Source organism: Anomaloglossus baeobatrachus, chromosome 12, assembly GCF_048569485.1.
Source record: "Anomaloglossus baeobatrachus isolate aAnoBae1 chromosome 12, aAnoBae1.hap1, whole genome shotgun sequence".
In the NCBI taxonomy this organism is placed as follows: domain Eukaryota; kingdom Metazoa; phylum Chordata; class Amphibia; order Anura; family Aromobatidae; genus Anomaloglossus; species Anomaloglossus baeobatrachus.
The window spans coordinates 102,916,682-102,988,770 of NC_134364.1; the positions used below are offsets into that span (position 1 = coordinate 102,916,682).

Here is a 72,089-nt window from a genome sequence, read left to right on the forward strand (position 1 = left end):
CTGTCCCGTATGGCAGGCAGCGTGAGTCTGTTCCTGGTTCCGCTCTGTTGTCACGACTCTTGGCTCTATATGCTGCTGTGCCCCGGGCGCTTGGTGTGGGCTATAAGACTTGTAGTCCTCTGCCCGGCGCGTTCTGCTGGCGGCACTTGCAGTGCTCACTAGCCTAGGACTCTGCACCCTGTTCTGTGCGCTCAGTCCAGTAGGAACTATGGCACAGCTCTCCGCTCAGCGACCGTGTTCTCCCCACGTCTCACTTGTTCTGTGTCTGACACTATCCAGTGTCAGCATCTAACTGTTGGAGTGTGCGTTTGTTGCCTTTGCTCACCGTTGTGTAGCTCTGCACCCCCGGGATCCTGAACTAGTGAGCAGAGGGTCCACTGCATTAGTGATGGCCACCCCCCAAGTCTCTACCCTAGCCTAGTACCAGTGAGAGGGCATCTAACTGTGTGTTATGGTGGATTGTGGTGGTTTTCAGGCAATGATCTTCTCCTTACCCGGGATGACTACTGCACCTCTGGTGAGGTGCAGTACCCTGTGGCGACTGAAGCCTTAGGGGCACCACACTACAAAGGAAAAACAATCCAGGCGGTTTCACTGCAGGAAACATCCCTGTTGCACACAACAAGACAAACTTCTCCCAGAGCAGGCTCCTTTCAAAGTTGACCACATAGAAGTGAGGGATTCAGTTTCTATCAAGTCATTATGTGATCAGATCACATGACTTAAATAGGGAAGGGGAGTGATACCAAGGAGCCACACCTGAAATAGGAAGCTGCAGCCAGCAGCCAGGCATAACCCATACCGCACCACAAGCAAGGAGCTGTTATCAAATAACAGCAGTAAACCGGCCAGTGGCGAGATGTTGTGACCTTCTGAAACCAGATTCACTCGGGGTCTCCCCCAAGCGAGATACACTTATGACACTTGTCAGTTTAGACCAGACAACACTTTTAAATATTATATTTACAGTCATGAATAAAAGTGTTGGCATTCTTGAAATTGATCTAGAAAATGATGTATTTCAACCAGAAAGTTATTAGAATTACATAAGTTTTGTTATAAAAAAATTACCGCCACCTTTCCAAAATTGTGGGTAAATAACTTTGTTTCAAGCATGTGATGCAAGTTCAAACTCACCTGTGGCAAGAAACAGGTGTGGGCAATAGGAAAATCACACCTGAAACCAGATAAAAAGGGGAGAAGTTGACTCAATCTTTGTATTGTGTGACTGTGTGCCACACTAAGCATAGAGAACAGAAAGAGGAGAAGAGGACTCATATCTGTGGACTTAAGAACAAAACTGTTGAAAAATTTTAATTTCAAGGTTACAAGTCCATCTCCAGAGATTTTAATGTTCTTTTGTTCATGGCGCACAATATAATCAAAAGCTTTACAACCCATGGCACTGTAGCTAATCTCTCTGTACGTGGACAGCAGAGAAAAATTGATGAAAGTTTGCAATGCAGGATAATCCGGACGGCGGATAAGCAGCCCCAATCAAGCTCCAAAGAAATTCCAGCCATCCTGCAGGCTGCGGCTGCATCAGTGTCAGTGCAAACTATATATCCATATTTGAATGAAGTGAAATTCTATGGGAGGAGATCCAGGAGGACCCCATTGCTGACACAGGGACAAAAAAGCTAGACTGCAGTTTGCCAAACTGTACTTGAGTAACCAAAATCCTCCTGGGAAAGTGGACAGGTGAGACCAAGATTGAAATTTTTCGTAAAGCACATCATCCTACTGTTTACCAAAAACAGAATGAGGCCTATAAAGAAAGAACACAGCACCTACAGTCATATATAGTGGAAGCTCAGAGATGTTTGGGGCTATTTTGCAGCCTCTGGCACTGAGTGCCTTGACTGTGTGCAAAGTAGATAAAAAGAACCTGCAGACAAAAAAGCGCAATAGGGTCTTAGGCTATGTGCGCACACTGCGTCTTTTTGACGCTGCGTTTTTGTGCGTTTTTGGTCGCTAAAAACGCACAAAAACGCACCTGCGTCGAAAAAACACATCAAAAAACGCATGCGTTTTTGCCGCGATTTGGTGCTTTTTTGGATGCATTTTGCTGCGTTTTTGATCTCTGCGTTTTGCTGCGTTTTTCAAATGCATTGCATGGGCGGAAACGCAGAAAAACGCAGGAAAGAACTGACATGTCCATTTTTTTTTTTAACTCAAAAACGCAGGTAAAAAAAACCGATGTGTGCGGACAGCAAAAATGAAAACTCATAGACTTTGCTGGGGAAGCAAAGTCCTGCAGTTTTGAGGCCAAAAATGCACCCGAAAAATGCGCAAAAACGCCGCGAAAAACGCACTGTGCGCCTTACCCTGACAGACAGGGGGTGATAAAGGAGATGATCCTACTCACCAAAGATGGTTGTGAAAGGCACAACTCCTGTAACAGCATAAATCCGGATCAAAGGCAGCAGTACCCCAAGTGGCTGATAACAGAGAGAAATTGTAGAAAGGGGCTTTGTAAACCGCGCCAAAGATGAAATCTTGGATTAATGTAAACTTTTTATTCTTGCACAGGTCTACGCGTTTCAGGAGACTCTGCTCCCTTCCTCAGGACCAAACAGGCATAAGTTACATCAAATCTCTTTCTCTCTTTCTACAATTTCTCTCTGTTGACTGTGCGCAAGGCATCATGAAATCTGAAGATTATGTAAGGGTTTTGGGTGGCAATGTAGAGCCCAGTGTCAGAAAGCTGGGTTTGTGTCCTAGGTCATGGGTCTTCCAGCAGGACAATAAGCCCAAAGATACTTCAAGAACCCCCAGAAAGGAATGGAAACAAAGCACTGGAGAGTTCTGAAGTGGCAGCAATGAGTGTGGATCTAAATCCAATTGACACCTGTGGAGAGATGTTAAAATTAATGTTGGGAGAAGGTGCCTATAAGTTTGAGACACCTGGAGCAGCTTGCAGTAGAAGGGTTCAAAATTTCAGTTGAGAGGTGTAAGAAGTTTGTGGATGGGTATAGGAAACTATTACAGTTGCTTATTTCAAAGGGTGTGCAATCAAATATTAAGTTGAGGGGGCCAACAATTTTGTCCGGCCTATTTTTGGAGTCTTATGTGAAATTATGTGCAATTTGCTTTTTTTCTAATTTTTCTGTTGTCTAAATACACAAAGGAAATAAACATGAGTATAACACAAGAGCAACAAATCTGGGAGATATACTTCATTTTCTGGAAGAATTTCAAGGGTGTCAACACTTTCGGTGATGACTGTATGTACTGATCCAGGTTATGGTATTGGATTTTTAGACTGATCCTGGTTATGGTGCTGTATTTATGTAATGAGTGTTACCTACCTCTCTGGACTCAGGCTCAAGGCCTTGATTGCTTTCCCTCTGGTGGCTCCCACTGTGCTAGTCCGCTCCGGATTACTGTGGTAACCTGGTGAACATTTCTAACATCATCACCCAATTCCGTTTAAGGCCAGTTTAGTTAGCCATGGTCTGTCTGAGTATTCAGGAAACATAGCACCTTTATTTTCAGGTTCTTTTGCAGAAGATCCTACTAGACTTAGGTGGTTAATTATCTACATTGTTCTTTTCCAGCAACCTATTACTACTGAGGAACTCAGGCCATTGATTCCTTTTGCTATTGGTCTGTACTGTCAGCTCAAAGTTACACCGTTGTATCACCATTAAAGTGTTGTTCACACCTACCCCTCTGCTGCAACAGGTAACTGATAACAAGCTTATCTCTGCTGTACTAATGCACCATTCCAGGTATTTATGTAATGATCTTTATTCTGGTGTTGTACTTGTGTACTTACTCTGATATTGTATTTATGTACTGATCTGACTGGTGCTTTCTGTATTGATCTTGCTCCTGGAACTCTATTTATGTACTAATACTGGTTCTGATTTTGCATTTATATACTGATCCTGATCCTTTTATTGTATTTATGTATTAATCCAGGTTCTTAGTATTGTATGTATGTTTTGATCCATGTTCTGGTGCTGTATTTATGTAATGATCTTTTTGTTGGTACTATATTTACAGACTAGTATTGGTTCTGATATTGAATTTATGTACTTATACTGGTATTGGTTTTATGTACTCATTCTAGTTTTAGTATTGTACTTATGCACTGATCCAAGTTCTATATTTATGTTCTGAACTGAGTTTTGGCTCCATATGTATATAATCAGCTTCCTTTTGGTACTATACAGTGCCTTGCGAAAGTATTCGGCTCCCTTGAATTTTCAACCTTTTCCCACATTTCAGGCTTTAAACATAAAGATAAAATTGTAATGTTATGGTGAAGAATCAACAAGTGGGACACATTTGTGAAGTATCTTAAACTTTTTTAAAAAATAAATAACTGAAAATTGGGGCGTGCAATATTATTCGTCCCCTTTACATTAATACATTGTAGCGAGACCTTTTGCTGCAATTACAGCTACAAGTCGCTTGGGGTATGTGTCTATCAGTTTTGCACATCAAAAGACTGAAATTCTTGCCCATTCTTCCTTTGTAAACAGCTGAAGCTGAGTGAGGGTGGATGGAGAGCGTTTGTGAACAGCAGTTTTCAGCTTTTTCCACAGATTCTCGATTGGGTTCAGGTCTGGACTGTGACTTGGCCATTCTAACACCTGGATACGTTTATTTGTGAACCATTCCATTGTAGATTTTGCTTTATGTTTGGGATCATTGTCTTGTTGGAAGACAAATCTCCGTCCCAGTCTCAGGTCTTTTGCAGACTCCAACAGGTTTTCTTCAAGAATGGTCCTGTATTTGGCTCCATCCATCTTCCCATCAATTTTAACCATCTTCCCTGTCCCTGCTGAAGAAAAGGAGGCCCAAACCATGATGCTACCACCATGTTTGACAGTGGGGATGGTGTGTTCAGGGTGATGAGCTGTGTTGCTTTTACACCAAACATATCGTTTGGCATTGTGCCCAAAAAGTTTGCTTTTGATTTCATCTGACCATAGCACCTTCTTCCACATGTTTGGTGTCTCCCAGGTGGCTTGTGGCAAACTTTAAACAACACTTTTTATGGATATCTTTGAGAAATGGCTTTCTTCTTGCCACTCTTCCATAAAGGCCAGATTTGTGCAGTGTATGACTGACTGATAGTTGTCGTATGGACAGACTGTCCCACCTCAGCTGTAGATCTCTGCAGTTCATCCAGAGTGATCATGGGCCTCTTGGCTGCATCTCTGATCAGTCTTCTCCTTGTTTGAGATGACAGTTTGGATGGACGGCCGGGTCTTGGTAGATTTGCAGTGGTAGGATACTCCTTCCATTTCAATATGATCGCTTGCACAGTGCTCCTTGGGATGTTTAAGGTTTTGGAAATATTTTTGTAACCAAATCCAGCTCTAAACTTCTCCACAACAGTATCACGGACCTGCCTGTTGTGTTCCTTGGTTTTCATGATGCTCTCTGTGCTTTACACAGAACACTGAGACTATCACAGAGCAGGGGCATTTATACGGAGACTTGATTACACACAGGAGGATATTTATCATCATCAGTCATTTAGAACAACATTGGATCATTCAGAGATCCTCAATCAACTTCTGGAGTGAGTTTGCTGCACTGAAAGTAAAGGGGATGAATAATATTGCACCCCTCGCTTTTCAGTTATTTATTTTTTTAAAAAGTTTAAAATAAGCAATAAATATCGTTCAGCTTCACAATTGTGTCCACTTGTTGTTGATTCTTCACCATAACATTAAAATTTTTTATCTTTATGTTTGAAGCCTGAAATGTGGGAACAGGTTGAAAAATTCAAGCGGGCCGAATACTTTCGCAAGGCACTGTATGTACTGAGCTTGGCTCTGGTACAATATTTAATAAGAAGCTCTGTTTTGCTACCATACTGGACGCAAGAGACTGGGTCACTTAACCACTAACCACTAGACTCCAAAGTCTGAGTCACTGATACACTTAATAAGACAGTTGAACATTGAAACAATACACACCAGGTTCTGAAGCATGAAACTGCTGGACACCAGGGACCAGATTTTATACCATTTTATTTATGGACTGTGAACCTTGGACTGAAAATAATGGGGTACAAAACCACTGGACACCTGGGACCTGGGCAGCTTCACATTAAGATATAGGGAGCAGGGCAACAATTGGCGGCACAGTGGCTCAGTGGTTAGCACTGCTGTCTTGCTGCGCTGAGGTCCTGGGTTCAAATCCCACCAAGGACACCTTATGCAAGGAGTTTGTATGTTATCTCCGTGTTTGCGTGGGTTTCCTCCGGGTACTCCGGTTTTCTCCCACACTCCAAAAACATACCCATAGGGAAACTAGATTGTGAGCCCCAATGGGGACAGTGTTGCCCTTGAATGTAAAGCGCTGTGGAATTAGCAGCGCTATATAAATGAATAAATATTATTATTATTATTATTAGACACAAGGGACAATTATGGGTTATATATGGGCTTACATTATGAGTGAAACTGTCTAAAAATTGCAGGTGAGGAGCCATACCTTGCTCGTTGCGCAGGCTCTTATTTTTCCCCCAACCAGTCCACTTCATACATTTTGTGATTGTTGCACCTTGATTGGGAAAATATTCTATAGTCGAGAGTCAAGTCAAAACCTATGTGAAGCTGTACTGTAAGAATCATTCATTGAGGTGGCGAATCTTAGCACTGTATTGAGAAATGTTAGGCAAAGCCATAGTTAAGCCATTGGGAGCAATAATGGCCAACATATGATGTTAAACTTGACCTTCTGAGTGAAAAAATGGTCTTCTCTTTCGAAAAACCCAGTTTCAACAGTGCTTTTCACATCTCAGGTCTCTATCTCCTTCCAAGTCAAGGTGACACAAGAGACAGCTCCTCTTCTTTAATACGTACACCCTCCTAAATCAAGTTGACCAAAATAAACATAATTGAAATTGGTTCTCTAAGGACAACCATTGAGGAAAACTAGCCCCCTTGCTTGTATAACTGGTCTTCTTTTCGTAAAGATCTTTTTCAAATTTCTTGTCATCCCCCTTCCCAAATCAAGTTGACCAACAAAGACATACTGGATTCTTATCTTAGAGACGTTACTCTGTTTCGACATTCCTTTTTTAGATCTCGGGTCTTTTCATCTCCCACTTCAAGTTGGCCACGAAAGACATCTCTTCTTAAAGATGTTAGCCACATTCGATAGTCCCTTTTCAGATATCGAATCACTCCCCTTCCCAAATCAAGTTGACTACAAGAGACATGACTGAAATTGATTCGGGTAGGACAACCATTGATGGTTGTCCTGGCCTTCTCGGGTGGTCTTCTCTTCCTAAAGATCCAATTTCGACAGTCTCTTTTCAGATATAAGGTCACTCCCCCTCCTAAATTAAGTTGACCAATAGAGACCTACTGTATTCTTTTTTTACAAACATTACCCAGTTTCACCAGTCCTGTTTTAGATCTCGGGTCTTTTCATCTCCCACTTCAAGTTGGCCACGAAAGACATCTCTTCTTAAAGATGTTAGCCACATTCGATAGTCCCTTTTCAGATATCGAATCACTCCCCTTCCCAAATCAAGTTGACTACAAGAGACATGACTGAAATTGATTCGGGTAGGACAACCATTGATGGTTGTCCTGGCCTTCTCGGGTGGTCTTCTCTTCCTAAAGATCCAATTTCGACAGTCTCTTTTCAGATATAAGGTCACTCCCCCTCCTAAATTAAGTTGACCAATAGAGACCTACTGTATTCTTTTTTTACAAACATTACCCAGTTTCACCAGTCCTGTTTTAGATCTCGGGTCTCTTCATCTCCCACTTCAAGTTGAACACTAGAGACATTTTCTCTTCTTAAAGATGTTAGCCAGATTCGATAGTACTTTTTCAGATACCGAATCACTCCCCTTCCCGAATCAAGTTGACTACAAGAGACATGACTGAAATTGGTTCTGTTAGAGCAAACAATAATGATAAACTGGCCCTCTAGGGTGGTCTTCTCTTCCTAAAAATCCAATTTTGACAGTCTCTTTCCAGATATAAGATCACTCCACCTCCCAAATCAAGTTGACCCATAGATACATATACTATTCTTAAAGACATTATTCAGTTTCAACAGTCCCTTTCCTGATATCGGGTAACTTCCCCTCCTCGCAAGTAAAGTTGACCAGAAGAGACATGGTTGATGGAACCAACTGTATTCAGATGTTTTTGACCGAGGACAGTATTGATCATGGATTTCATAAGTCTCCATTGTTTTAAGAATCCAAAATTTTAGCAAAAAAGGTAAGGAGATGCTGACTTCATGGTGAATATCAGGGTAAGTCAAATAAAAAGGGGTCCTGATATTGTACAATACTTCAGGCCCAATAACCTTGTCTTCTGAAGATTCATTACCAGTTCCAAGTTATTACTGCATCTAATCAGTAACCTACCAACCATCAGTGAATCTATCGAAATTGGTTCTGTTAGGACAACAGGCCGGCAAATCTAATCTCAGAAGATTTATTCAACTTTAATTGGCACCCGAGGCAAGGCTGGATATAATTTTTTATTAATGTAGAGATCTATAGGGGCTTTGATGATACTCACGAAGGACTATCGGCCTGAATCATGTCCAGATGTGGATATACACTTGTTCATACGGCAACATTAATTCACACAGATAACATAATTCCTTGAGGATTTTGTTCACAACAGCTCCAAAGAGTCTTACCGTAGGATTTGTGCTTTTAGCAAAGGATGGGTTCTGTCTAGAAGTACACTCCCTGACAGAAATTCTGTTGCTTATCCATGTTATGTAAATAAAAGCTTATAACCTGACTTTAAATTCATCCATTGGTTTTATAAATTACTCTTTTGAAAGCGGAAACCCTCCCAAATTTGGTTTAGGTTATGAAAATACAGTTGCTGCAAAATGGAAGTATTGATCATTTAATGAACACAGAAAGGTAAGATTTTGGCAAGACAAAAGTTTTGTCGCCCACAGAAAGTAATGTGAAATTCAAACAAATAATTAACTTCTAATACAAAGATATGTTGCATAACATTGGTGAATGAAGTTGTGGTGCTCTTAGAGCCATATTTAATGTTTTGTGTGACTTCCATAAGCTTGAAGGACTGCATCCATGCGGTTCAACAATGATTCATATAATTTATTGATGAAGTCATCAGGAATAGCAAAGAATGCAGTCTTACATGCCTCCCAGAGTTCATCTAGATTCTTTGGTTTTGTCTTCCAAGCTTCCTCTCTCATCCTATCCCAAACATGCTCAATGATGTTCATGTCTGGTGACTGGACTGGCCAGTCCTTGAGCACCTTCATTTTCTTTGCCAGGAGGAACTTTGTAGTAGAGATGGATGTATGAGATGGAGCACCATCCTGCTGCAGAATTTTACCCCTTTTATGATTGGGAATGTAAGAGGTAGCTAATACGTCTTGATATTTTAGGCTATTGATATTGCCTTCCACCTTGCAAATGTTTCTCACACCCCCATACTGAATGTAATCCCAGACCATGATCTTTCCACCACCAAACTTAACTGTTTTCTGGGTGTATTTTGGATCCATACATGCTCCAGTAGGTCTCCTGCAGTATTTGCGGCGGCTGTGGTGTAATTCAACTGAAGATTCATCAGAGAAATCTACCTTCTGCCACTTTTCCAGCATTCATCTGTTTAGCAGGCTGTGGGACTTGGCAGATGCCACACGGTTTTTTAATTGCCTTCTGTTTAGTGCTGGCTTCTGGGCACTGATTCGACCAAGGAGGCCATTTTGAGACCGAATCCTACAAACAGTTGTAGTTGACACAGGGACTTGAGGTGACCAGGCCTGTTGGAGCTCTGCTGCAGTGGAAGAGGGGCTGGCTTTGGATTTTCTAACCAACAAATGTTCCTCCTGAGCAGTTGTCTTGCGGGGTCTGCCGGACCTGGGCTTGTCAAAAACATCTCCAGTCTCTTCAAATCTTTTTTTAATTCTTTGTACTTGATGCTGAGGCACATTATAGGTGCCAGCCACCTCTGCAGTGGATCTGGTCTTCAGTGTCTTGATAATCAAGGCTTTGGTCGCAGGGTGGATATTTGTCATGTTGTCAGAGGTCAAGTTGCAGTTCAAGTGAAGGTCTGGGGTGCTGGGTTTCTTTTTATACACACCCACTAATTAACCGATCATTTAGTGAGCACAGGTGAGGATGTAAACTAGGATTGGGTGCATTATATGACAAGGTGACAAAACTTCTGTCTTGCCAAAATCTGACCTTTCTGTGTTCATTAAATGATCAATATTTCAGCTTTGCAGCAACTTTATTTTCATAACCTAAACCAAATTTATGAGGGTTTCAGCTTTCAAAAGAGTAATTTATAAAATCAATGGATGAATTTAAAGTCAGTTTATAAGCTTTTATTTACATAACATGGACAAGCGACAGAACTTCTGTCAAGGATTGTAAGCAGGATTTACTCATGGTAGCTAGTTTCACATCACAGGAGCATTTTAAATTACTTGGGCCCTCTATGTAAAAATTGTTAACTTGGCCCTTCACCTACCTAAAAAGATTTAAGGTGCCTGCTTAACCCAGTATAAGGCCGATATGTAAAGGAACTGTCACGGGTGTGCCACAAATGACAAACAGTCATGTGGTTCCTGGGTTCCTGGCCACAGAAGGTCACAGCGTTTGGCTGCGCAGAATGCTCCCTGACTCCATTGTTCCTGCTTTCAGTATTCATTGGTATAGGTAGCTTTCCTGCTGGATTCATCTCTCCCCCTTTTGGACCCAGTAGGAGCTGCTGATCATCAGCATTCTCTTGGTGTTTATATACTCTTCCTTCCTGGAACTGGTGCTGGTGATATGTTTCAATTACTTCAAGCCTTGGTTGCAAGCAGGTGGCTTGTACTCCTCTGTGGTATTGTTGCTGAAAACTTTGCTGAACTTCTACCTGTGTCATCTGTAGAAACGTAGTTCATGTATTTTCCCCGTCTGTCCTCCTTGTGTCTTCTATAGTTGTTTAGTGGGGTTGACGAAGAGCTCATCCCACCCATTTCCTGTTTAGGTTCCAGCACTAGGGATACATAGGGTCAGATATCCGGCTCAGTGCATAGGTTCCGCACCGATATATTGAGGTGAGGGACCCACAGAGACCAGCCTCTTCCCTAGACACAGAGATTCCCTTCCCTTTCGCCGTTCGCTTGGTACTTCCCCATACCTAGTGTGACAGGAACTAGGTTCATTTGGGTTGTGAATAAAAGAATAAGATGTACCTTCTGAGTAATATTTAACCCCTTCCCAATATGGGATGTACTAGCACGTCCTATGTCAAGTTCGAATGTAAGGTGCGGGCTCAGGACTTGAGCCTGCTCCATAAAGGACAAGTGCTGGCTGTGTTTTACAGCCGTCACCTGCCTCTAAGTAAACTCTACAGTAGTTCCAGTCCTGTAGAAACGTTTTACACTTCGAAACGCCAAGACACAAAAAACTACTTGGATTAAACTTACCCGGCTTGTCCTCTTCACATCCCGTGATCTTGTCCATCAGCAGTGCAGATATTTAACCTTTCTTTTCCTGACATCAATTTCTAACTAAACTCTGACAGCGGCATCTAAGTAGCGCAATCCCAGTGGGACGTCCTCTCAAGCGCCTCCACCCGCTGAAAGCCCCTGTCACCAGCGTGGTACTCCTCCTCCACGAGCGGACCCTGCAAATCAACACACACTCTCAAGCCTTTAATCTTTCAAGAAAGGACATTTAATTTCTGCGTAACATCACCACGGACAAATCACACGATGAGGTATCAGAGAAAAAACTTTGGTATAAAATGTACGTGTTTTTTTTTAAAATGTGTACAAGCAAAAAGACTTTGGTTAATCAGCACAAATAACAAAGTTTAAACATTCAAGTTTCCTCTCCCTCCTATATGAGTAATATATATATATTTATATAGATAGTAAAATGCACGGCTGGAACACTGCATGGACGAGCCGGAAAAAAATGAACAGTCACAGACGCGATCATTGGAAATAATTAAGGGTATGTTCACATTGAGTTTTTTTCGGGCGGGAGTAGATCAGCTCAAAAATCCTTCTCAACAACTGCTTTAAAAACTCTAACATTATTGAAAATCTGCGTTGCCTTTCTGTTCCTATAAGCGGTTTGTTTTAGCTTTATTTTCCTCTGAAGAGGTTTTTAAAAATTCCGGGTGAAAAAAAAGAGAGTGCGTAGTCATTGCCGTAGAGGAAATCTCTCCAATGTCGGCATGGCCCAATCAGGATTTTAAAAATTCCCGGTGGAAAAAAGAAAGCTCAAAGTCATTGCCGTGAAGGACATCTCTCCAATTTCGACATGGTCCAATCAGGTTTTTAAAAACTCCTGGTGGAAAAAAGAGAGCTTACGGTGACTGTTTCAAAGCAGATCCTGAAGGACACCTCTCCAATTTCAGCACTGTCCAATCAGGATTTTAAAAACTCCCGGTGGAAAAAAGAAAGCTCAAAGTCATTGCCGTGAAGGACATCTCTTCAATTTGGACATCAGGTTTTTAAAAACTCCCAGTGGAAAAAAGAAAGCTTACGGTGACTGTTTCAAAACAGATCCTGAAGGACAGCTCTCCAATTTCAGCACTGTCCAATCAGGATTTTAAAAACTGCCAGTGGAAAAAAGAAAGCTCAAAGTCATTGCCATGAAGGAAACCTTTGCAATTTCGACATGGTCCAATCAAGTTTTTAAAAACTTCTGGTGGAAAAAAGCCCACGGTGACGATTTCAAAGCGGATCCTGAAGGACACCTCTCCAATTTCGGCACTGTCCAATCAGGTTTTTAAAAACTACCGGTGGAAAAAACAAAGCGCATAGTCATTGCCGTGAAGGAAACCTTTCCAATTTTGGCACGATCTAATCAGGTTTTCAAAAACTCCTAGTGGAAAAAAGAAAGCTCAAAGATCCTGAAGGACACCTCTCCAATTTCAGCACTGTCCAATCAGGTTTTTAAAAACTCCTGGTGGAAAAAACAAAGCACATGGTCCCTGATTCAAAGTGGATCCTGAAGGAAACCTCTCCAATTTCGGCATTCTCCAATCAGAGGTTTTGGAACAGAAACTTCTTAATAACTCAAGAACTTAAGAACTTAACTCAGAGGCTCTACACAGTTTCCTCTAAAAAGAAAAAGGTTGCAAAAAGACTCCATGTGCACAGAGCCACTGAGTGTAAATGTAACGTTTTTGATGAGCTTTGAGATTTGGAGGAGCGTTTCCTCTTCAATAACACCGAAAAAAACTGTGTTTGAAAAGGCCTTTACTGAGGTTTTGGTGCAGAAACTCTTCCTCAAAAGCTCAAAACTCCTCAAAAACACAAATGTGCAAGCAGAGTCTTTTTTGCAGGTTTTACAGAACAGAGACTGAGCAGAATCTCTAAGTTTTTTGAGGACTATTTGGAGAGTTTCTGTTCAGTTTCTGCCCCAAGAACTCCTAAAAAAAACTGTGTGCAAATAACCTTAGGATATCTTCACATTGAGGAGTTTTTTTGGGAGCCAAAATTCTCCAATCAACACATGATTTGTTTGAAACTTCTTCCTGGTTTTTGGAGGGTTTTTCCCCCAAAAGCTACTGGGAAAAAAATTTCATGCTGAAAAATCCGTGGATTTTGGTGAGGCTTTATAAGGACCTGCATTTTTTTATACTGTGTTTTTTTTTTGTAATTTGGGACAGCTTTTTATGCACAGTTTTGATTCTTGCCCAAAAAAAGTAGACAGGAAAAAATGTACAACACACCAAATATTTGAGAAAAAAAAATACACCAGGTAAAAGACGCAAGCTAAGTTTGTTAGTGAGGATTCTGGAGCAAAATCAATGCCAAAAACCATGCTAAAAAAAACAATAAAAAAACTCTGTGCAAACATATCCTTATGTGAAGATGCCTTTGGAACTAATGGGAAAAATGTCCCTTCCATCTTCCCTAGTAAAAATAAATACATTAATTAATCATTTAAAAATTAAATAAATACATAAATATAATCTAAATAAATAAAAACAAAATAATAAAAATATTACATAATTAATACATCTTATTCTTCATATGTTAAAACAATAAAAAAATAAATACATAAATAAATAAATAAAAATAAATAATAATATATTATGATTAAATTATTATTATTATTATTATTATTATTATTATTATTATTATTATATTTCTTATTTATTTTTGTATTTAATTTTTAATTGCTTCCACAGGTGAAGAATAAATAATATGTATTAATTATGTAATAATTTAATTAATAATAATTAAAATATTTAATTTTAATTAATTTTTCACCCGTTGAAGCAATTAAAAATTAAATAAATACATAAATAAAAATAAAGATAACATAATAATAATAAAACATATTACATAATTAATAAATCTTATTAATTCTTCCCCAGTTGAAGCATTTATGGATTTGTGTAAAGTGTTTCTTCGTAGGCCACATCGGGCATTACATGTCGGGTCTGAGCTGCAATATCATACATAGCCACAGAGAAGGTAAATCAGGCAGATCCCTATCGTCTGATCTCATATAACCCCTTTTGTAATTCTGGGAAAATGAAATCACAATAGGGTGGCGTCTCACAAATAACCACGTCTGCGGTGTAAACCGTGAACTTGTGGAGGGAATAAATAAATACATAAATACATTATTAACATCGTCATCTTTGCAGTTAATTTTCGCATAGGATTGCACTTTTTTTTTTTAAAGTTAATACTGTTTAAAAAATACAAAAAAAAAAAAGAAAGGAAAAAAAACCACCCAGTAAAATTGAATTGTCGCTCAGCGATCGTGATTGTTTCCGATTTTTTTTGATCAGTTCTTTTAACCCTAAAGTCTAGTACCCATGTAATTTCAATTTTAGCCAACTGGCCAACCCTCACTTGTCGCTCCTATTCCTGTAATTCTACGTTCTCCCCCTCCCACACCACCCAAAAAAAAAGAAAATCAACTCACAAAAGCCATGGCAGCCATGTTGTGGGTTACAAAACAATTGTCAAGCGCATACATTTTCTTCTTTGGTATCAGTTAGATAACGAAAAGGAAATATGAGAAATTCGGTGAGGAGCTCCACCACTTTGAACCTGTAGAACAGTCACTTTGTGTGCGCGTTGTGAGGGCACAGATGCAGCATTGATTGTGCCCACTAGAATGATGAACATTGTGCCTCATTCAACTATAATTTAGGCTCCTGAGGCTGATATGGGCCTATATACAAGAAGAGGAGGGCCCAACTTAGATTAGAGACATCGTCATGTCACCCTTTCTTTACCACGAGAGTCTCAATATAGGTTTTCTGGTGGTACCATCCCACTGAAGAACCTCCTGCTCCTCTACGTACACCTCTGTCATGAAGGAAACCATGTAGTAGAATGTTCAGTTATTACATATTTCATATATCATTCCCCCTGGACCTCATAGTTGGCTTACAGCTATATTACAAATACCCGTCAAGACTAATTTTATTTTTATAACCCCTAAGAATGAGGTAGAACTATATTGATATGCCAGTTTAGCCATGCCAATGAAAAATAAATAAGAAAAAAAGTCCTTATCTCTGATTTGTACCATGTCACTATTGTCTTCTACATATGGTTTCATGCAAATCTTGAGAAGGAACCTTAGTGGAGGTGAGGCCTCGAGAAACTGGATGAGGTGGTCCTAATGTACTAGTCTTTGGCCGTATGCCACCGTACAACAGCCTTATGGCATGTATGCCTCCATGGTGTCGATATTACATACTTATTCCCACCACACAGGTGTCCTATGTTGAACTACTTGGATCTTGAATGGTCGAGGTAACAATATTGTGACTTCTAACTCTTCAATCCTCTAGCATTGCTTGGATTTAGGATTTATCATGGCTTCTAACCCTTCTATCCTCATGCATGGCCTTGGATTTTGCCATGGATCCATATTAAGTTTCAAAAAACATGGCCCTCATCATAAATACATGTCAACTACTTTAGTAGGGAATTTCCATTGGGGTATAACGTCGCATTCCGGCGTCCCATCTACATGACCAGATAACATCACGAAAACAGGTCAATACCGACAATCAATATGATGTTATATTTCCATCCAAGATATCATGAAAGACCAAAAAACGTCCTTATCTCCGATCTGTGCCATGTCACTACCTTCTTCTACGTATGGTTTCATGCAAATCTTGAAAAGGAACCTTAGTGCAGGTGAGGCATTGAGAAACTAAAGGTGGTGGTCTTAATGTACTAGTCTTTGGCCGTATGCCACCGTACAACAGCCTTATAGCATGTATGCCATCCTTGGTGTCAGTAGTACAAACCCATTCCCACCACACAGGTCTCCTATGTTGAACTACTTGGCTCTTGAATGGTGGAAGTCACCATATAATGACTTCATACCCTCGCTATTCTCATGTATGGCCTTGGATTTAGCAATGGATCCTTATTAAGTTCCAAAAAACACGACCCTCATCATAAACATGCAAGTCGACTGCTTTGGTAGGGAATTTCCATTTTGGTGTAATGTTACATTACGCCGTCCCATCTCCTTGACCAGATAACATCACGAAAACAGGTCAATATCGACAATCAATATGATGTTATATTTCCATCCATGATATCATGAAAGACAGACATTAACGATGTGGAAGGTAGGAGGGAGGAGAGGAGGAAGGATGTTATTTTCGGTGGAAATTATGGTGCTAAAATGGCCACCTAGTATTTGCTTTATCTGAGCAATGACCATTCTCTATGTTGTAGACTCAAGGTCAAAATGTATACAAGTTAGTTTTGGATCATGGTATTCTATTCAAACATCGCAATGTGCCATGACTACTGTACACTATCTACTGCTATAAGTGCCTGACGATTGTTCTCGTTATTAAACTTATGGTTGAATTGACAGCTAAGTGTAAAAGCCGAAACAATACATCGGAGATGACTACGGAAGTCAAAGGGTTAGTGGTTTCCCGCAGAGGATGTGATCACTGGATGGAGAGTGACTTGACCTTCCAACCCCTAGCTCCTCTAATCTCCTACTGTTCCATTGAACTCACTAATTCCCCGTCAGCTGGTCAGGAGTAAAAATGAAAAGAGCCTGGGGAGGGTCCGGCTGTACTTCCAGACTGCAGCCCTTAGCTTCTAAAGGCGAAAAAGGTCAACACCTTTTCAAAGCCGCATCACAAAGCTTTGAATTTTTACCGCTGTGGATGGGGTCTTCGCTACACAAGCTGGTGACTGAGATAATAGAATCTCTTGCTGTTGGGATAAGGAATTATTTGGGGGCTATTTTAAGAATCCATTATCTGGAGGAAAAATTGGGGTACATCTATAATAGAAGAATAGGTTTTTTTGCCCAGTTTTGGTAACTTCTTCAGCAAATTGGTCTTCAAAATTAAGACCAAACATGAAGATGTCTACAGAGGTTCAACTAAGATCAAACAAGTACCTGGTAAATATTTACAAGCACTGGTAACCCAAGGGAGGAGACCACTTTTGATCAAGGTGGGTACATCAACATAGGATTATGACCTCAATGAAAATGTGGAAAAGAAACCAACAAAAAAAAATGAAAGGAAACGTGACATAAACTCAACTAAAGATGGCATTTGAAGACGATGGAGAACCTTCCTTCCTACTTCCAGATTAACCATTATTTTGGATGCCGCTAAGGTTTATTACCTCCTATTATTGAGGTGTCTGGGAATTGCTTATGCATTTAGTCCGATGAGGCATAATATTGGAGATTTGGTTTCCAAACAAGTTGAAGGTCACGACCAATTTTACTTTGGTTCCAGACTTGCACAGCAATTTCAATATCAACCTGGATAACATGCGTCAACATGGTACCTGCCTTAAACCCCCCCAAGAAGGTAGTTGTAGGGCTTACTGGCTAAGACCATGGTTGGCTGATAGAAGAGTAGAGTAAGCAGGATCCCACTGGATGGAATATGATGATGTGCCTTTCTGTGTAGTATGTTATTCATCTTGAAGGCACTGGCAAAAAAAATGCTGTCAAACCTACAGATGAAAGGTAACATTATTTACAACCCATTTATGACTACCGCCCTTAGATTAATGCAAGGCAGAGCCTTATCTGAGGTTAGCTGAGATTAGTATGAAGTATTTCAACAGCCCGTCACCATCAGCTCTATTCAGAGGTAGCTATTGAACAGTATTTTTCATGTTGTGTCTAAAATAAAAAAGAAGGTGAGAGTTTGACATCAAACGTTGGGTATGGCAGAGGAGCATGTGAGAACACCGGTCTGCATACCCTTCTTGATTATTCACCACAAATCGCTAGCATCAAGCTCATGCCCTAAAAACATACTTGGAACCTTTTACAAACTTCAGTGCCATAACATGTGAATGTCAACCTTCTTTGGTGGTGAACCTATCAAAAGACCTGTTGTCACCTAATCTTCATTGGTGGAGGATCAACGAAAAACCCATTGTCAATCCAACCATCATTGGTAGTGAACCAACCAAAATACCCGTTGTCACTCAACCACTATTAGTGATGAAACAAAGAAAAGACCCCTTGCCAACCCAACATACCTTGGTGGTGAACCAATGAACAGACCTGTTGGCAGCAAACCATCATTGGAGGTGAACCAATGAAAAGACTTGTTGCCAACCCAACCATCATTGGTGATGAGTCAACAAAAAGACCCGTTGCTAACCCAACTATCATTGGTGGTGAACCAACCAAAAGACCCGTTTCCTTTCCACCCAATCATCATTGACCTGGCAAGTGTAGGTGATACCTGTATAAATTGTAGTGCGCTGTGTGCAGACAGTGTCATATAAAATAAATAATGACCATGTACAGACTAGTCTATAGTCCTAGAATATGTATCAGCCAAACAACCGCAATGAATGACGGTAAAGCAAGGACCAGTCTTGCCCTCATAATAAATTTTATGAGTCGTTTTGTCCTAAAGACATATCAAGGTCCAAAATGGAGAAGGGTTGAGAATGAAGGCTGGGCTGATACTATCTTTGGTTGATAGAGCTATAGGCATCTCTTTCATGCTTTGGTGCAAGCAATAGCTGAGCCACCTTTGGACGATAAAGAGTTGGAAGAGGATGGAGGACGCCCATGACCCTCATCCATCCACTTGTCCAAGCTTCTCCTGCGAGCATTCATGAAGAAGTTGCTGACTGTGGACAGCTCAAGGCCAAGCTGTTGGGCGATAGTGATCTGCAATTCTTTGGATGGCCTCTGGTTCTCATGAAAAATGGCATGTAGCGTGCGTCGCTGGATATCGGTGAAGACCAAGCGGTGCCTCTTAGGAACGTGATTTCTTTCGGCTTTGGTTTGCTCTTGCTCTTTCCTTTTGCAGGCTGTGGGCACAGGTAATACATAGATTAGTATACATCACCATCATGATCAGCAGAGGCAATTTTTTTTCCCCAAGCTTTTGTGTTTATTATATATACAGTATGGTTGTAAAGTATTCAGTAAAGATACACAACATGATAAATGTCTAAAATGGCAACGTTGCGTGTAAAAATTTGTTAAAAATCTTTTTCTTTTATCAAGAACAGGTTGCTGCTTTTTACCAAGGTTTCCGACCACCTCAGGGGATAGAATGCAGCCCTTACAAGCTCTTCGTCACAGAGCTTGAAAGTGCTGCTCGGAAACACTGAATGATGTTGTAGAGGAAATGCTACCTCTGCTTTAAGCAGCGGACAGTCCAAACTGTCAATCATTAGGAACGCAACAACCCCAGCAAGCAAGGAACCGAGAGCAAAGGGAGTAGTGCATTCCTGAAGATTGATCTTGAGAAAACTCCTGTACTTTGGGTATGATATTTTCATACAGTTATGTATAGACTACAGAAAAGTAAACCCTCCAAATACTACATTAAGTCATTGGCAAGTTAATTTTCAAGATTGAACTAGTGAGGGCATTGTTAATTCTAACACCAATAAATTGTACACAGCGTAATGCAAATAGTCCACTCTTCACCTTTTTTTCTAGTAATGGTTCGACTTCTGTACAGTCTGATGAAATAGCATAGCTATTACAAGCAGAAGGTTAGAGGTGAATATTTTGCAGGACTCTACCCAAATTCCTAGACAGGCCTATAAATCTTGGGTTTTAAGGTTACTGCACGGATTGTTCTGGCTTAAAGGGACCGTTTCAGATCAGGGCAACCATGTAAGATTCTACCAACCTTGAATGAGTCAATGCAATTTCCCCCCCACTAACTCAACAAAGGTTTGAAGGCTCCTTGAAAGTAATGATGTCATATTGTGTCCTTCAGTCCCCTGAGGGGGATTTTTGTACAGATCATGAGGATTTCCAGATCCTAAGTTGGAGTGAGTGGAGAGTGGCTACGGAGAACGTCTCTTGCTTTGGAAGACTCATGAAGCCTCCGAGGGAGTACATGTTGAGGTTGGGTATATTATCGGTCCATTTGTGCCATGGACCACATACTGAGAGAACACAAACAATTTACCACACGGAAACCAATTTACCCTTGACAACATTGTAAAGGCAGTTCCAGAACTCATCCGCTATGTGGACGGGCACACAGAGCAGCACATGGAGCCAGTCAAGACCATACTACCTCCGCTGGACCCACAGAGTTGCTGGAAGATAAGTATGCCTCCATTTATCATTTTTAATCAATCAATGGCTAAATATACAAAAATAATTACCATCGTACAACCCTTTTAAGTGCAACCTACTTTCGGGAACCTAACAGCACATCAGAGATGTGATTGTGGGGTGCCAATCAGTGGCCATTGTATTTGGGAGCCTACTGGAGGTTTCCATCTCGTGAAGCTTAGCCTGTGGCTGGGCTTCATAGGAGACTGTGACTTTTTTTAATATATTCTGAAAAACTGACAAATTGAGGAACAAAGAACAAATAATTAAATAATCACACGTTCAAGCCACTAAGGGTGACTAAAAAATAAAGTACAAATAAAAAATGTTTTAGAAATATATAAAAACTAAAATATATCTAATCTTTTGAATTACCTCTTTTTTCCCCATCCAAAAATGAAGAAAACAATATTATAAAAATAGATCCTGAGATCAGAGCTCTGGGACTCTGTACTATCATCTTGAATGCGGCTGAGGGAGCCATGTTCGATCTCCATTCCGTTCACTGTCTATATGTCTGTCGGAAATAGCTGAGTGCCATAGTCGGTAGTTTGGCATTGCAGCTTAGCCCCATTCTCTTGCAATACCAAATGAGGTCATGGCACGCATTGGAACAGATTTTTAGTTATTGCTGGACTTCCTGGCTTTAATCCTTCCAGTACCAACCAACTTGAAACTCATGGGCCCCAAGAAAATTCTTCAACAGTGCCCCCAACCATCACGAGTCTTTTATGTTGGCTAAAGGAAGCTTTTGGCCTCCCTAAACTTTAGATCCTAGGTGTGACTGCAACCTCTACACCTACGATGGTTATATCCCTGGGCTAAAGGGAGGAGGGGTACTGTCCATTTCAAAACTGCATATGTACTGGTTTTGTGATTGGAAAATTGGCAAGGATGGAAATTTCTTGTTGGCCACCTTGCCAAAGAATTGTTTTCTGCTGGTCTGGAAGAAAAGATAAGGTATGTGCAGGTGTAAGCCCCCCATACTACTGTCGGTAGAGTGTCCACTCTGCCGTGCGTAACTGTATTTGCTATGAGAGAGCAACCGCCAAGGCAGCTATCTCTTAGTCATCAAAAGGACTAGCAGTCCAATATACAAGGGAGCCACCACCAAGGCAGCTATCTCTTAGACATCAAAGGGATTGGCAGTCCAACATACAAGAGAGACACCTCCAAGGCAGCTATTTCTTAGACAACAAAAGGATTCGCAGCCCGAAATACAAGAGAGCCACCGCCAAGGCGGCTCTTTCTTAAACAAAAAAAGGACTGTCATTCCAAAATACAAGAGAGCAACCATCAATGCAGCTATCTCTTAGACATCAAAAAGATTGGCAGTCCAAAATTGGACATATCGGTCCTTTGACACCATCTGCCGGGTGGAGACAGTAGGCCCTGTACACATTTGACTGTCGGCCAAACCCGTTGATAGCCTAATAGGTATGGGGACCTCTAGGTTTTGCATAGTTGAGCGTTGGTGCAAAGGAGCATCCTGGTATTGGGTGAGGTTGGTCACCAAGGGGGGTCATTTTCATTTTTGCTGCCCCCCCAACCATTATGCCATAAAATATATCATACTTGCTCAGACCATACTGCACATTGCATCTGAAATTTTGTCTTCACTACCTGCAGCCTAAAAATCATTAGAGCCAAAATATGCAAAGTCCGGCAGTATTCGTCCTCTTTACTATGTGGTCCCGTCCTTCTCGCAATGATAATATTTCATTAATAACATACAGTCTCAATTAGTGTCATATTATTGCTGCCTTCATACCCCATAATTATATTAATGTTTATCAATAAGCTATATCGCAAGAATTGATCGTGTTACAGGTTACGACATATAAACCTTTCTCCCCTCACCGTTCCCCCCCACCATCACCCATTTCTTATTTTTTTCTCCTGTCCCCATCTGGTCAGTTCTTCTTTTCGTTCCCTTCCCCCCGCTCTTGTCTGGGACACTGCACACTGATAGAAAAATATTGATCACGACCCAGCTGTGCGGAATACAGCACTGTATATATGCATGTTAACCCCTACAAGGCCGGAGCGTTGCATGCATCCAATTCTCTTCTCGGAGATAGGGTAGGGGGTCTTCATGAAAAGGAAAGCTCTTCAAAGAGTTAAGAGCGATTCTCGGAAAATCTATATTTTTGAGGTTGTATTCAGCCCCCCCCATCTTTTTTTTTTTTTTTTTTTTTTTACGAGACGGGCTAGAAAATCGACATCTTTAAGGGTTAAGCAAAGCCCGTAATAACAATTCAGATAAAACTAGCATACAACCGGCGGTAATGAAATAAGGCCAGTAATTGAATACAAAATGACAATAATTACTTGATATGTTCAGCGGCACGAGAGGATCAGCCATCTATAAAGCGCCTTCTTAATGAAAGATTTAATAGGAGGGCAGCTAGGGACAATTTACAGGGTAAACTTTCCATTATGAACCTGTAAAGTAATGGTGGCTCTTTGCATATGGAACGAGGGGAGGTGTCATAGTTCGGGATGTGACACCAAAGGAGTCTTGCTGGGAGGAGGAATGTGACAATTTTATTGGAATAGTGATTTGTACGTAGCGGAGAAGCAATTAATGGACAGAGTCTGTAAGCTCAGCACATGATAGCACTATATAAAGGTTAATGTGATCGCAATCAAGATGGCTTAACTACACTGCGGCGCATGATAAGCTATTCACCTGTCATGGAGACTCGCTTGTATCACGTGGCCATTGGGTTATAGGGGCTTGTACATTAGCATTTCTTGTATTTAAAGGAACCTGGTAGATGTTGGATCCAGAGCTGTGATTACAGCCTGTTTCCATTTAAGTGGTCCTCAACATCTCAGACATATAAGATGTTAATCCAAACATCTTGTATTAGTAAATGCCTGGTGCTTCTTTAGACTTTCACTTCTTGTAGGCTAAGAATGAACCATATTAATAAACATCTGGTGCTTGTTTAGGCTTCCCCTTCTTGTAGGCCAAGAATGGACCATAATTTTCAGCCTATAACCTTCTCATGGAGATGGAAATGCCTACTCAGGTTCAAACTAGCCATGAAGAAGGATTTAGGACCGACTATGAGATTGGGAACCTTTCTCCATTCTCAATTCCTCATATTTGACCTTCTTTGAATTGAAGCTAGAACACAAGGCCAACCAGAAGATGGACATACCACTACTCAGGTTCAAACCAAACATGAAGAAGGATTTAGGACCAACTATGAGCTTGGGAACCTTTCTCCATTCTCAATTCCTCATATTTGACCTTCTTTGAATTGAAGCTAGAACACAAGGCCAACCAGAAGATAGACAAACCCCTACTCAGGTTCAAACTAACCATGAAGAAGGATGTAGGACCAACTATGAGCTTGGGCACCTTTTTCAATTCCTCATATGTGACCTTCAGTCAATTGAAACTAGACCACAAGGCCAACTAGGTCTGGTGTTCAATGCAGTACTCCATGGAGCAAGACGAGGTCAATGGGCGCTTCATAATCACAACGACATCAGTGGGAGCTTCCTAATCACAAGAGTCCTTCAAGATGCCAGCATTCCAACACCGGCCAAGGAAATTCTCACTGCTTAGGTATGGCATCCAATACGGTACTCAGATCAGCCAGACGAGGTCAATGGGAGCTTTCTAATCACAACCAGGGGAGTGGGAGCTTCCTAATCACAAGAGTCCGTCAAGATATTAGCATTCAAATATCGGCCAAGGAAATTCACACTGCCTTGCTCCAGCATCCAATACAGTACCCTAATCAGCCAGACCAGGTCAATGGGAGCTTTCTAATCACAACCAGGGCAGTGGGAGCTTCCTATCCACAAGTGTTTTTTAAGATGGCAGCATTCAACCACCGGCGGAGGAAATTCGCACTCCCCTGGTCTGGCTGTTATGGAATACTGAAGTGGACCATGGTCCTGCAAATCTTTTTGCTCCCCTTTACAAACCACCCTTAATTGCATATGTTCTCAGTAGGAATAAAAGAACAAGCCACCAGTAGACTTTTTCAGTGGCTGCTTGAAAACAAAATGTTACGCCAGTTGAAGTCCATTTGCTTGATCTTTATCTTCCCAACATTTGTCATTGGAGGAGACTTGGGAGGCCCTCTTACACATTAGAACATCTGGTCTTGTTGAAATGTGTATGGCTTTTGACAACACAGGTTGTCAAGAAGTGTGACGCTACTGTGAAAAGCTATGATATGGTGGTCAGTCATGGCTTTGGTTGATAGGACTCAGGCTGATCTGTGAATACAGTGAAACCTCAGCAGAAGACCACCCCTTCCTAAAAAGACTACTGTTTAATGTAATTGTGGGTGGTAAACTAAAGTTGTATTGGGACTTACGATTTCCTCCTAAGGGCTATCATAAAACCAAGCTTTAGCGATGATACTTTAGTAATGTCTATCACCCTTGTAATGTTCCCTTCTTGGGCCCTTCATAGATGAGATTAATAGGGTAGAAACCTGTATACATATCGAAGGACATATGAAAAACACACATCATGACATTTAATGGTCCCTTGTACAAATATTTGGGTCAAATGAAGACCACGTATGGAACCCAATCCAAAACAATCAGGAGTGATCCTGGTTTAGTGAGGCTGGTAATGTTTGTGGGCATAAAAATTAAAATAAAAGACATTTGGATTATTGAGATCATATGTCTAGTAAACATGGTAGAAGATATCAGGATTAATGATGGTGTAAAAGTCCCAAGGTGGCAGCCCCTTTGTTGGAATATATCGAGACCCAATATGTGGTCATAGTCAACTTCCCTTATGAAGCGCTTCCTCAGTTTAATGTGATACTTGTCATGGAGCTTTCTCAATGTTATCTGTTGTAATCAGGATATTCAACACTGCCAGATGTGAACATATCCTAATTACATGGTAGTAGATCGGTACGTAAGGACACCTGCAACCCTACATGACTAAACACAAGAGGAAAGCTTTCATCGCACTTCATATTTTCACATCCGGATATAATATTTAATAAGAACATTGTGTTCCCTAAAGTAGGAGCAAGTCTCAGTATTGAAGTTGCTACAGAAACCAAGTAACGTCATCACGACAACTCTTTAGCTTCTTCCATTAGATAACCTATATTGTGTCAAGAGATAGAGAAGGAAGACCATCCTCTTCTGTGGTCTTCATCAGCAAAGACCATGCATCTATGGTTCCAGTGAACATATATCTGGAAATGACAACCATCCCAAACAACTCTTGAGCTTGTTTCATTAGATAACATACAATATTGTGCCGAGAGAGAGAGAAGGATGACCATCGTCTTCTGCAGTCTTCATCAGCAAAGACAATGCATCCCAGGTTCCAGTGGACATAGATCTGGAAATGACAACCATCCCAAAACCATTTCTATCCTTCAATTTTTCTTAATCTGTCAAATACTTTATTTAAGGCCTTTTTACCCCCACGACCAATAAATATTGGTATTTCGGTGCAAAAACATTTTACTGCTGACTAGTTAGGGAATGCTGGATCTGTTGTGATTATCACCAATCTAGCATTTTTCACCTAACTAGAGGATATGTCATAAGTACTTCAGGATGAAAAATCCCTTTAAAAAGACAGTATCAGGCCACTTGCACAGGTGCCTCCATAACTGTATATTGTACAGTATATAGCAGCAGAGTTCTTCATATGTTCCTTATGAACCTAGGGGGTATCCTAAGGAAGTAATTTAATTTGGCTCCATAGGTAGGACCTATTTAATAAGCCAAGAATGGGTGGGTCATGGGGGCAGTTGACCCTGGTGGAAAAGTCTATAGGTCCACCTCACTATCAAATGGCAAGTGTCTCTTCTTTATGGAGCCTATGCAGAGCGCAGTAGCTGAGATGAGCTTGTCATCAATGAGGCGCTTTGCGTAGGCAGCGATTGAGATGACAAAGGGAGCTTCGCTTTCTGGATCGCTGCCTATACAAAGCGCAATAGCCTACGACATAATCATTTTGACTGCTGAACTCTGCAATGATAAAGTGAGGTTTGCCATCTAGATTTCTGCCCATGTAGGGTGCAACAGCCTATGACAAAATTATTTGGACTGCTTAACGCAGCGTGATCAGCAACTGAGATGACAGAAGCAGAGGAGGTAATGAATGAAGACAGTACTGAATCATTACTAAGAGCTGTTTTTAGATTTTTACACTTTTTCTAATCCAAAATAGAGATAGGATTAGGATAAGCCTATAGCTAAGGATAGGGTTAGGGAGAAGCCTATGGCTACGGACAGGGTTAGGGAGACGCCTATGGCTACGGATAGGGCTTGGGGTAAGGATGTTGTTACGGATAGGGTTAGGGGTAAAGCTATGGTTAAGGATAGGGTTAGGGATAAGGCGATGGTTAAGGATAGGGTTCGGGGTAAAGCTATAGTTAAGGATAGGGTTAGGGATAAGGCGATGGTTAAGGATAGGGTTCGGGGTAAAGCTATAGTTAAGGATAGGGTTAGGGATAAGGCGATGGTTAAGGATAGGGCTAGGGGTAAGGCTATGGTTATGTATAAGGTTAGGGGTAAAGCTATAGTTACAGATTAGGTTAGGGGTAAGGTTATGGTTAAGGATAAATTTATAGGTAAGGCTATGGTTAAAAATAGCTTTTGGGGTAAGGCTATGGTTATGTATAAGTTTAGGGGTAAGGCTATGGTTAAGGATAAGGTTAGAGGTAAGGCTATGGTTAAAGATAGGGTTAGGGGTAAAGCTATGGTTAAGGATAGGGATAGAGATATGGTTAAGGATAAGGTTAGGGGTAAGGTTATGGTTAAGGATAAATTTAGAGGTAAGGCTATGGTTAAAAATAGCTTTTGGGGTAAAGCTATGGTTATGTATAAGTTTAGGGGTAAGATATGGTTAAGGATAAGGTTAGAGGGAAAGCTATGGTTAAAGATAGGATTAGGGATAAGGCTATGGTTAAGGTTAGGGTTATGGGTAAGGCTGTGGTTAAGGTTAGGGTTATTGGTAAGGCTGTGGTTAAGGATAGGAATCGAGGTAAAGCTGTTAAGAATAAGGCTATTATTAAGGATAGGGTTAAGGATAAGACTATGGTTAAGGATAAGTTTAGGGATAAGGCTATGGTTAAGGATAGGGTTAGGGATAAGGCTATGGTTAAGGATAGGGTTAGGGATAAGGCTATGGTTAAGGATAGGGTTAGGGGTAAGGCTATGGTTAAGGATAGGGCTAGAGCCAAGGCTATGATTAAAGATGGGCTTAGGGTTAAGGCTATGGTTAAGGATAGGGTTAGGGTTAAGGCTATGGTTAAGGATAGGGTTAGGGTTAAGGCTATGGTTAAGGATAGGGTTAGGGTTAAGGCTATGGTTAAAGATAAGGCTACGTTAAGGATACATTTAGGGATAATGCTGTGGTTAAGCATATCTTTAGGGATAAGGCTATGCTTAAGGATAGGGTTAAGGCTATGGTTACGGATAGGGTTAAGGCTATGGTTATGGATAGGGCTAGGGATAAGGTTAAGGTTACGATTAGGGCTAGGGATAGAACTAAGGTAAAAAAAAGTTTAGAAAAATGTATAATTTTTTTAAATATGTCTTATTTAATTAAAAAGTAGAAAAAAACAACAAAATACAATATATTTGATTAGAGGATGAGGTTCAATACAGGACTGTTGGAAGAGGCTCGAGAGTTCAGGATTCAGGGATTAGGATGCAACTAGGTAAAAAGAGAAGTAATACATTTTATAAAAAATAGTTGTGACTAGCTGAGACGATGCTCTCCAATATGTGAGGGTCCTGGCATTTCTCATGCTTTTTATACATAGTGTTGGGCTATACTCTGCTATATACTTCTCGCACGTCTCTCCTCTCACCGGCGTCTGTAATTCTCTTCCTTCACCATCGTTAACATCATAAAAATCACAAACCTATATAAATCGTCTTGAAAAAAAAAAGAAAAAAAAATGAAAATAAAAAAAGATTAGGGGGGAAAAAAGGGGCTAATTTCTGTAAAATCAAAAATCAATAGGACGCTCACAGAAAGCGCCCCTTGGGACCGGAGCGCGGGGGCTTGTGGGTAGTTTATGAGTGGATTGTGTGTGTCTCTGTGAGTGGCGCTGACTGAGTCCGCTGTAGAAATCAATGTGGTGTGGGGTTTTTTTTCTCGCTGTAACCCTTTCACTGCCAGGCCTTAGCGAAAGTCTCATTTTGAAGTAGCCCCTAAGAACGTATGAATAAATTATTTCAGTGGTTTCGCCAATAAAAAAAAAGTTGTGATTTTGGGGCCAAACATGTTTTTGGATGTCAGAGTGAAGACCACCAGGGTCTCAGAAGATTGCACATAGGAAACAATGGATTGTGTTCAACTGCGCAATTAATGGCCTTAATGTGGACTTAAGGCTGCGAAACCATCAAAAGCCGAGCAGATGATTGAGCGCCATCTTGCCTTTTATAGATTGTGGCATCTGATCAAAATTCAACTTGACTAATGTTAATTAACGTCCATTAACGTACAGATATGCAGAGAGCGAGTACAGCCGAATTACAGCCCAGTGGGCCTATGTGTGGTGTGTACAAACAGGCACAGGAGGCCTCACAGGGGGGTGATTACAGGACCATCAATCACTGCACATAACCGCATCGGGGGGACACCGAGACCGGGGAAGAAAGATGGCGGCAAGTATGGAGGACAGGAAGATCAGAGAAAGTGTACAAAGAGGGATGAGGTGGATGGATGGATGGATAGATAGAGAGGTAAATGATGGATGGATAGATAAATAGATCATGGATGGATAGATGGGAAATGGATGGATGGATGGATTGATAGATGGATAGATAATGGATGTATAGATAGATAGAGAGATAGAGGGATAGATAAATAGAGGGATAGATAAATAGAGGGATAGATAGATAGAGGGATAGATAGAGGGATAGATAGAGGGATAGATAAATAGAGAAATGGATAGATTTTATAATGGATGGATAGATCGAAAGCTAGATGAAAAGATAGATGACCGATGGATGGATGGATGGATGGATGGATAGATAGATAAATAGATAGATAAATAGATAGAGGGATAGATAGATGGATGGATAGATGGATAGATGGATAGATAGAGGGATAGATAGATAGAGGGATAGATAGATGGATAGATAGAGGGATAGATAGAGGGATAGATAGAGGGATAGATAGAGGGATAGATAGAGGGATAGATGGATAGATGGATAGATAGAGGGATAGATAGATAGATAAATAGATAGAGGGATAGATAGATGGATGGATAGATGGATAGATGGATAGATAGAGGGATAGATAGATAGAGGGATAGATAGATGGATAGATAGAGGGATAGATAGAGGGATAGATAGATGGATAGATAGAGGGATAGATGGATAGATGGATAGATGGATAGATAGAGGGATAGATAGATAGATAGAGGGATAGATAGATGGATGGATAGATGGATAGATGGATAGATAGAGGGATAGATAGAGGGATAGATAAATAGATAGAGGGATAGATAGATGGATAGATAGAGGGATAGATAGATAGATGGATAGATAGATAGAGGGATAGATAGATAGATAGATGGATAGAGGGATAGATAAATAGATAGAGGGAGGGATAGATAGATAGAGGGATAGATAGAGGGATAGATAGATAGAGGGATAGATAGATAGAGGGATAGATAAATAGAGAAATGGATAGATTTTATAATGGATAGATCGAAAGCTAGATGAAAAGATAGAGGATGGATAGATAGATGATCGATGGATGGATGGATGGATAGATAGATAAATAGATAGAGGGAGGGATAGATAGATAGAGGGATAGATGGATGGATGGATAGATAGAGGGATAGATAGAGGGATAGATAGAGGGATAGATAGATAGATGAATAGATGGATGGATGGATGGATGGATGGATGGATGGATGGATAGATAGATAGATAGACAGATAGATAGAAGGATAGATAGAGGGATAGATAGATAGATAGAAGGATAGATAGAGGGATAGAGAGATAGATAGAAGGAAAGGTAAATTGAGGGATAGATGGAATGATAGATGGATGGAAAGATAGAATAATATGGATGGATAGGAGCTGGGTAAGTGGATTGACAGCAGAATATGATAGATATTAGAGAGATATCAGCTAAATAAATAAATAATTATAATGAGCTATATGACTATGAGAGGTAGACACTGTAGATGCATAAATAATATCTAGATAGATAATACATAGCTTTTTCATGTGTGTGGTTTATATAGTAACTGAAAATATCCAGATTTACCAATTTTTTTTTTAAATAATTTCCAAACAATATTCACCTATTTTTATAATAATAAAAAAAAACCTAAATACGATTTTTAGAAATGACTTGCCATATTCCCCCTCTGTACAGCCCTCGCTCCTGCCCCTGCTGTGGGTGCTGGCCTTACTCCCTGGACTCGCAGGCCTCTCCCTTTTTCGCATTGATTATATACAGTACATTACTGTCATTCCTTTACTCTCACAGTTTTTTTTTCTTTTCTCCATACCGGACATTTTCCTATTATTCTTATGAATATTCATCAGGGGAGCGGAGCGCGGAGATTTTAGAATGCGAAAGTAAATTGTTTAAATAAAATCTCTGACAAGTTCCTGGGAAATAATTAGGATCGGGGCGGTTTCCCTTTGGTGAGGGTAATATTTTATATCTTCCCTCGCTGTGTTAATTTCTAGGCTGGTTGATCGACCGGGATGTCACAGTCACTTTTCCTGCTAGGGGGCTGCAACAATTCACACTTTAATGCACTGACAATGGAAAGGTTAAAATGGACTTTGGGCCTTTGTTCATATGCAAGCTTTGTAGATTTCCAGGGAGGAAAGAAACCACCTGGCTTGCCGTGCTCCTTTAGTTATTATTATTATTGGTTTTTACATTTATTTTATATTTTTTCTTGAGTTTACATCTTGTATATATTTTTTTTCCTGATTTTACATTTTTGTATTTATATTTTTTGTATTTTTTGTATTTATATTTTTTGTATTTTTTTATTTTTTATTTTACAATTATACATAATATATATATATATATATATATATATATATATATATATATATATATATATATATAAAATTTATTTTTAGTTTGATTTTTTTACTTTAATGTTGTTGTTTTTTTACTACATAAATTGTGGCACTTTCCAGCTTTTAAATTTTAATAATAATATTTTCAATTTTTTAAGACATTTTAAGACCAGATAGCTAAAAAAAAAGCTTTATTATACCTCTACAATAATTATTATGCTCACTTTATTTATATATATATATATATATATAGTTTATATATTATATATATTTCATATGTATGTGTGTGTATATATATATATATATATATATATATATATATATAAAATCCAAATATATCTTCTTTAGATGTATGAATAAATAAAATATAGAAAAAGAGAGATAATATATACATATATTATATAAAATCTCAATATATATTTATACTTACAGTATATACAAAAGATATATAGATAAACAGAGACTATATATATATATAAAATTTATTTTTTTTACCTGTAAAAAATACCTTCTCTAGTGCTTATTGAAAACTATAATATGATTTTCCAATATTTTATGGATTTTTTTTCAAGCCTGTGGAGTGGTTTTAAGTCTTTTATTTTATTACCTGTCAATGGTGCCGCAATACGACATTCATAGGGACAGGTTGTTAACTTTGAAATAGACATATAGGTATTATATATATTATTGAATAAAATAAATAATGCAAGTACATTCTTACTTTTATTTATTTTTTAATTCATAGTTTATGTGGGAAAAATACGCTGAAATGGTAAGAATTAACCCTCTAATTTGAATAGACAGCCTTCATTTAAACCAATAATGTTGAGCAACCTGAAGATACATTTAGGCAGCGGGTTGAGTTTTTAACCAGAATGGAGGTTGTATGCCTTTACCATCCTTACCATTACCAATCATACCTTTACCAACCTTACCGTTTTCATCCTTCCTTTACGTATCCACACCTTTTACCATCCTTGCCTTTACATTCCCTACCTTTACCATCTATTCACTATACCATCCTTGTCTTTACTATCAATACCTTTACCATCTTTGCCCTTAACATTTGCACCCTTACCATCCTTGCCTTTACCATTCTTGCTGCTATAATCCTTTCCTTTATCATCTTTGCTTTTACCATCCTTACCTTTACCATTCTTTTATTCACCATTCTTATCTTTACTATTCATACCTTTAACATCCTTGCCTTTTCCCTCCTTGCCGTTACCATCCTTGCCTCTACCATTTGTACCTTTACCATCATTGCCATTACCTTCCTTGCCTTTACCATTCGTACCTTTACCATTGTTGCCATTACCTTTTTTGCCTTTACCATTTGTACCTTTACCATCCTTGCCTTTACCATTCGTACCTTTACTATTGTTGCCGTTACCATACTTGCTTTTACCTTACTTACCTTTACGCTCCTTGCCTTTACCATTTTTGCCTTTACCATTCTTGCCTTTATCATACTTACTTTATCGTCTTTGCTGTTATCCTTCTTGCCTTTACTCTCCTTGACTTTACTCTACTTGCCTTTACCTTTCTTGCCTTTACCAACTGTACCTTTACCTTCCCTGCCTTAACTTTCCCAGCTCTTACTGTCCTTGCCTTTACCATTCGTACCTTTACCATCATTGCCTTTAACACCTTTGTCTTTATCATCCATACATTACCATCATTGCATTTACCCTTCTTGCCTTTACCATTTTACCTTTATCATTCGAGCCAATACGCTCATTGCCATTACTCGCCTTGTCTTTACTATCTTGCCTTTACTGTCCTTGCCTTTATTATTCTTACCTTTACCATTCTTACCTTTACCATTCTTACCTTTACCATCCATACCTTTTCCATCTTTTCGTTTATCATCCTTTCCTTTACCATCCATACCTTTACCATCTGTTGCTTTATCATCCTTACTTTTACCATTCTTTCTATTACCATTTTTACCTTTACCATTCATACCTTTGCCATTCATACCTTTACCATTTGTGTTTTTACCATCCTTACCTTTTACCATCCTTTCCTTTACCCTACTTACCTTTCCCATTCTTGCCTTTCCCATCCTTACCTTTACCGTCCTTGCCTTTTTACCATCCTTTCCTTTGCCATCCTTTCCTTTCCCATCCTTTCCTTTACCCTCCTTACCTTTCCCATTCTTGCCTTTCCCATCCTTACCTTTACTATTCTTACCTTTACTATCCTTTCCTTTACCATCCTTTCCTTTACCCTTCTTGCCTTCCCATTCTTGCCTTTCCCATCCTTACCTTTTACCATCCTTTCCTTTACCCTACTTACCTTTCCCATTCTTGCCTTTCCCATCCTTACCTTTACCGTCCTTACCTTTTTACCATCCTTTCCTTTGCCATCCTTTCCTTTACCATCCTTTCCTTTACCCTCCTTACCTTTCCCATTCTTGCCTTTCCCATTCTTGCCTTTCCCATCCTTACCTTTACCATTCTTACCTTTACTATCCTTTCCTTTACCATCCTTTCCTTTACCCTTCTTGCCTTCCCATTCTTGCCTTTCCCATCCTTACCTTTACCATCCTTTCCTTTACCATCCTTTCCTATACACTCCTTACCTTTCCCATCCTTACCTTTCCCATCTTTACCTTTCCCATTCTTGCCATTCCCATCCTTACCTTTTACCATCCTTCCCTTTACCATCCTTCCCTTTACCATCCTTACCTTTACCATTCTTGCATTTCCCATTCTTGACTTTCTCATCCTTACCGTTAGCATTCTTACCTTTACCATCCTTTCCTTTACCAGCCTTTCCTATACCCTCCTTACCTTTTCCATCCTTACCTTTCCCATTCTTGCCTTTACCATCCTTACCATTGATACCATTTACCATCCATATCTTTACCATAAGGACCTTTACCGTCCTTACCTTTTTACCATCCTTTCCTTTGCCATCCTTTCCTTTACCATCCTTTCCTTTACCCTCCTTACCTTTCCCATTCTTGCCTTTCCCATCCTTACCTTTACCGTCCTTACCTTTACCATCCTTTCCTTTGCCATCCTTTCCTTTACCCTCCTTACCTTTCCCATTCTTGCCTTTCCCATCCTTACCTTTCCCATTCTTGCCTTTACCATCCTTACCATTCCCATTTGTACTTTTACGATTCTTGCCTTTATCATCCATACCTTTACAATTTTTACTTTTCCCATTCATACCATTCCAATTCTTACCTTTCAATACATACCTTTACCATCCTTACCTTTCCCATTCGCGCCTTTCCCATTCTTGCCTTTACCATCGGTATCTTTACCATCCATATCTTTACCATCGGCATCTTTACCATCCTTAGCTTTGCCATCTTTTCCTTTAACATCCTTTCTTTACTATCCTTACTTTTCCCATTCGTACCTTTACAATTCTTGCCTTTACCATCCTTACCCTTGCTCTTATTTCTTGTTTTTACCATTTTTGCCTTAACCATCCTTCGTTTTCCACTAGGCACTGCACAGAACCGCATGTCCATAAACGATGGCCCTGATATGCCCTGATATGTCTATATGGGACATAGGCACACTATATGACTAGCTCTATTGGGTAACATCTTACAGAAGTAATTTTATTCTCTATGGTTAATATTGTAAACCATCTGCACTAAGGATGTAATTGTTTTTAAAAAAACAACAACCCACAAACATGCTATATTATAATTAACCGTCCACAATAAAATTTGGCGTAAAATTGCTAACTCAAATGCAAATATTATCAGATTATATTTTTCAGTAATTTACATTGAGATGTAATTTTTACAAACTATAAGGAAAATTTAAATTAAATTTCAAAAAAAGATAATAATGTAAATTTGTATCTTAGCAATTATATATAAATACAAAATATTTATATGTGTGTGTGTATGTATATGTATATATATATATATATATATATATATATATATATAATACAATATTATCCTGATCTAAAATACATTCATGGTAAAAAAAAAGGACGTTTAATAATAATAATAATAATAATAATAACAATAATTAATAATATTATTATTATTATTGTTATTGTAGAAATATAATCTTTTTTATATCTCTGGTCTTAAAATGTCTTTAAAAATGGAAAATATTATTATTAAAATGTAATATATATTCCTAATCAAAAATACATTCAAAGTGCCTTTTTTCTATAAAACATTTACATTATTATTATTAATAATAATAAAAATATAAAGCTATAAAAAAAACAAAAACTGCAAAATCTGATTGGATATTACTTTTTTTTTTACGAATAAATGTTAGATTGCTTTATTTATAAATAAAAATTGATATTGGCAAATTCCAGAGGACATGTAATAATGAATAAATTATTGTATTAAAAAAAAATAATAAAAAAAAATATTGGAAATATTTCAAGCAATGACCTATTGTCACTGCTTTCCTTCCATGATGGAGCCTCGCCGCCATTTTCTATGTAAAGTGTCGTAAAGGCTGCCGTCGAAAACAAAAAAAATTAATAATTTCGCTTTCATCAGATCTTCTCTATGATCTCTTGGATAAATCAATGAATTTCTTGCTCAGGACACGAGGCCGATACAGATATAGAAGAAGTGAAATGATCCCTTTCCTTTTATCAATACAACATGCAAATTAATAAAAAAAAAAAAATCAATTTCTTACATTACACCAAACAACAACCTCAAAGGGTAGATAAATAGATATAGATAGATGGATATTTCCGCAGTCCGGAAATTAAAAAAAAAATTGCAAATATTTTTCAAGATGAATCAGAATTTACAAAATGGTCTTCAGGCCATCTAGGCCTACCACGTCTTCCATATTGGCCATTTCCGAATTTTTAGGGTTACTACGTATATATACATATTGGCCACCCAAGAGAATGTCCATCTGAGCTGAGACATGCACATGTGCTAAAGAAAGGTAAAAAAAAATAGGCTAAAAAAATGGAAGCTACTAATTTTAGGTCAGAGCTAATCTGTCATATGGAGGTCGAAATACACGAGACTCTACCTATAGAATATAATGTAGAGATGGACATGCATGGGTGGGAATATACAGCGAGACTGATAGGTGATAGATAGGGGACAGAAAGCAAGAGGGGGGGAATAAGAGAGAAACACGGAAAGAAAAAGAGAGAAATAAAGATAGAAAGAAAAGAAATATAGAAAGCAACATAGAAGGAAACAGGAGGGGGAGAACAAGAGGAAAACAAGGAGAGAAAGAAAAAGAGAGAAACAAGGAGAGAAAGAAAGATAGAAAGCAACATAGAAGGAAAAAGAGAGAGGGGAAGAACAAGAGGAAAACAAGGAGAGAAAAAGAAGAAAAGAAACATAGAAGAAAAAAGAAAGAAAGCAACATAGAAGGAAAAAGGAGGGGAAGAACAAGAGGGAAATACGGAGAGAAAGAAAAAGAGAGAAAAAGGGAGAGAAAGAAAAAGAATGATAGAAAGCAACATAGAAGGAAAAAGAAAGAGGGGGTGAATAAGAGGGAAACAAGGAGAGAAAGAGAGAGTGAAACACAAGGAAAAAGGATGAAAAATGGAGGTGAAGGCTGGAAAGAAAGATAGCAGTGAAGAGAAAGAAATATAGAAATATAGAGGGAAGAAGGATGAAAAAGAAAGATAAATGGATGGGAAGAAAAAGAAAGGAAGAGAAAGACATAAACATAGAAGTAGAGAGGCTGAAGAAGAAAGATAGAGAAAAATGGACGAGAAAGATAGGAAGAAAAAGAAAGGAAAAGAAAAATATAGAAAGAAAGATAGAAAGACAGAAGGAAAAAGGATGAAAAGAAAGATAGAAAGAAAAATGGAAGACAAAGATGGGAAGAAAAAGAAAGGAAGAGAAAGGAAAAGATAGAAAAAAAGAGAAAGAAGGATATAATCTAAAGGAAGAGAAAGAAATATAGAAAGGAAGAGAAAGAAACATAAAAACATAGAAGTTAAAAGATAGAATGTAAAATGGACAAGAAGGATGGAAAGAAAGATAAAAGTGAAGAGAAAGAAAGATAGAAACATAGAAGGTAAAAGGATAAAAAAAGATAGATAGAAAAATGGACGACAAAGATGGGGAAAAAAGAGAAAGGAAGAGAAAGAAAGACAAACATAGAAGGAAAAAGGTTGAAAAACAAAGATAGAAAAAATGGACAAAAAACATGGGAAGAAACAAAGGAACAGAAAGAAATATAAAAAGGAAGAAATAGAAAGATGGGAAGAAAGAAAGATAGAAAGGAACATAGAAGGAAAAAGGGTGAAAAAGAAAGATAGCAAGAAAAATGGACGACAAAGTTGGGAAGAAAAGAAAAGGAAGAGAAAGAAAAAGATAGAAAGGAAGAGAAAGAAAGAAAGAAAGAAACAGAAGGAAAGGAAAGATGGAAAGAAAAAGAAAGAAATATAGAAAGGAGGAGAAAGAAGGATATAAAGGAAGAGAAATAAAGATAAGAAGAAAGAAAGGTAGAATGAAACATAGTGTAAAAAGGGATGAAAAAGAAATAAAATGGACCAGAAAGATGGGAAGAAAAAGAAAGGGAGATAGAAAGTCATTAAAAGAAATATAGAAGGAAAAGGGTTAAAAAAAATAAACATAGACATTAAAAATTGACTACACAGATGGGAATAAAAAAAGGATGAAAAAGAAATATCGAAGCAGAGAGAAAGAAATGAAGAGAAACATAGAAAGGAAGAATGAAAGAAATAAGAAAGAGAGCTAGAGAGAGAAAAAGGAAAGTAATGATTGTAAGAAAATAAAGGCAAATAAAGACAGTAAAGAGGAGATAAAAGAAAGACGGAAAAGAAGAGAAAAAAAATATGGAAGAAAAAGAAAGGAAGAGAAATAGAAGGATAGAATGGATGTGGATAGTTGTGCTGCAGTTTGTAGCTACACAGGTGATGTGACATGATGGCTCTGCACACATCATATATGACTGACAACCAAGAAAAACACAGGGAACTTTGGAGGGGACGTAGCGCAGCTCTAATGACCACCAGGTGCACGACTTGTAGTATTCACTATATATAATGTGGGTGGTGGAAGTCAGAGCCTCGGCCACCTTGTACTAAGACCATGCAGGATTGCGCACATGGGCCCACCTGACTTTGGTGTCTATGTTCGCAACTTTGAAAACATTTGAGGTTGGCGTCACCCAAATGTGTGTTGGACCTTTCCCTGTATTGTCCGAGGTCACCACCAGCATGCTTGAAATAAAGTATCTTACCTTCTAACCTTAAAGCTGCCATTCTCTGGAATTCAGGCTCCTGAAGCCACCGCCACATCCTCTTGAAGGTCTCTCTTCCAGATTTTAGCTTGCTCCAAGGTTTGGGGTTTCTTAGAAGGTCTGAAAGGGTCCCCTGTGACCTACACAGGACTCTCTCAGCAAAAATAGCTTGAGGAATGCTGTATCTTTTCAGTTCTGCGATAATTCTTTGGGCAACATCTTTGGTATTTATCTCTTCCAGTTGGCTGGTAAGACTTGTAGTGTTTTGTGTTGGCATGGGTGGATTTTGCCTGCAGCTTATCTCAGCTCTGTGATGCACATAGTGATGTTGGTGCATATTGTTGGGTGACCCAACTCCAGAAGATGGTGGTGGGGACAACTCTCTGGAAAAGTGCTGGTCTATTCTGCTGAACATGCTATGATGATGGGCCTCAAACCCATTGCCAGATACCATCTTTTCATTAGACAAATGTCCGGAAGGATGGCCATAGCTGTGCATGCCCGTCAGGTTAGGACTTGGCAAGGAGGAAAGGCTTTGTCCCATGCTTATATCTTTGGGATAGTGACTATAAAAGTTACTAGGTGGGCCAAGGCCTCTGTCCTCCCTCATGAGGGTAAAACTTCCAATCACATTTCCAACTGGGACGCATTGATGGTGCTGGTGATGGTGGAACTTGTCATGGAGTGGTTGGAGCGGCGTCAAAGTGGTGTAACTATTAGCAGATGCCGGAGGTGAATCTCCCCCAAATCCAAGTCCTGGATGAAGGGAGGCCGCCAGATGATGGTCCGACCGGTGATAATCACTTCCATCCAGAACGGAAGTCATACTGGAAACCAATGAAGATCTGGGAACAGGTGGATGTAAAGTCCTATTGTGATTGTGCATAAGCTCTTGGCCTGAGCCGGAAATGTCTTCACTGGTCTCCAAACCCAACTGGACATTCATTTCTTCAGGCTACAACATCCTTCGCTTTATCTAGTCGTAGGGTGATTAATCTTTTTACTCTAAATTGACTGGAGAGAACCACAGCTTTAGCTCGGAGAGTCTACGATACGTCTCAATTTAAGAATAAAAAATGTCTTAATTCCGATTAGGGGTCACTCTTTTGTCTGGTGGAATATCTCCCTTAACCCTCCCAGGGACTATGATGGTGTACTATGCATTCACCAAGAGTTAACCCATTAACACTAAAGCTACATTGAGTCTACGGGGAAGATACATGGGTCAATAAAAGAAAATACATCCTTACCTATGGCTACGTGGTGTCGGGTTTGGTAGGTCCTTCTTCTTGAAATCCTTTTCGAGCAGATCTGAGATTTTCTTAATGCAGGGGTAGGAGAGTTTGTAGAGGCAGCAGGCTGCGGAGATAGGCAGCCAGAGTGGAGGGGTCTTCTTCTCTTGAAGCTTCCGTCCTCCTATTGTGATATTGTCTCCCCTCTCAGGGCTCCTGCTCGCTTCTGCTTCCAACCCACAGCTAAGTCTCATCGATTATAGTCCCAAACACTCCAGTTTCCTGCTACCACACGTCACCAGCCTAAAATCTGACAGATGTGCAATCAAACACCAACCAGGGCTAACTCTTTCACTGCTGGACCCTCCTTCCCTCCTTCCTTCCTTTCATCCAGCCTACAGACAATTTAACATAAGCATCCCAGCCGACGACACGTAAGGGAGAAGAAGTAATAATAAAAAAAGAGATGCAAAAATAAAAGAAAATTCAAATACGCGGACACACGCGAAGCAAGCGCTGACGTGCTGCAAGGAATGTGCACGAGAGAATATTCCGTATACAAGATATATCGACTGAATATATAAGATCTAACGCCGCCCCAGGTCCGTCTCGTGAGGAAATCAGAAAAAATACAATAGAAATATTGTACAATAGGGCGGTACCTAAAACACTGTATGTACAGAGGTGGACGTGGTGGAAGGAGGATAATGGGCGAAATTTTTTTTTAGATAGGAAGATAGATGGATGGATAGATGGATAGATGGATGATGGATAGATGGATAGATGGATGGATAGATAGAGGAATGGATAGACGGATAGATAGATAGAGGGATAGATAGATAGATAGAGAGAGGAATGGATAGATAGAGGGATAGATAGATAGATAGATAGATAGATAAATGGATAAAGAGATAGCTAGATGGGTAGAGGGTTAGATAGATAGATAGATAGATGGATAGATAGATAGAGGGATAGATAGATGATAGATGGAGGAATAGATGGAGGAATAGATAGAAGGATGGATATATGGATAGATAGAGGGATAGATAGATAGAGAGATGGATGGATGGATGGATGGATGGATAGATAGATAGATGGATAGGTAGAAAGAAAAAGATAGAGGAATGGATAGACAGATAGAGGGATAGATGGATGGATAGATAGATAGAGAGATAGATAAATGGATAAAGAGATAGCTAGATGGGTAGAGGGTTAGATAGATAGATAGATAGATAGAGGGATGAATAGATAGATAGATAGATGGGTAGAGGGTTAGATAGAGAGATGGATGGATAGATAGAGGGATAGATAGAGAGATGGATGGATGGATAGATAGATAAATGGATAGGTAGAAAGAAAAAGATAGATAGAGGAATGGATAGACAGACAGATAGATAGATAGAGGGATAGATAGACAGAAAGAGGGATAGATAGATGGATAAAGAGATAGCTAGATGGGTAAAGGGATAGATAGAAAGAGGGATGGATGGATAGATAGATAGATGGATGATTGATAGATAGATAGATAGAAAGGTGGATATATAGGTGGATAGACGGATGGATAGCTAGAGGGATTGATAGATGGATGGATAGAGGGATATATAGATAGATACATAGATAGAGGGATGGACAGAGAGAGATAGAGAGATAGACAGATAGATAAATAGATAGAGGGATGGATAGATAGATAGATAGAGGGATGGATAGAGAGATGGATGGATGGATGGATAGATAGATGGATAGGTGGATAGATAGATAATAGATGGATAGACGGGTAGATAGATGGATAAATAGGGGATAGATATTTGATTTGATATGGGGATGGATGGATAGATAGATAAATATGGATAAATGGATGGATAGATAGAGATAGATAGATAGAGGGATAGATAGAGGGATAGAAGGATCGATAGATAGATAGATAAATAGCTAGAAGGAAGGTTAGATTAGATGGACAGATAGGGAGGTGGATAAACAGAGATAGATAGATAGAAGGATAGATAAATGCATAGATTGTTAGAAATCGAGATGGGTCGAGAGATGGATGGATAAATAGAGGAGGTAAAGGAGAGGTAAATACATACAATAGATCTGTGAATAGATAGATAAGATACACAATAGATAATTACATACCAATAGAGCTATGGAAAGATAGATATATTAGAGAGCTGTGTTGTTTGGCCCATAGAAGCGAATGGAGAAGCTACCACAATACATGACCACCTCCAGGAAGAGGCGACCAGCAGCCGCCATGGTGACAGGGTCGGCCTTGTGGGTGTACACATGTCCAGCACTAGCTACTTATACACTGTATGCAGTCATGGACACTGACAGAAAAGGGCCCCTGTGCAGGAACAGATTAAGGGGCCCTACGTGTGAAAACAATCATCATTATGTGCCTGTGACAGCAGCTGGCTGCTCCTGTGGAGGTGGCTGTGGGCAGATTACGTCTTGGGCCCTGGTGAGGCTGCAGTGTTATGTCCGCCCCTGACTGATTGGTATAATCATTATGATGGTAACTATCTAGGGGTGTTATTTGGGCACCCTATAGTTTGCCACTAACACTTACTGTTTGGTAAGGATTTCTACCAGTCTATGTAATTTTGGACAACTCCAGTCTAGCTGCACCATACTGTCCACCATTGTGACGCAGTGATGGCACCACTAAACTGGGGGACACACAACACAGAGTAGAGATCGCACCACCTATTGTGGGAATGGGGTTAGGGCAGTGTGTGGGGCACCATACTGGGTGGGAAAAGGGGGTCTCCTAATGTGTTTGGGGTTACTATTTTGGCATTATACTGTGTGGGAGCATAAAAATTTGTATGGGGAAGACTGGGGCATCACACGGTATGGGGGCATCAAAACTTGTATGGAGGAGACTGGGCATCATACTGTGTGGGGGCATAAAAATTTGTGTGGGAGGGTTACTGGAGCACCACACTCTTTGAGGGCATCACAATTTGTTGAGGAGAGACTAGGGTGGCAACTGTATGGGGGCATCAAAATTTGTGTGGGGGGGGTTACTGTGGCATTATACTGTACCGAGCATCATAATTTGTGCAGGGGAGACTAGGGCATCAACTGTATGAGGGCAAAATTTGTGTCTGGGGGAACTGGGGCATCCCACTGCTTGGGGCATCAATATTTGTGGGGGGGGGGGGGGGGCTGGATCATACCACTGTGTGGGGCAGTAAAATTTGTGTGGGAGGGTTACTGGGGCATTACACTTTGAGGGCATCAAAATTTGTGGAGGAGAGACTAGGGTGTCAACTGTATGAGGGCATCAAAATTTGTGTGTGGGGGGGGGGGGGACTGGGGCCTAATACTGTATGGCACATCATAATTTGTGCAGGGGAGACTAGTGCATCAACTGTATGGGTACATCAATCATATTGTCTGGGAGCACCACAATTTGTAGGGGTAGACTGAGACATCATGATGTGTGGGTGAATCAAAATGTGCAGGGGGGAGACTGGGGTATAATACTGTGTGGGGGCTCTATGAGGGTATTATACTGTGAGGGGGAGTACTGGTGGCTTCAGATGCTTGGGGGCATGGTGAAGGCATCATAGTGCATTTCAGCTATAGAAGAGGCATCAAACTGTGTGGGAACATGGAGTGGCTTCACTCAGGACACTATTTCTGTGTGATGGGCCCACAAAAAAGACTGAGCAAGGTGAAGGGTGTGGCATAGCTGTAAATAAATGTGTTCACCTTTCTGGTCTTTCAACGTTGGGTGGGGTGCGATCCGATGAGGGGGTGAAAAGAAGAGATGTGTCTGCAATGTGACATGGCCAATCCATGTAATTTTGGGGTCTTTTATGCATCACCTGTACATATATGAGCTGCAGACGGTCGCTGCTGCTGGCTGAGCTATTGACGTGTCCTGTACGGTATTGTCTGATCTGGAGGACAAAGGATTCTCAAGACACAAGCCCACCAATAAAATCCCGAGGGTCACTGCGTTCTCACCCGATTACTTAATTGCTGCATATAATTAGAACTTTATGGCGCGTAGTAAACTGGCACAGTAAACCAGACTGCCAAGAATGCCCATTACACTGGAAATGTGGGGGCTGAAGTGACACTGTATATATTGGAAGAATACAAAAGGGTTATGCGGAGAGAAGGTAGCATTAGGAACAGGGATTACAGATTAGTGTTATATTAAGATTATAAATTATATAGAGATTAGGATTACACCCAAATTAGATCGGATCAATTTGGATTTTAGTTTATTCCAGTGAGACGGGAGCAATAATTTTCTATGTCACCGTCATCATACCGGTCCTGGGTTTAGTGCAGATGATATGACAGCACAATCAATGGCCACCCAAGGGTTGAGTCTGAAAATCTGAAATTATTATCAGATAACCAGGAAATATATCAGAATATTTCATTTCCATGGCTAGCATCAAAGGACTGAAACTCAACATTATCTCCATCATTTTGACCTTCCCAGTAGAATCATATAGACAAGTCAAATCTCAAAGAACAAGATTCATAATATAAATTGTGTAAATCGTTATTAACGGTCAATCGAAACCCAAAGTCATGAACCATTTGAACAATGGATACCAAATCGCCCCGAAAATTAAGGTAAAATATTGAAATCACAGACTGATCTAACTTGCGTGCCTTTGGGGTTCTCCAGATGATGGTGTATTGGATGGATCTCCAGATGATGGTGTCCTTGGGGGGACCTCCAGATGATGGTGTCCAGTGGATCTCTAGATGATGATGTTCGAGTTTGTTTTTAGATGATGGTGTCCTGGGGGATTTCCAGATGATGATATCTTGGTGGAAACTCCAGATGATGGTGTCCAGGGATCTTCAGATGATGGTGTCCTGGGTGGACCTCCAAATGATGGTGTCCAGGGAGGATCTCCAGATGATAACGTCTAGGGGGGATCCATATGAAGGTGTCCAGGGGGATCTCCAGATGATGGTGTCCGGGCGGGGGGGGAAGTCCAGATGATGGTGTCCAGGAGGGATCTCCAGATGATGATGTCTGGGGGAATGTCCAGATGAGGGATCTCTAGATGATGTTGTCCTGCAGGAATCTCCAGATGATGGTGTCCTGGAGGGATCTCCAAATGATATTGACCTGGGGGCGATCTCCTCCCAGACCTGGATCAGGGCATCCTGGACTATCTGTGGCACTATATAATAGTATTGGATTCACTGATACATACTATTCTAGAGACCCTTATGAGAGATTGTGAGCACCAGTTAATGCCAACAATACCTTCATCATCTAGGATCCACCTGCACACTCTGGCCGCATGAGGCAGGGCATTGTTCTGCACCAAGAAGAGGAACCCATCACCAATTTAAGGTCTGACAACGACATGTGGCATCCTCCAAGGGTGTGCTTGCCCAGACCATCACTTTTTCACTGCCAAACCAGTCATGCTGTAGGCAGCATACTGTCTCCTGATTCATGTGCTCAGTGTGAATCTGTTCTCATCGGGGACTAGAACAGGGAGCAATATTCGAGAATTCACTGGTAAATGTCGATCAAGGGTGCTGGGCTGTGGTCATACTACAGGTCCGTGGACTACATGCTGCCCTTATTCAGTCTCATTATGATAGTTTGGTCAGAGCATGCATGCTAGTAGCCACTGGAGGTCATTTTTTAGGGCTCTTCCTCACACACTGGACACACTAGACACTGATCCTCCTGTTGGGTTGATGACCTTCTATGGCCCTGCACATGTAACGACCCATCTTCTGGTATCTGCTCCATGCTCTTGAGCAGCCTTCTTGTAATGGCACGTATGAATGTGCCATCCTGGAGGGACTGGACAACCAGAACAACCTGAATGTACTGAAGGTACCATGTAATGCTACCAATAGTGACCAGGAAAGCAGCAAAAATCAAAACTGTAGAAGAATCGGTCAGGAAGGGTAAGGAGAGGGAAATTATCTGTGGCCACCACTTGCACCAATCCATTTTTGGGGGTTGATCTACAGTTCCTTCCTTATGCTACTGTTGCACTTTTATTTACACCAAAGCCAGTGACATTGATTCACAATCAATTATGGATCCTAAAGGGATAGATTAGTATCCCAGAGATTTAATTGTCTTGGGGTTATACTGTGATGTGCGTGTTCCCAAAATATTTTTCAGCAAAGTATGTAGGAAGAAACAGGGTCTTTATTCACCCATATGGGATCTTTTGGCATCGCTCAATTATAATTTTTATTGTACGTACGCTTCAACTGTGACAGACACAAATAAGAAAATCCAGAAAATTACATTGTATGATTATTAAATAATGAATTTGCATTTTATTGCATGAAATAAGTATTTTATCACCTACGTACCAGCAAGAATTCTGGCTCTCACAGAGCTGTTATTTTTTCTTTAAGAAGCTGCTACTCTCCCCTCATTACCTGTATTGACTGTAACTGTTTTAACTCATTACCTGTATAACAGATACCTGTCCACACACCCAAACAATCACACTCCAACCTCTCCGCTATGGCCAAGACCAAATAGCTGTCTAACGACACCAGGGACAAAATTGTAGACCTGCACAAGCTGAGATGAGCTACTGGACAATAGGCAAGCAGCTTGGTGAGAAGGCAACAACTGTTGGCGCAATTATTAGAAAATGTCATTCTTACTTGGTTTGGGGTTTCATGCAAGATCTCACCTTGTGGAGCAAGGATGATTATGAGAAAGGTCAGGAATCAGCCCAGAACTACATGGGAGGACCTGGTCAATGACCTGATAAGAGCTAGGACCACAGTCTCAAAAATTATAGATAGTAACATACTACGCTGTCATGGATTAAAATCCTGCAGGGCACACAAGGTTCCCCTGCTAATGCCAGCAAATTTCCAGGCTTGTTTGAAGTCCACCAATGACCATCTGCATGATCCAGAGGACACATGGGAGAAGGTCATGTGGTCAGATGAGACCAAAATAGAACTTTTTGGTATAATATTGGCCATAAGCTAATAAGTAATTATCATAACAGTATTACACTTTATGTGAACTGTCCCGTACAGGTGAAGCACAAAGAATTATCCATAGAGTGTGCATCACTATCCATCAGGGAGATCACTCAGGTCCAGCCCTGCGGTGCTGAAATCCCAGCTTTCCAGAGTCAGTGCCCGCTGCACAATATCCAGAGTGTCCCTGTGTAATGTCCAGAGTATCAGATCACAGGGTGTATAATACAAGAGGCAGAAATGTATGAGAAAAGCACAGAAATACACAGGTAAAGAGATATACAAAATGGGAGAGAGGGAAAGGGAGAATCAAAGAGAAAGAAAGAAAGAATCAAAGATAGATGATAAAATAAAAAAAGAGGGAAAGGAGGAGGGAAAGAAAGAAAGAGAAAAAAGGAAAGGAAGAATCAGAGATAAAGAAAGCAAAAGAAGGAAAGAAAGAGAGAAATAAAGAGGGAAAGGAAGAAGCAAAGATAGAAAGAAATAGAACAGAAAGAGAAAGAATCAAAGATAGAGGATGAAATTAAAAAGAAAGAGGGAAAGGAAGAATCAAAGATAAAGCAAAAGATGGAAAGGAAGAAGAAAAGATAGAAAGAAAGAGAAAAGAAAGAAAAAATCAAAGATAGAGGATGAAATAAAAAAGAAAGAAGGAAAGGAAGAATCAAAAATAAAAAAAGTAAAAGAAGGAAAGGAAGAATGAGAGAAAGAATGAAGGAAAGGAAGAATCAAAGATAAAGAAAGAAAGCAAAAGAAGGAAAGAAAGAGGGAAAGGAAGTAGCAAATATAGAAAGAAAGAAAGAAAGAAATAGAAAAGAAAGAGAATCAAAGATAGAGGATTAAATAAAAAAGAAAGCGGGAAAGGAAGAATCAAAGATAAAGCAAAAGAAGGAAAGGATGAAGAAAAGATAGAATCAAAGATAGAGGATGAAATAAAAAAGAGGGAAAGGAAGAAAGACAGAAAGAAAGAATCAAAGATAAAGAAAGAAAGAGAAAGAAGGAAAAAGGGAGAAAAAGAAAGAGAGAAAAGAAAGATAGAAAGAGGGAAAGAAAGAGAGAGAAAGACAGAAAGTGGGAAAGGAAGAATCTCCAATAGAGGATGAAATAAAAAAAGAAAGTGGGAAAGGAAGAATCAAAGATAAGGAAAGAAAGACTGACGGATGTGATGAATAGAAAAACTAGCTGTGTGCATAGCATATACTATATATGTCCTATATAAAAGCAGTGCAGACAGCTGTGTATAGGTGAGGAGCACAGCCCGGAATCAGGGAATGAGGGGCTTTACCATCTATGCATTTATATACATGGGAAGAGAGGAGAGAGAGCAGTCATCATGGCTGCAGCTTTATTACCTTTACCTCTCACTAATCAGCAGAGAGATGGATAAATAGATACAGATCAATGAATGGATGAGGGATAGATAGATAGAGATCCATAGATAATGACAGATAGATGGATAATGGACAGATATAGATGCGCCCCTTCCTACACTCCCCACTGCTAGCCCTTTTCTACACTGCTTTGCCAAAACTAATGTGTATTTGGTCCTTAGAATAAAACTTCTCTGAACCTGATATGATAAATAGATAGATAGAAGCATAGATAGATAGATAGAGGGATAGATAGATAGATAGAGGGATAGATAGATAGATAGAGGATAGATAGATAGATACAGGATAGATAGAGGGATAGATACAGGATAGATAGAGAGAGAGATAGATAGATAGAGGGATAGATAGATAGAGGGATATATAGATAGATAGATAGATAGATACAGGATAGATAGAGAGAGAGAGATAGATAGAGGGATAGATAGATAGATAGAGGGATAGATATATAGATAGATAGATAGAGGGATGGATAGATAGATAGATACAGGATAGATAGATAGAGGGATAGATAGATAGAGGGATATATAGATAGATAGATAGATAGATAGATAGAGGGATAGATAGATAGATAGATACAGGATAGATAGATAGATAGAGGGATAGATAGATAGATAGAGGGATATATAGATAGATAGATAGATACAGGATAGATAGATAGAGAGATAGATAGATAGATACAGGATAGATAGATAGATAGATACAGGATAGATAGATAGATAGATACAGGATAGATAGATAGATACAGGATAGATAGATAGATAGAGGGATAGATAGATAGATAGATAGAGGGATAGATAGATAGATAGATAGATACAGGATAGATAGATAGAGGGATAGATAGATAGAGGGATAGATAGATAGATAGATACAGGATAGATAGATAGAGGGATAGATAGATAGAGGGATAGATAGATAGATAGAGGGATAGATAGATAAAGGGATAGATAGATAGATAGATACAGGATAGATAGATAGAGAGAGAGATAGATAGAGGGATAGATAGATAGATAGATACAGGATAGATAGATAGATAGAGGGATAGATAGATAGATAGAGGGATAGATAGATAAAGGGATAGATAGATAGATAGATAGATAAAGGGATAGATAGAGAGCTGGATAGATAGATAGAGGAATAGATAGAGGGACAGATACAGTACTGGCCAAAAGTATTGGCACCCCTTCAATTCTGTCAGATAATACTCAGTTTCTTCTTGAAAATGATTGCAATCACAAATTCTTTGGTATTATTTATTATCTTCATGTAATTTGTCTTCAATGTAAAAAAAAAAAAAAAAATGGCAAAAAGCCAAATTGGATATAATTCCACACCAAACATAAAAAAGGGGGTGGACAAAAGTATTGGCACTGTTTGAAAAATCATGTGATACTTCTGTAATTTGTGTAATAACAGCGCCTGTAACTTACCTGTGGCACCTAACAGGTGTTGGCAATAATAAATCACACTTGCAGCCGGTTGACATGGATTAAAGTTGACTCAACCTCTGTCCTGTGTCCTTGTGTGCACCACATTGAGCATGGAGAAAACAAAGAAGACCAAAGAACTGTCTGAGGACTTGAGAATCCAAATTGTGAGGAAGCATGAGCAATCTCAAGGCTACAAGTCCATCTCCAAAGACCTGAAAGTTCCTGTGTCTACGGTGCGCAGTGTCATCAAGAAGTGTAAAGCCCATGGCATTGTGGCTAACCTCCCTAAATGTGGAAGGAAAAGAAAAACTGACGAGAGATTTCAACGCAAGATTGTGCGGATGGTGGATAAAGAACCTCGACTAACATCCAAACAAGTTCAAGCTGCCCTGCAGTCCAAGGGTACAACAGTGTCAACCCGTACTATCCGTCGGCGTCTGAATGAAAAGGGACTGTATGGTAGGATACCCAGGAAGACCCCACTTCTTACCCCGAGACATAAAAAAGCCAGGCTGGAGTTTGCCAAAACTTACCTGAGAAAGCCTAAAACGTTTTGGAAGAATGTTCTCTGGTCAGATGAGACAAAAGTAGAGCTTTTTGGGAAAAGCCATCAACATAGAGTTTACAAGAAAAAAAAAAGAGGCATTCAAAGAAAAGAATACGGTCCCTACAGTCAAACATGGCGGAGGTTCTCTGATGTTTTGGGGTTGCTTTGCTGCCTCTGGCACTGGACTGCTTGACCGTGTGCATGGCATTATGAAGTCTGAAGACTACCAACAAATTTTGCAGCATAATGAAGGGCCCAGTGTGAGAAAGCTGGGTCTCCCTCAGAGGTCATGGGTCTTCCAGCAGGACAATGACCCAAAACACACTTCAAAAAGCACTAGAAAATGGTTTGATTGAAAGCACTGGAGACTACTAAAGTGGCCAGCAATGAGTCCAGACCTGAACCCCATAGAACACCTGTGGAGAGATCTCAAAATGGCAGTTTGGAGAAGGCCCCCTTCAGATCTCAGGGACCTGGAGCAGTTTGCCAAAGAAAAATGGTCTAAAATTCCAGCAGAGCATTGTAAGAAGCTCATTGATGGTTACCGGAAGCGGTTGTGCGCAGTTATTTTGGCTAAAGGTTGTGCAACCAAGTATTAAGCTAAGGGTGCCAATACTTTTGTCTGGACCATTTTTGGAGTTTTGTGTGAAATGATCAATGAATTGATTTTTGTTTCATTCTTTTTTGTGTTTTCATTGGAAGCAAAATAAATGAAGAAAATACCAAAGAATTTGTGATTGCAATCATTTTCAAGAAGAAACTGAGGATTATCTGACAGAATTGCAGGGGTGCCAATACTTTTGGCCAGCACTGTAGATAGATAGATGGATAGAGGGATAGATGGATAGATAGATGGATAGAGGGATATATAGATACAGGATAGATAGATAGATAGATAGATAGAGGGATAGATAGAGGGATAGATAGATACAGGATAGATAGATACAGGATAGATAGATAGATACAGGATAGATAGAGGGATAAATAGATAGATAGATAGATAGATAGAGGGATAGATAGATAGATAGATAGAGGGATAGATAATGTATAGATAGAGGGATAGATAGATAGAAAGATGGATAGATAGATACAGGATAGATAGATAGATAGAGGGATAGATAGATAGAGGAATAGATAGATAGATACAGGATAAATAGATAGATACAGGATAGATAGATAGATAGATACAGGATAGATAGATAGATACAGGATAGATAGATAGATAGAGGAATAGATAGATACAGGATAGATAGATAGATAGAGGGATAGATAGATAGATAGATACAGGATAGATAGATAGATAGATAGATAGATACAGGATAGATAGAGGGATAGATAGATACATGATAGATAGATACAGTGCCTACAAGTAGTATTCAACCCCCTGCAGATTTTGCAGGTTTACACATTCGGAATTAACTTGGCATTGTGACATTTGGACTGTAGATCAGCCTGGAAGTGTGAAATGCAGAAAAAAAGAATGTTATTTCTTTTTTTATTTTTTTTTTTAAATTGTGAAAAGTTTATTCAGAGGGTCATTTATTATTCAACTCCTCAAACCACCAGAATTCTGTTTGGTTCCCCTAAAGTATTAAGAAGTATTTCAGGCACAAAGAACAATGAGCTTCACATGTTTGGATTAATTATCTTTTTCCAGCCTTTTCTGACTAATTAAGACCCTCCCCAAACTTGTGAACAGCACTCATACTTGGTCAACATGGGAAAGACAAAGGAGCATTCCAAGGCCATCAGAGACAAGATCGTGGAGGGTCACAAGGCTGGCAAGGGGTACAAAACCCTTTCCAAAGAGTTGGGCCTACCTGTCTCCACTGTTGGGAGCATCATCCGGAAGTGGAAGGCTTATGGAACTACTGTTAGCCTTCCACGGCCTGGACAGCCTTTGAAAGTTTCCAACCGTGCCGAGGCCAGGCTTGTCCGAAGAGTCAAGGCTAACCCAAGGACAACAAGGAAGGAGCTCCGGGAAGATCTCATGGCAGTGGGGACATTGGTTTCAGTCAATACCATAAGTAACGTACTCCACCGCAATGGTCTCCGTTTCAGACGAGCCCGTAAGGTACCTTTTACTTTCAAAGCGTCATGTCAAGGCTCGTCTACAGTTTGCTCATGATCACTTGGAGGACTCTGAGACAGACTGGTTCAAGGTTCTCTGGTCTGATGAGACCAAGATCGAGATCTTTGGTGCCAACCACAGACGTGACGTTTGGAGACTGGATGGCACTGCATACTACCCCAAGAATACCATCTCTACAGTCAAGCATGGTGGTGGCAGCATCATGCTGTGGGGCTGTTTCTCAGCCAAGGGGCCTGGCCATCTGGTCCGCATCCATGGGAAGATGGATAGCACCACCTACCTTGAGATTTTGGCCAAGAACCTCCGCTCCTCCATCAAGGATCTTAAGATGGGTCGTCATTTCATCTTCCAACAAGACAACAACCCAAAGCACACAGCTACGAAAACCAAGGCCTGGTTCAAGAGGGAAAAAATCAAGGTGTTGCAGTGGCCTAGTCAGTCTCCTGACCTTAACCCAATTGAAAACTTGTGGAAGGAGCTCAAGATTAAAGTCCACATGGGACACCCAAAGAACCTAGATAACTTGGAGAAGATCTGCATGGAGGAGTGGGCCAAGATAACTCCAGAGACCTGTGCCGGCCTGATCAGGTCTTATAAAAGACGATTATTAGCTGTAATTGCAAACAAGGGTTATTCCACAAAATATTAAACCTAGGGGTGGAATAATAATTGACCCACACTTTTATGTTGAAAATGTATTAAAATTTAACTGAGCAACATAACTTGTTGGTTTGTAAGATTTATGCATCTGTTAATAAATCCTGCTCTTGTTTGAAGTTTGCAGGCTCTAACTTATTTGCATCTTATCAAACCTGCTAAATCTGCAGGGGGTTGAATACTACTTGTAGGCACTGTATATATATAGATACAGGATAGATAGATAGATAGATAGATAGAAGGATAGATAGATGGATAGATAGAAAGATGGATAGATAGAGGGATAAATAGATAGATAGAGGGATAGATAAATAGATAGAGGGATAGATAGATAGATAGATAGATAGATAGAAAGATGGATAGATAGAGGGATAGATAGATAGATAGAAGGATAGATAGAGGGATAGATAGATAGATAATACATAGATAGAGGGATAAAGGGATAGATAGAGGGATAGATGGATAGATAGAGGGATAGATGGACAGATAGAGGGATAGATGGATAGATAGATGGATAGAGGGATAGATAGATAGATAATACATAGATAGAGGGATAAAGGGATAGATAGAGGGATAGATGGATAGATAGAGGGATAGATGGATAGATAGAGGGATAGATGGATAGATAGAGGGATAGATGGATAGATAGAGGGATAGATGGATAGATAGATGGTTAGAGGGATAGATAGAGGGATAGATAGATAAAAGGATAGATAGATGGATAGATACAGGATAGATAGAGGGATAAATAGATAGAAGGATAGATAATGTATAGATAGAGGGATAGATAGAGGGATAGATAGATAGATAGATAGAGAGATAGATAGAAGGATAGATAGAGGGATAGATAGATAGATAGATAATACATAGAGGGATAAAGGGATAGATAGAGGGATAGATGGACAGATAGAGGGATAGATGGCTAGATAGATGGATAGAGGGATAGATAGAGGGATAGATAGATAATACATAGAGGGATAAAGGGATAGATAGAGGGATAGATGGATAGATAGAGGGATAGATGGATAGATAGATGGATAGAGGGTTAGATAGAGGGAGAGATAGATAGATAAAAGGATAGATAGATAAGTATATATAGATATTAGGCAGATACAAATAAAAATGAGGTAATTGCATAGATAAAGAAGCAGATATTGAGGACACAGATTTGCATGAAGGGGGATATTAGATAATGGAATGATAGAGGGAGAGATATCTGATATTACACAGAGCGATGGACAATCAGATATAAGAAGACAGAGGGATGGAGACCGCAGACCTTACATTTCTTCCCATCACACAAGAGCCATTTCTCTCTTTTTTTCTCTGTCTTTTCTTTCTCGTTCTTTCTCTTTTTCGCTCTCTTTTGTTCTTTCTTTCTCTCTCTCTTTCTCTCTCTTTCTCTCCTCTCTTTTTCTCTCTTTCTCTTGCTCTATTTCTCTCTCTTTCTGTTTCTTCCTCTCTCTTTCCTTTTTTTTCCCTCTCTATTTTTCTCTCTATTTTTCTCTCGCTTTTTTTTTTACTCTCCTTTTTCTCTTTCTATACCATTGTCTTTTTGTCTTTCTCTCCCTGTTTGTCTTTCTATTTTTTCTTTCTCTCATTTTCACTGTATTTTCCCTTTTTTTTCTCTCTCTCTTTTTTGCTTTCTTTTTCTCTCTCTCTTTCTCTGTCTCTTTCTCCATCTTCCTCTCTCTTTCTTTCGCTCTCCTTCTCTTTCTTTCTTTCTTTCCCTCTTTTCCCCTCTCTCTCCCTCTTTCTCTGTCTCTTTCTCCCTCTTTTTCTCTATTTATCTCTTCTCTTTATTTTTTCTCTTTTTTTTCCCTCTCCCCCTCTCTTTCTCACCCTCTCACTCTCTCTCTTTCCCTCTTTCTTTCTCTCTCTTTCGCTCTCTCTCTTTCTCTCCTTCCCTCTCTCTTTTTCTCTGCCTCTTTCTTTCTCGCTTTCTCCCCCTCTCTCTTTCTTACTCTCTCTGTTTCACTGCCTCTTTCTCTCTCTTTTTCTCCCTCTTTCTCTTTCTCTCTCTCTTTCTCTCTCTGTGACTCTCTCCCTTCCTCCCTCTATTTCTCTGTCTCTCTCTTTGTTTCTCTTTCTTTCTTTCTCTTACTCTCACACTTTCTCTCTTTCTCTCTTTTACTCCTTTTCTCTCTCACTCTTTTTTTTTTTTCCTCTAATCCTCTTCCATTCCTGGAATACCCAATCTCTCTGATGCTCCTAAACATCTCTATCTCTCTCTTTCTGTATTTCTTTATTTCTCTCTCTCTCTGTCATTCTCTTTCTTTCCCCCTTTCTTTCCCCCTTTCTTTCTCTCTCTCACCCTCCCTCTATCTCTCTGTCCCTCTCTTTTTTTTCCATTTCCGGAATACCCAATCTCTCTAATGCTCCTAAACCTTACTATCACTTTCTTTCTTTCTTTCTTTCTTTCTTTTCTTTCTTTCTTTCTTTCTTTCTTTCTTTCTCTCTCATTCTCATTTTCTTTCTTTTTTTTCTTTCTTTTTTTCTCTCATTCTCTTTCTTTCCCTCTTTCTTTCTCTCTCTGCCTCCTTCTCCCTTTCTTTCTCTCCCTCCCTGTATCTCTCGGTCTCTCTCTTTTTTCCATTCCCGGAATACCCAATCTCTCTAATGCTCCTAAACCTTTCTTTCTTTCTCTCTCTTTCATTCTCTTTCTTTCTTTCTCTCTCTGCCTCTTTCCCCCTTTCTTTCTTTCTTTCTCTCGCTCGCTCTCTCATTCAGTTTCTTTCTTTCTTTCTATGTTTCTTTCTTTCTCTTTCATTCTCTTTCTTTCCATCTCTCTTTCTTTCTTTCTCTCTCTGCCTCTTCCCCCCCTTACTTTCTTTGTTTCTTTCTTTCTCTCTTTCATTCTCTTTCTTTCTTTCTCTCTCTCTCTCTCTCTCTCTCATTCAGTTTCTTTCTTTTTTTTTCTCTCTTTCATTCTCTTTTTTTCTTTTTCTTTCTTTCTTTCCCTCTTTCTTTCTTCCCCTCTTTCTTTCTTTCCCTCTTTCTTTCTTTCTTTCTTTCTTTCTTTCTTTCTTTCTTTCTTTCTTTCTTTCTTTCTTTCTTTCTTTCTTTCTTTCTTTCTTTCTTTCTTTCTTTCTTTCTTTCCCTCTTTCTTTCTTTCTTTCTCTCTCTGCCTCTTTCCCCCTTTCTCTCTCTCCTCTCTCTCTCTCTCCCCCTCTATCTCTCTGTCCCTCTCTTTTTTCCATTCTCGGAATACCCAATCTCTCTAATGCTCCTAAACCTCGTTACCTCCGTCTTTCCGATCTGATTGGTGACGTCGTCTCTTCTCTTCTATTTAATCAGCCGTCCAGATACAATGTTTCCATTTTTCACCCCAATTTTCTCTTCCCTCCTTACATCTCTAATGTTTCCTCCGCCAGAAGCACAAGGAATCTTCTCCGCAGATGAAGGAAAGTTTTTAGATTAACTTTGTTTATGCCCAGACATAAAAACCACCTAAACTCATTATATCGGCCGACTATTTCTCCGATCGATTGAAATGCTGTTTCTTTAATGCATTGATCTCGGCTCATCTAAAGGAAGTGAATTCTTAATAATACTGAAAGGAAGCAAGTAGATAAAATAAGTCAATGTGATCGGGACAATTAAAAGTTCGAAATCTTCCAATCGCATCGCATCATCACTCATCGCACAGATTTGTTGACTGCTGTTAAATTCTACTTGAGCCTTTTTAAAATACTTAACACATTTTCCTCATCAATTAGATTTTTTTTCCTTCTCTCCCCTGAAAAGAGTTTAAAACACCATTTAGTTGATTAATTGCTGAGTATCGATCAATCGGCTGTTTGGCAGCGATGCAGGAATAGATTTAAATACATTTCTCTGCCATTAAAGATACAGGACCCTCCCTGCAGTGTGCAGGAAGCTGCTGCAGAACATCGCACCCTGACAGTGAGACAAAAAGAAGCCGACAACTATCCAGCGACCTGAGGAGAAGATGCCGACAAAAGACGGCCGACCAGATTACTGAGGACGGAGCCGCGGGCACAGTGTGAGCTCCTAATTATATACTCATTACTATAGATGAGAGGGAACGAAAGAAGGAAAAATATATACAAGAGATGGATAGAGGAAAGAGAGAAGGTGAGAGACAGAAGGAAAGAAAGAGAGAAGAGAGCAAAGAAAAACAAATAACAGAAGACAAGTGTGAAGAGGAGGGATAGATGGAAGAGAAAGAAGGAAGAAAAAGAAATAAATGAGATAGACAGACAAGTATAATAGAAAGTAAGAAAGAGAAAAAAAGAGAAAGAAAAGAAAGAAAGAAGAGAAGAAAAGATATGAGTTAGAAAACATGGAGGAAAGATAAGAAACAGAAGGATAGAGAAATGAGAGAGGGAAGGATAGAAATACAGAGAAAGGAGAGCTATATACACGAGATATATATAGATAAATAATAAAGAATATATATATATATATATATATATATATATACTACAAGCTAGCTGGATATGTAGAACGTATAAGCATAGATAACAAGGGAAACATAGAAGAAGAGAGATATATGGTTAATGGATAGAATAATAGAATAATAGAGAGATAAATATATCACAGATAGATAGATAGACAGAAAAATAGGATAGAGAGATATATGAATGGATGGATAGATAATAGATAGAAATATAGATAGATAATAGATAGAAATATAGATAGATAAAAAAATAGAAGGATATAGAGATAAAATTATAGACAGATGAATGGATAGATAAGATAGATAGATAGAGGATAGATAGAGGGATAGATAGATAGAGAGATAGATAGATAGATAGATAGATAGATAGATGATAGAAGGATAGATAGAAGGATAGATGGATAGATAGAGAGATAGATAGAGGGATAGATAGAGGGATAGATAGATTGATGGATAGATAGATAGAGGGATAGATAGATAGATAGATAGATAGATAGATAGATAGAAGGATAGATGGATAGATAGAGGGATAGATAGATAGATGGATAGATGGATAGATAGATAGATAGATAGAAGGATAGATAGATAGATGGATGGATAGATAGATAGATAGAGGGATAGATAGATGGATAGATGGATAGATGGATAGATAGATAGAGGGATAGATGGATGGATGGATGGATAGATAGATGGATAGACAGTAGACAGATAGATAGATAGATAGATAGATACAGTCCCCACCCTGGATATGCCCCATCATAAGCCATGGACTTCCATAGCTCCCACCCTAGATGTGCCCCCACAGTCCCCACCCTGGATGTGCCCCATCCATCCCTACTACAGTCCTCACCCACCATCCCCACAGCCCCAGTCCCTAATGTACACTTGCTTTGGCAAAACTAATTTGTATTTGGTCCTGCCAATAAAGCTTATTTGATTTGATTTCATTTGATAGATAGATAGATAGATAGAAGGATACATAGAATGATAGATAGATAGATAGATAGAAGGATAGATAGAAGGATAGATAGATAGAAGGATAGATAGAGGGATAGATAGATAGAAGGATAGATAGCTAGGATAGATAGATAAATAGAAGGATAGATAGATAGAAGGATAGATAGAAGGATAGATAGATATAGATGGATGGATAGATAGATAGATAGAAGGATAGATAGAAGGATAGATAGAGGGATAGATAGATAGAGGGATAGATAGATAGAAGGATAGATAGCTAGGATAGATAGATAAATAGAAGGATAGATAGATAGAAGGATAGATAGAAGGATAGATAGATATAGATGGATGGATAGATAGAGGGATAGAAGGATAGATAGCAGGATAGATAGATAGAAGGATAGATAGATAGAAGGATAGATAGATGGATAGAAGGATAGAAGGATAGATAGATAGATAGAAGGATAGATAGATAGAAGGATAGATAGAAGGATAGATAGAAAGATAGATAGATAGAAAGATAGATAGATAGAAGGATGGATAGATGGATAGATAGATGGATAGAAGGATAGATGGATGGATAGATAGATAAATGGATAGATAAATGGATAAATAGATAGACTTATAGATAGATGATGCTATAGATGCTAGGTATATACAGCAGATATAGAGCACACAGACACATATATATATATATATATATATGTAGAAATTTCCATAGGTCCGCTCTCCGGGCCCCGCCGTCCCCTCCTCCAGTGTCTCTCTTCCACCAGTGGATTAATTGAGAGATGTAATAAAATGGAAAATGAAATGTTGGGATCTGGAGCAGGAAATCTCCTGCAGAGATGTGAGATTACTAAGCTTTCGCTGGCCATAAAGGGCTTGTAAGTAATAGGAAGTTTTAACCTAATTTAGCCCAATAAACATTATTTAGAGCCTCCTCCCAATCGTCCTCCATGTATTATACTTTGCCTTAGCAAGGAAATGACAACACGGTAATTGAATCATATGCCTATATTTACCAGGCCGCGCTCTGAGACCCTCCGTATATCATGTGTAATCATAAAATAGGATTTCTGCACATCTGTGGGGACTATTAGTGAGTGCGGAGCTGAGTTTGTCACAGTGGGAGATGTAGCACGTCCAGCTCTGCTACATCTACGCTGCTTCTTATAGGGGCAACACCCTGTATGGTGACAAAGAAGATTTCTGGCTCCTTTGTAGGGGGGCGCTCCGGCTCTCGCTCACATACATCTTTTGGAATAGGATTTTCTAAGCTGCGTATTGATCCTGGGCCTGTATATTGATCGCACGGATCTATACATGCAAACACCCTGCAGTGGGATATTGGTGCAAGGAGATTTGACAGTGTTTAATGGGAACGTGCCGAAGGCGAGAGAGGAGGTGTCTATGTGTACTGTATATTCATATATTTATACCTACAGGACTGTGCAAACGTTTTAGGCAGGTGTGGGAAAAATGCAGGCTAAGGCGCTTTCCAAAATGATAGGGTTAATAGTTTATTTTTATGAAATGCAATGGTGACCGCCTGTCCCCTCTATCACGTCTTCTCGGTCACTTGCGCACAGTTCCAAGCATTATGAAGACCTGACCCCATATTTTCTGTGTATGAGCCTTGTGCCGATCCTCATAGATGGAATAATGTGAGATCAGGGTTCCGCGGGGGCTGGATCATCACCTACAGGACTCCGCCTTCCTAACAACATTGGCTAGATGGTTGAGCTAGCTGTCTGGCCACCAGTCAGACCCTTCACAGTTCAATAATGGCTAAATATATGCCTGGATTTCTCAGCAGTGAGGATATCATTAATTTTGACCAAATCCCTAATACCAATTGATGAAAGGCGGCCTCAAACTTCCAGGAGCCTCCACCATACTCCACTAATTATTGTGCAGCTCTCCAGCTCATTGCCTGGACAAACTGCTTTCCGGTAGTCCAAATATTTCACCTGCATTTTTCATAATGCACAGTTGAGTTGCTTGACCTTGTTAACATGTCAAAAATTAGTTTTTTGGCTACAATTCTTCCATGAAGACCACTTTGGGCCAGACTTTGTAGATAGGTGTAACTTGATCCTACTGGTTGCTGCCAGTTCTGAGTTGATGGCACTGTTGGATAACTTCTGATTTTGGAGAGAAACATGATGTGTCTTTCATCTGTTGCACTAAGTTTCCTTGGCCGACCACTGCATCTGCAGTCCTCAACGTTGCCCATTTCTTGGTGCTTCTCCAAAAGATTAAACATCACATAAAACCCCCATTTGCTTTGAAATCCTTGCCTGGGAGACACCTGCTGATGCAGTATAACTACCTTGTATCTTGTACTTGTGGTTGGTATTCTCATGCAGTATGACATGTGACATGAAACTGTTTTCCACAACCTTATCTTGACATTAAACTGTTTTCCACAATCTCACCTTGACGTGACCCTATTTTCCACAACATCCTCTCGAGATAAAACTCTTTTCCTCAACCTCACCTTGACATTAAACTGTTTTCCACAACCTCACCTTGACATGAATCTCTTTTCCATAACCTCACTTTGACATTAAACTGTTATCCACAACCCACCTTGACATGAAACTCTTTTCTACAACCTCACCTTGACATGAACCTGTTTTCCACAACCTCACCTTCACATGAAACTGTTTTCCACAACCTCACCTTGACATGAAATGTTTTTCACAACCTTACCGTGACATGAAACTCTTTTGCACAACCTCCCCTTGACATGAAACTGTTTTCCACGACCTTACCTTGGCATGAAACTCTTTTCCACAACCTCCCCTTCACATGAAACTGTTTTCCACAACCACACCTTAACATGATTCTTTTTTCCATAACCTCACCTTGACAAACTGTTTTCCACAACCTCACCTTTGTAGCAGACATTGACTGTTCCTCACCCAGTTTAAATCCTCCTACATAATTGTTTCTGTTTCAGTTAATAACTATGTGTTTCAACTTGAAAAACTGCTGATCATAAATTGGTCACTCATTCACCCAACTAAAATCTTGACTTTGTGTAGCGAAAAAAGTTGATGAGGGCAAAGGGGGTCATGAAATACTGATGGGATTCAGATTTACCACTTTGTTAATTGATAAAAATAAACTATTAACCCTTCCATTTCTGAAAGCTTCTTACTCTGCAGCAATTTTTTCCTCACCTGCCTAAAACTTTTGCACAGCTTATTTTTAGACTTTTTTAAGTCACATGGTCCTCAAAATTTGCGCCAAAGTTTTCGGTGTTTGTGAAATCACTTCAAGGAGGGGGGTCGGAGTACATTTGTGCAAAATTTTGCTATTTTTAGAAAAGTGGAAAATATCTACCTACCCTAAATTATCACCATGTACTTCTATAGGGCGGTAATATTGCCGCGCACCCCCCTCCATTGCCACTGGCGGGATTCATAATGCCCACATGGTAATATATCCTCCTGATACACAAGCCCTTTAGATATTTTTAATTAATACATGACTTTCCAATAAAACATTGCATCGGCCATTAAACAGCGGTGTAGATAATTAATGAGTTTATTATATTTAGATCTGGCCAGCCTCGTTGTTACTGCTCAGATCGATCACGCTGCATGAAAACGTGCCCGAGCGGCTCCACAACGGCACCAGCCCATCGCACCTGAGAATGGGAAGATTTGTCATGGGGGAGGGCTGGATCAGACTAGGGAGCCAAAGCTGCCGATTTCATCCTGACCATGCACCATCCCAATCCTAATGGTGGTGCTACTATTTTTGTCGATAGTAAATGTTGGGGAAAAATAGGGATGGGGCTGTTAGATGTCAATATGCCCAATCCTTTTGTTCTTAGGGGAGATAAACTGCCAATGTATGGAAGCCGCTACATGCTCAGCAGAGAGGTCAGTTTGTGGCACACTCCTGGGCTGCCCTTTCTGGAGCTTCTCCACCCCAAGATACACACTTCTTACCATGGCCAAAACTGAGGAGAAAAGCATGGTGCCGCAGCCACCCCCCACCCAGCATAATACTAACACTAGTGCCGGCCTACAAGGGAAATACCTGAGGGTCTCATAGACAGAGCTGGGAAGAATTACAGTGAGGGCACAAATTTAAAATTTTTTGGTTCTGTCCTAGGAACAAAAATACCAGCAAATGATGGAGCTCGCTAATCATCACACGACGGACACCAACGGCACCTGACTGGCCATACTGGGCTATCTATCTACTATCCATCATCTTTCTGTCTATCAATCATATAACACTATCCATCTATTCTATCTATCTCTCTATCCATCCTTCTATCTATCCTTCTATCTATCTATATCTATCCCTCTATCAATCCCTCTGTCTATCTATCTATCTATATCTATCCTTTTATCTATCTATCTATCTATCTATCTATCTATCTATCCATCCTTCTATCTATCCTTCTATCTATCTATATCTATCCCTCTATCAATCCCTCTGTCTATCTATCTATCTATATCTATCCTTTTATCTATCTATCTATCTATCCATCCTTCTATCTATCCTTCTATCTATCTATCTATATCTATCCCTCTATCAATCCCTCTGTCTATCTATCTATCTATCTATCTATCTATCTATCTATATCTATCCTTTTATCTATCTATCTATCTATCTATCTATCCATCTATCTATCTATCCATCTATCTAGTATCTATCTATCCTTCTATAATAATAAAATAATAATAATAATCTATCTATCTATCCCTCTATCTATCTATCTATCTATCCCTCTCTATCTATCTGTCTATCTATCTATCTATCTATCTATCTATCCCTCTATCTATCCCTCTATCTATCCCTCTATCTATCTATCTATCTATCTATCTATCCCTCTATCTATCCCTCTATCTATCCCTCTATCTATCCCTCTATCTATCCCTCTATCTATCCCTCTATCTATCCCTCTATCTATCTATCTATCTATCTATCTATCTATCTATCTATCTATCTATCTATCTATCTATCTATCTATCTATCCCTCTATCCATATAGATAATTATGTAGACATGTCCTCCTGCCCCTTATTCTTCCTCCTTGGAGCGCCGCCCCACCTCTTATTGGTGTCCAGTATAGATCCGTCCTCCTCCCGTCTTGCGGTGCTCAGGACATGCATGCATCCTCTTCTTCATGCACCGCCTCTTCTGTCCATCCACCGTGCACCGCCTCTTCTGCCTATGGCTCAAGGTTTCGAAAACATATCTTACATCTATCTTAAACGAGTAAAGAAAAAAAGAAGAAATATTCCAGGATTGAAAATAAAAGCCCCCATCATCCATCCCATAATCCATCCCAGCCCCTCTGTCAGGCGTATATCCTCTCCCTGCTCCTCTCTCTTTCCTTCAGTTAATCAACATGTTAATGAGATTGGCTCCTAATCAATAGCCTCAATCAGAAGAGCAGAAATCACCAGGCCTTCTCTTCTCCTGGTGCACACACCCAGCCCCCTCCGAATAATGAAAACAAATGAGATGCCTCGGTGAAATGGGTTAATTTGCTTCAATTTAATTATTTCTGCTGCAGACAGTTGTACTTTCCAATGTGTTGTTTAACACTGACCAGGTGGAGAGTAATGGGTTAATAAAAGGTGTAAAAATCGGTGCTTCATTACTTATTATTAACTGGATCCTTATATTTGATACCTGCAAGTTATTGAGTCGAGGGGTGACCTAGGGGTGGCGATTTTAAAGGACACCAACACAAAACTCCTGGAACATCTCCTGATAATAAAATGGGGCCTGAAGGCCTAGACAAAACCTAAAGAGGGTTTGTTTGACCAGGCATTGTTATTTTGGCACTGTATGGCTGTATTATTAGGGTAGAACATAATAATGACACAGAGAACCACCTCTTGTGGGGTGTAGCTGGTGCAGAAGGTCTTCTACATGGCACCATAGAAGTGCCAACGAGACACTCATGCACATCTTTGGTCACAACTAAAGAGGGGCCTAAAAGGCCTAAGCATCAAGTGCCCAAAGCTAAAGAGGGTTTCCTATTTTGATACATTGGCAGTGTATGAACCCCAAAAGCGTTGTCTCCAGATGGTGATCTTTTCCTTTTCAAGATGACTCTGGCCTACAAGTCTTCTTCTGCCCACTTGGTAGTGTCCACAAGGAGGACCAGAACCTTCATCAAAGACCTCTAGCCTATAAACCGATATCCCACTCTATACGAGTGATGGGCAATGAACCCAAAAACATTTGCCTGTAGATAGAGGTTTTTTCATTTCTTCGACATGACTCTGGGCTATTAGTCTTCCTATGTCAGCTTGGTGGTCTTCACCAGGCATCGCAACCAATACCCCACACTACACTGATATTGGGCAAGAACACAAAAACAGTTGTCTGCAGATGGAGATCTTTTCCTTTTTTCAAGATGACTCTGGTTTAATAGTCGTCTTATGCCAGCTCGGCGGTCTTCACAAGGAAGAACCAATACTGCCAAAGGCTTCTTGCCCATCCAACCAATACCCCATTATACACTGCTATTGGGCAAGAACACAAAAACAGTTTCCTGCAGTTGAAAATCTTTTCCTTTTTGTGACAATTGTAGCCTGTAAGTATTGCTATGCCAACGTGGTGATCTCTACAAGGAGAAAGAGCATCTTCCTAGAGGTCTGTTTTCAGATTCTTATTGTCCATCCAACCAATACTCTCTTCTACACTGACAATGGCCTAAAAACAAAAGAAAATGTGCCATCAGAATCAGATCTTTTCTTTTTAGAAGCCTTCCTACTCCAACTTAGCAGGCCTTACAAGGAAAATCAGTACCTAAAAAGACCTCTGTCTTCAAAGACCTTTCAACTAAACCGATGACCTTCTCCACACTGATAATGGGTAAGGGCTCAAAAAATGTTGTCTACAGATGTAGATATCTTTTCCTTTTTGAGATGACTATGGCCTACAAGTCTTCCTTTATCCAACATTGGTTCCACAACGAAAAGTGGCACCTCCCTAGACCTTTGATTTCAAACAAGGCTTTCTTAGACACTTTAGTGGTCTCCACAAGGAAAAACAGTACCTAGAAGACTTCTCACCCATCCATCCAATACCATATTCTACACTGACAGAGGGCAAGAACTCAAAAACTGTTGTGGTCAGATGGAGATATAGCCTAAAACTCTTCCTACGCCAACACAAAGAGAAATACCACCTCCCCAGACCTTTATTGTCAACCAACCAAGCAATACTCTACTCTGCACTAACAAGTGGCAAGACTAAAGGCCCCGTCACACACAGAGATAAATCTTTGGCAGATCTGTGGTTGCAGTGAAATCATGGACATATTGTTGCATTTGTACACGGCCACAAACCTGGCACTGATTGTCCACAATTTCACTGCAACCACAGATCTACTGTCGCGGGCGGAGGAGGGGACGCTGCTCTCTCCCACTGCTCGGGTCCGGCTGCTGCTGCGGCTGCTGCTGCTCGGTGGTGGCTCGAGCGGTGGGCCGTATCCCGGGGACTCGAGCGGCGTTCCTCGCCCATGAGTGAAAAGGGGGGATTTTTGATTGTGGGGGTTTTTGATTATTGTCCGTGACGCCACCCACGGTTGTGGTGATTTTGGTGACACCACCGCTGCTCTGGACGGGGATCCCGGGAGCGGTGACAGGGAGCAGCTTTGTTGTTATTTCTCCCCTCCGTGGGTAGGGGGTTGGTTGTCCCGGGGCCCGGTGATGGGGTAGGGATGGATGGCAGGCGGGTTACAGGGCCTGGTGAGGTGCAGGGTCGCGAGGGCAGCGCTGTGCCGCACGGCACGGTGGTACTCACTCAGCCAATGATGAGGACACAGTTCTCGGTAAAACACACGGCTGGATGGACGGGTCCCACTGACGGCTGCGGTGGTTTCTGCTCCCGGCAGGTTGATGGTGACTGCCTTTCCCTGCACCTAGATACGGTAGATGGTTCCAATGGGTTCTCACCGGTAACCCGCTCCCCGGCTTGGATATAGGCCGGAGGAGCCCCTTTTGCGCGCAGGCGCTGGCCCTGAGAAACGGTTGCCTTGGCGGTGGCGGTGTCTCCCTCACTTGGTTGGACTGATGCCTTCTGTCGGGACTTGGCTGTTGGGAAACCCAGGAGGTTCCCTTCACTAACGAATTTGGCAAATTCACGGCGACTCTTAGCCTTGCCGGGGTCCGTAAGCCCCTGCCAGATGGTGCTGACTTCTCTTTGTGTACCGGTCCGGTACCGCCGGGCCACCGCCCGTCCACGGTCTTTACGGTAGACTCCAATCGGTCACTCCTGCAGACGGTCACCACCGTCTGCCAACCTTGCTGATCTGTCCGGGCCACACACCCGGACCAACTTCAGGCTGCTCTTTTTACTACTTTCCTCCTTCTTCTTCAACCTCCACAACTAATCTGCTGGTTTTCCCGCCTCCAGGACTGTGAACTCCTCGGTGGGCGGGGCCAACCGCCTGGCCCACCCCCTGGTGTGGACATCAGCCCCTGGAGGAAGGCAACAAGGGTTTTGTGTTTGACTTTGGTGTACCTGCTGGGAGTGTGGGGTGTGTTGGTGTTGTTCTCTGTGGCCCCTGGCTTGTCCAGGGTGCCACACTACCACAGATCTGCCACAGATCTGCCACAGATCTGCCACAGATCTGCCACAGATTTATCTCTGTGTGTGACAGGGCCTTAAGTCTACTAAGCCATGTTACACTGTTTGTTAAATCATTATACCATGATTTACAATTGTGGCTATCTCAAATAGGTGACACCAGAGAGCCAGCTTGCTCCTCAAGAGGAAACAGTGGCCCCCAATATAAATCAAAACAGCATGCCTACTCTGTTTTTTACATATTCTATGTGGTACAAGTCCCAAAAACACAAGATACTTTGGTTATTTGGAAATGTTTTCAACGGATGCAAGAAGCTAATGGTCTCCTGACCATCCATCGTCAATCACATAGTGCCATGTTGACACAAAGTTGGAAACTGGTCGAAAAAGACCAAAATATGGAGGTTAAAATGTGTCAGACACTCGTGAAATTTGGGGGCAGAGGTTAGGTGAGGTCTGAGAGCCCATTCCAGAGGTGTAACTTTAAGTTCCAGGACCTATTCCAAAATATTCCACCTACTGTGGCTCATATATAATACTGCGACAGAGGAGCCTATGGGCCCCGTCAAGACTGTTTCCTCAGTATCACCCATAGCTCTACCCCTGGCCTTGTCTGATATTTTATGGGACCCCCTGTTGTATATTAAGATGATGGTGTATTGATAGGTTCCTTCTGCCTTCGTAACACTTGGCAAATTTATTGTAGGACCTGCTCCTGATCTGCCGATAATGATATACAGTATTTCACATTCATCCTTATGCAAATCAGTTTTGTTACATTACAGCCAAATTTCAGTCATTGAGTAAAAATTATGCCGCACGGATGGACTCTGTATAATATGATGACTGTAATTTGTAAGACAAAACTGTTTTAACCCCTTAGTGGCAGAAATCAGTAGCAAATTTGGGGTCTGGGGGCCGTAAAAGGGACTGAGGGATCTCTGAGATGTCCTTCACAAATTGGTGTTCGCAGTGTCCCCTAGTGAAGCTCTAACCTCCATGCCCTGAGATGCTTGGGGCTGGAGTCCGCCATTTTGGCCACTACAGTTGCCTAGCAACCCTTGGTGAGTTGACCGCTTAAGGGACAAATATATTGATTATTCAAATTGTAACATCGAAGGCTCCGTCATAACCCTGCATCCATCTTTTTAGCGTTTTTATGTGAATTTTAAAATGTCTGAGGCTGAGACATGGATTGTAGGCTGCACAGAGAGTGATTATCTATCTATCTATCTATCCCTCTATCTATCTATCTATCTATCTATCTATCTATCTATCTATCTATCTATCTATCTATCCCTCTATCTATCTATCTATCTATCTATCTATCTATCTATCTATCTATCTATCTATCCCTCTATCTATCTCTCTATCTATTTAACTGTATCTATCTATCTATCTATCTATCTATCTATCTGTCCATCTATCTATATATCTACTATCTAGCATCTGTATCTATCTATCTCTATCTAAAGGGTGCTCTTGCCCAAAGTGACAAATGATTAGCCATTATGACATGTTTGTGCCATACACATCAATAGTTTTTAATAAGCAAAAAAATACATCTTCACAGACCTTATGCACAATCCCCGCTTCTTAAAGGGGCAGAGCACGCACTCCTGATGTGTTCCCAGCCTATCGCTGAGAAGTACCAGGTATTTAAAGCACCCTCCTTATTGTGAGATGCCTGTGTGTACCGCCCCGCGGGCTCGGCTGCGACCGCCGAGCCGCTCGGATCTGTGCTCGTACGGTGGGTGGTGGCTCGAGCTCCTCACGGACCTGGGGGTCACGTCACTCTGCAAGGGGGTTGGCGCTACACGCAGGGACTTCGGTGGGGGGAAGTTCCACGGCCGGGGCCGCGGTGGTTTGGTAGGGGTGTAAGTTTGTGATGCCACCCACGGGATGTGGTGAATAGATGGACACCAACGCTGCCGTTAACTAGGCTTCCCGGGGACGGTGTTGCGCAGCTTGGTGTTGACCCCTCCATGGGTAGGGGAGTGATGGTCCCGGGGGCCCGGGGGAGGTGCTGAGGCGTGGGGACAGATGCGTGCTGGATGCTGGTACGCGGCCCGAAGGAAATGGTGTACTCACTATGACACAATACACGGGAGTCTCTGGTAAACCAAACGGGATGATGAACGGAGTCTGCAGCCAGCTTCTCCCTGAACGGGTTGGTGGTTTCCGCCTTTCTCCTGCACCTTTTTATATGAATGTTTGACTTTTATGCCTAAGCAACGGTAGTCCGCTCCCCGGCTTGCTGGTTGTCGGTAGAGCCCTGTTTGCCCGCAGACACTGGCCCTTTGGGTCTCTATGCCTTGGCGGTGGCTTTACCCTGTATGGTTGGGCTGTTGTCTTCTAACGGGTCTTGTGTGGGATAGGTCCTTAAGTCCAGTCCTCAATCAGTTGATTTGACTCGGCCCTGTCGGTTCGGGGCTTCGTACTGGGTCTGAGTACCCCTCCTGGTGCTCTGGTTTCCAGTCGGTTCCCTGGTTTGGTACCGGCGGGCCACCGCCAGACCCCGGTCCCTACGGTTCCTCTGGCTGTAATCCCAGCTCCTGCAGGCGGCCACCACCATCTGCCTCCTTTACAGAGGTGACTGGGCTCCAACCCAGCCACCTGAGTAGACTATTGGAAGGCCTGGTCACAGGTCTGCCCTCGAACTCGACCTCTCTCCTTCACTGTCAAGACTCATCTCCTGTGTGTCCTAGAACTTGTGTCTTTCCGCCTCCAGGCCTGTGAACTCCTCGGTGGGCGGAGCCAACCACCTGGCTCCGCCCCCATGGTGTAGACATCAAACCTGGAGGGTGGTGACAAGGGTTTCTTGGTTGGCTGCTGTCACCTACTCAGGGAGGGGTGTGTGTGTGTGTTTGTGTGTGACTACCTGGGACGACCTGACTAGTCCAGGGCGTCACATTCCCCCTTGGTTTAATGCAGACCGTCCGCGGGCTGCCCGTCCATCACCGGTTTATTTTTGTTTTCTGAAAGATAAAAACGGGAACACAGTACAAGTATACTAACGGTTGTACAAACTTTAAATGTTAACTTTTCAGATCTTCCCTTTTGGGAGGCATATACTTGAACGTTGCAAACATAAAAACATTTTTATTAATACGGGAAACTGGACCGGGTCCTTCAATCAGTGGGCAGCACCCCTTTTCCCCAGTCAAGGAACGGGCCCAGGTGTTATCCAACGGGACGGGTGCAGGGTTTCACAACTGCCTGTCTTTTCGGGGGCCCCATGTCCAAGGGACCCCTGACTCGGAGGATGGCCACCGGTTGTAGTGGTGGTGGGCCTTGGCCATCTATTTCCCGCAGGCCAATCCTCCAGTCTGCCTCTCCGGATGCTGTGAAACCGGAAGGCTGGTTATGGGAAGGTGGTATTTACAAGCCCAATAGTTTTTGGGTGGCCTGCCAGTTCTTGGCCTTGTCTTTAGGTAAACGGGGCAAAAAGTAAACGGGCAGTATGGTCCCAACGGGGACTGTTCACTTTGGCAACCGGGATCCGCTGCCTTTAACTTTGGTCCTCATTTTCTTAGGTAAAACTCCGCTGTCGGTTCGGGGCTTCGTACTGGGGAAGTACCCCTCCTGGTTCTCCGGTTTCCAATCGGTTCCCCGGTTCGGTACCGGCTGCCACCGCCCGACCCCCGGTCCCTACGGTTCCACCAGCTGTAATCCAGCTCCTGCAGGCGGCCACCACCGTCTGCCTCCTTGCCAGAGGTGACTTGGCTCCAACCCAGCCACCTGAGTAGACTATTGGCAGGCCTGGTCACAGGTCTGCCATTGAACTCGACCTCTCTCCTTCACTGTCAAGACTCATCTCCTGTGTGTCCTAGAACTTGTGTCTTTCCCGCCTCCAGGCCTGTGAACTCCTCGGTGGGCGGAGCCAACCGCCTGGCTCCGCCCCCCCTGGTGTGGACATCAAACCTGGAGGGTAGTGGCAAGGGTTTCTTGGTTGGCTGCTGTCACCTACTCAGGGAGGGCGGTGTGTGTGTGTGTGTGTGTGTGTGTCTACCTGGCACGACCTGACTAGTCCAGGGCGTCACATGTGTAATGTTTGTTTCCTGTAGCCAGTGTGCCTTGTGGTTATGACTTTGTAGTCTGCTCCCTGGATCCTGTTACAGATTTGGTACTGAACCAGTCCTGAACCTGTACCCGAACCTTAAACTATCCAAGTACCTGAACCTGTTCCAGTGTCCTGATAATCGCCTGTGTTCCTGTATCCATTCCTGTGGTCCGGTACCAGCCTGAGTTCCTGTATCCATTCCTGTGCCCCGGTACCAGCCTGAGTTCCCATATCCATTCCTTGTTCCCGATACAAGCCTGAGCTCCTGTATTCATTCCTGTGTCCCGGTACCAGTCTGACTTCTAGTATCCGTTCCAGTGTCCCAGTACCAGCCTGAGTTTCCATATCCAATTCTGGTTTCCAATACCATCCTGAGTTCCTTTATCCAGTCCTGTGTCCCTGTACCAGTCTAAGTTCCCATATCCAGTTCTGGTTTCCAGTACCACCCTGAGTTCCTGTATCCATTATTGGTTCCCGGTATCAGCCTGAAATCCTGTATTCTTTCCTGTGTCCTGGTACCAGCCCAAGTTCCTGAATCCATGTTCTTGTCTGAACCTGAACCTGCCCCGATTGTACAAGTACCAACCGGTTATCCTGATCCTGTCTCTGCAGTCGCTCTAACTCCACCTCGCCTGTTCACCAGTCTGAGTTCCTGTATTTGTTCCCTGTGTCCCAGCACCAACCTGAGTTCTTGGTACCAGCCAGAGTTCCTGTATCCATTCCTGTGTCCTGGTACAAGCCTGAGTTCCTGTATCCATTCCTGGTTCCCAGTACCAGCCTGAGTTCCGGTATCCATTCCTCTGTCCCTGTACTAGCCTGAGTTCTCATATTCGTTCCTGGATCCCAGTACCAGCCTGTGTTTCTGTATCTGTTCCTGTGTCCTGGTACCAGCCTGAGTTCCTGTATTTGTTCTTGTGTCCGGGTACCAGCCTGTCTTCCTGTGTCTGTTCCTGGCACCAGCCTGAGTTCCTGTATCCATTCCTGTG

The 72,089-nt window shown here is 40.8% G+C and overlaps 1 protein-coding gene across 2 annotated transcripts; it reads right to left on the reverse strand.

Moving 5' to 3' along the window:
• Positions 1 to 14,229: 14,229 nt before the first annotated feature.
• LOC142257806 (hepatocyte nuclear factor 6-like) lies at positions 14,230 to 40,451 on the reverse strand. 2 transcript variants are annotated; one of them, XM_075330030.1, is made up of 3 exons: positions 40,020 to 40,451; positions 38,770 to 39,783; positions 14,230 to 19,266 (listed from the first exon to the last, which is right to left on the reverse strand). In XM_075330030.1, the coding sequence occupies exons 2-3, from the start codon at positions 39,713 to 39,715 to the stop codon at positions 18,950 to 18,952; spliced, it is 1,263 nt and encodes a 420-aa protein (XP_075186145.1). In that variant the 5' UTR covers positions 39,716 to 39,783; positions 40,020 to 40,451; the 3' UTR covers positions 14,230 to 18,949. The 2 variants fall into 2 exon arrangements, with proteins under 2 accessions (XP_075186145.1, XP_075186146.1); XM_075330031.1 differs by lacking the exon at positions 40,020 to 40,451 and having other exon boundaries at positions 38,770 to 40,003.
• Between the last annotated feature and the right edge of the window lie 31,638 nt (positions 40,452 to 72,089).

Excerpts from the sequence above, each read along its gene's own strand:
- LOC142257806 (XM_075330030.1), bottom strand. The coding sequence starts at position 39,715 with ATGAATGTCCAGTTGGGTTTGGAGACCAGTGAAGACATTTCCGGCTCA. Across the intron at positions 19,267-38,769 it reads GGCAGCTTTAAGGTTAGAAG|CCTGCAAAAGGAAAGAGCAA; the intron begins GTAAGATACTTT and ends CTGTGCCCACAG.